A 72,089-nucleotide genomic window follows, 5' to 3' on the forward strand; every position below is an offset into this window, starting at 1 on the left:
ATGTAAAGAGAAAACAGAGCCATTTTAGTAATCAATGGATGTGTAAAAAGTCTATGTAGAAAATTTGTAAGAGTACATCATGTTAATAAATTAATATTAAGACGTTAACACACGCTATATTGAATTTTATTCAATTGTTAACTGCATTTTCCAATTTCAGATACTGGAATATTTGTAGATTAGAAACAAGACATTGTTTAAAAATAAAAAATCTATCCAAACATAGTTCTACAATCGGATATTTAGTTAACAAAATCATCAGAATAGAAAACTGAATACTACTGAAAGTAAATAGTGAATATTCTATATATTCAATTGACAAAATATTGATACCGTCCCAAAAATCCAATAAACTTTACAAAAAACTGATTAACTTAACTTGTTTCATTAGATTGCATAATTCTATAACAGTGTGGCCACCGCCACGACCCTTTAGGCCACCACGAATTCACCAACAACAACTACAAAGGTTGGTAAGGCCGGTGGATTGGTACCATGAAGTTCCAGGCTATAAAAGACCATCACGACGACGTCTCGTTCTCTTTTATTTTCTCTATCCCCTTGTAATAGTACCACTTCCACAGCGCTACCGTACTTCCTCTACCTAACCTAATATCCTGTCAATTCTCCCGTCGACCACATGTATAATTTAATATTAAAATAAACAGTATTTCTTCAACCAATGTTTTCAGTTCTCGTGCAAATTCCTTCCAAAAATAGTAGTGAGTGTTCTGACAAATAATCGCAGCCGCAGCCACACATTTCGACCGACTCACCGACCCGACGAACATTCCTACAATTGGTGACCCCGACGTGATCAAAGTGCCTAACAGGTAAATCAACTCAACATAAGTCACTCGACAGGTGCTTGACACGTGCATGGAAGGATAGCACGAGGAACGGAACCCATCAACATCACATGGTCGACGACATCCCATGAGCCTGATGGACGAAAACCACAGAAGCCCATCATGTTTACCATCAATACATGAACACCTTCGCATCACGAAATGGGACACATAACACACTTATAGGTACCCTCAAACAAAGCTAAGCGTCCCAAGACGAACGACGTCCTGCTACAACTCCGATGGCAGCTGATCCCGTAAAACTCTTCGCTCAGGTTGGGATCCCCATCTCATCAGCTATCCCTGGGCGTTTGTTTGCGTGGTTGCGGGTGCACTCCGGAACCTGCACCACATAGAGGTACGTTCCACGGCAGTTCCACTAGGAGGGGAGTTATGTAGCGACCGCCACGACCCTTTAGGCCACCACGAATTCACCAACAACAACTACAAAGGTTGGTAACGCCGGTGGATTGGTACCATGAAGTTCCAGGCTATAAAAGACCATCACGACGACGTCTTATTCTCTTTTCTTTTCTCTATCCCCTTGTAATAATACCACTTCCACAGCGCTACCGTACTTCCTCTACCTAATCTAATATCCTGTCAATTCTCCCCTCGACCACGTGCAAATTCCTTTCAAAAATAGTAGTAAGTGTTCTGACGACCCGACGAACATTCCTACAACAGTAATAACTTGTGAATAATGGGTAGTTAAATAGGCCTAACGAAAAGTAACATAAAGTTGAACAAAAATAAAATGAATTAAAAAAAAGTATTTATAATATATTGTTTCATTATACAACTGAATCGATTATACAAACAAAAACTTTTTAGTTGACATGATATTACAGCACATTTCAGGTATAAGTGACATGTATATAAGTTTCACTAGTATAGAGAATAAACTGATATTTTTATAATAATTAATCTGCAGAAAGAAACTTTTAGCTAGTAGTAAAAGAACACCATAACATTAAAACTCTTCAGCGGAACACTGTAAAACCCCAGTTATTTTTGCAATAAAGACAAAATTGAAGAGACCAAGGAATAAGTGGAATTAGCAATATCGTCAGCCAACACACCTTCTAAAATTCCGGACGGAGGTAAATAAATACGGAAAGTTTTAAAATGCTTCATAGCAAAGGACGTTTTCGCTTTAAAGTAGCTTAAATTCAATTAATTCTGTTTGACTAATTGGTCCCAACTTCTTGATTATAGCTTTACTCCGCAGATATACAATCCAGAAGATTAGGTTTATCTTTCGAACTTTCTTTATTAAACAGGAAGGTATTTCGAAAATTGAAGTTAGCAAAGGAATAATTACAAGCGATCGATTATATTATATATATATATATATATATATATATATATATATATATATATATATATATATATATAAATATATATATATATATATATATATATAATTTATGAATATATTTATAACGGTAGCATGTATATAATATATTTATATATATATTTACAACATTACATTAAATATATTAAATAATATTTGTTATTTTCTAGAATACGTGGCAAGGTGTTGCCTAATGCTCATGTCATGTATAAGAAATACTAACAGAAATTTAAACAAAATATACTAGTTTTCTGTTGTTCCAGCAGGTCCCACTCAAGTCGTACTAGATTGTGTTATAATCTATAAATGGAAAAGCATATTCGTAATGTAATACATTTGTGATTAGTTGATCATTTGTAATATCATCTTTAGCGAGTGTATCAGCTAAGTCATCTCCATGACATCAAGAAGTACAGGTATTGTGAATGGTCTCACAAGCCATTTGAGAATCGACAATGAAGAAGATTATAAGCTTTAAAGTCTCCTGTACTGCGAATATCTCAGCAAAGAAAACAGTAGAGGCAGAGAGTATTTTAAAGAATTTATTGTGACAGCAGTTATGTTCTGCGGCCTATACTCTTTAAGATAATTAGAAACATATGTAGATCACTTCACAATTTGAGTTTTCTTAATATAAAAAATAAGTTGAAACTAGCGAAATGTTCATCAGCGATATATAATCGAAATCAATATACGAAAAATTATTTAGAAGATAATTATAATCTAAAAGACTAAATAAAAAAATAATCTGGCACTTCTAAGTTGTGTAATTCTTTGAAATTGATTGAAATTATTAGAAATTAATCTTACCCTAGGATAATATATGTTTCAGTGGCTAGAATAAACAAGCATTTTGCCAAAAAACTATCTTATATAATGAGCAGAGGAAAACACAGAACACAAATCAAGCTAATTTCACAGAAAATGTTTTGCTCTAAAATGTTAACAATGAAAATATACAGAAATAGTTTCTGAATATTTATGGAGATGTATTTCTGTATAAAATTCTTGAACAATGAAACATACTTGGAGTTGCTTAAAGAAGAAGTCTGTTCCATATTCTAATTACTTTTAATAATCAATTACCCACGGCCGGGCTGAATAGGAGGTTTTGATACGCTGCTTATCATAATCAAAATTGAATCAACTATTAGATGCCTCAAAGGTCTAAATTTTGGTAGATGTGGCAAAAATGTAATGTTTACTTTTTGTTTATTAAGCAGCACACCAAACAAAACACTAGAAAGAATGTTCTTCCCTAGTTCTAATTTTAAAACTCTTATTCGTTCTAATACGTTATGCTGCTTAATATTATACATAAATAATAAGAAATATATTGAAAAGATAATGTGTTTAATCCTACGGACACGTCAATCAAGGGCTATGTATTATTCAATCATTACCGAATGAATTCTGACACATTTTCACCAAAATAGTGAAAGATTAATATAATATTTATAGCGATAAATTAACAATCCTCAATTTATTTATGGATTATACGAACCGTTAAGAATAAATGCTAGGTATGAATTGTTTTAAAATTGTGGTGTCCCACGGTAGTGTTGCAGAATTTGAATAATACAAGGACCTGCGGTTTCGGCGATGTTGCCTGTTCTTGAGTCTCGGAATCCTGATGGTGAATAATTTATTTCTTTAGGAGATCGACGAGGGGGAAACCGGTACTTGAATTGCGCTTCAGTCTGGTTAAAACGTTTCTCTAGAATAAAAGAAGTAGGGATAATCAAAATCCCAAACGATAGTATATTTAAAATGAAACTCGTATAAACCTTTTTATTCTGTAGTTTAGATTAATTAACAATTAAAAAAATAAAATTAACAAGTACAGCATACTATTAATGTATTTATTAAACATTTTATACAATAATGTATAATCTTTCCCTACAATTAATTATTGCAAAGCATTACATTTTTTCATGCTAGCTTTTGAGTTCCAGAGATTCATAATTCAGTATAATTTCATTCATATAAGAAGTGTTTTCCATCCATCCATAATAATTTTATTATTAATTAATAAAATTTTAAAAATATGGGATCAAGGTTCAGTTAATACTATTTAAACCACTGCATTTATTTTTTACTGCCTGCAATATATATCATTTCCACCAATAATTCACAATACTTCCCTCTACTACTAGTCTAGCTTAGAGCATTTCTACTATTTGGTTTAAATATGTAAACTTTTGACAATATCATTAAAGACAAAATTATTAGAATAAAAAATTGGTCTTATTTCTATATATTTTTTAAAATATAAAATATATACTGTGGTTATCAATGTATAAATATTCATTTTCAGGGCTCTTAGTGGCAAATTTAGTCTTGATAAAGTATATGCACCTCAACCTACCTGATCCATAATTTTTCTACAATTGTAATCTATAGTTCGTTTTTTACAACATTTGTGAGAAAAATATATACAATTATCAGTATTATATCTAGTTAATTTATTTTAATAAAATATGTAGGAAATATATGTTAATATCAATCATATATAAAAGTGCCAAATTCAACTTAATTGATGAATTCAACTCTTGAATGAAAACATTCAAATAAAAGATGTATGGAGAGGAAAGAAATAATTCTTGGGTTCTTTATGTTGTTAAAGATCGTTTCACCTTAAGTAATTGTAACTTAGATAACGGCACTGAAATATTATCAAGCCTATAAATTAAGGATCAATAATAGATAGTTTACTGTTTCTTAAGTCGTTTAAAAAACTATTGTTTATAACATAAAAGTAAAGAAAGATCATATATACTTATATTTGATACTCTGCAGTTGTTACAGTTCTAAAAATAATCTTACTTATGATACTCTGTTATAGGTTCAATGGCGTAGTAATGTCGATTATTGAAAGTGAATAGAAATTAGATATAATTAAATGCAATTTAAAAATGTTAGTGAGTGTTAGTTCTTGCGATAGTGTACATATATTTTAATGAGTTTTAATATTGTTAATAAATAATTATTATGAATGGATGAAAAATACTTCTTATATGAATGAAATCATACTGAATTATGAGCCTTAATATACAGTCTATTATTTTAGTTAGTGTTATATATCAAATAAATTCTGGTCTTATATTGAAAAAAAACTGCCAAAAAAAGTTTCAGTAACTTATCAGTTTTAAATTAGTCCTTTACTCTATTACGAGAGACACATGATTAAGGTAATACATTTCCATCACAAGGCAATCACTAGATTGAATGAAAAGCCAGCTGGAAGTCACTGAATGCTGTGTGAAATATTTGGCAACAATTGTCCATCGATCTCAACATGCGAATGCTGGTTTCGACGATTTAAAAGTGATGATATTAAGACCCATGGCAGAGAGCGCTCTAGGCAGCTAAAAAATTGAAAGCTAAGATTTTAAGATATTACTCGATGAAACAATTATTGAGGATTAACTGAGTTGTAGCACGTTACGACATACACCTTTTCGACCAAAGACACAACAATGTTATTGTTCAGCATGAAGATGCTCGACCATATGTTGAAAAACCGGTAAAAGCATACTTAGAAATATTAAGATGGGAAGTAACCCTACTTGCCGTACTCTCCAGGCCTTGATACTTGATACTTGATTATTATTTGTTCCGAGATATGAGTTATGACATCTCTGAGCAAGGCCTCACTTTTTATGAACAAAAATACATCGTTCTCTCTAGATTGATTTTGTTTCTTTTTTGATAAATTAAAAATTGCGGCTATCGTTTGACAATACTTGAATAAAATACATTGTAACGATTTTTTACAATAAAGTTCCAAATTACAATGAATCCTTTAAAAATTATTTATAGTCCCAATAATTTTAAATTTTAGTGTTAATTTGAATTTGTAGAGGTTATGGAATAGTGGTCCCAAATATTTTTATCATGTATTAATAACATTTAAAGAGAACTAATGAGGGATATAATGCAATATATTAAAATTTTAAAGAATATATATATATAGAACAAAATATTGCATGATACTAAAATTATAAGGTTCAATGAGAGAAGTTTTAACATGTGAAAGGTTTGAAGAAACATCGAAAGATCCTGAAAATAAGGCTTAATTATAAACAGCATTTACCTAATAGTTGACAATATAATATAAAAACCGTCTTCATCTGCTTATAGATAAACATTATCGACTAAACATCGATATTATATTTTATTAAACTGTATATCAGTTTATATTAATTTAATCCAAATCATTTTATTTATTTTATTTCAATAATGATATTAATAATTTATTTCTAGTGTTTTTCAGTCAAAAGTACATTATTTATCAATCAAAATTTGCTTTTTTACGATATTATACTAATACATAATCCTTAAGAATGAAATATAGAAAGTCAGAATACAAACAAAACATATACTATATAGTTATATTGCATTCATATAATTATAAAAGTAATAACGAATAAAACGTTTGAGAAAATCAATCTCAAATTAAATTAATAATGAATGAAACAGTCGAATGAAACATTTCAATGCTTCGCTTGATAGTAAAAAACAGAATAGTATAAAAGCCGGCTTGGTGGCGCAGTGGTAAAGGCGATAGGACGGTCCTCCTACTGTTGCGATAGCCGCGGGTTTAAATCCTGCTGGGGCATGGTGGTAAATTTATGCTTGTGATTGTTTAAAAAATGTAATTCTTCTCGGCAAGAGTGTAAAATCCGACAAGGAAAATGATCCCACTCACGTCAGTAACCAAGTTGGGTAAGACCGGATGTCTTCTGGGATGATTTCTAAAGTTGGTCACCCAGTCGGTAGGCTTAATGTTGAGGATAGTGGTTCGGAGCCCACGTTGTTAAACTGTAGGGCCAGTCCAGATCAACCCCCTAGTTGGTAAAAAGGGGCTTTAAAATATAAAAGAAAAAAAAATATAAAAGTACAGAAAAACTGAACAAAACGAATACTAGTTTTGTGTTTTGAGGCACCAATATTAAATATCACCTACGTTACTAAAACTAGTTTAGAAGTTTCCTATGTTTAAAACAATAAAAAAGTTTTAAAAGAGATTAAATTTTATTTCAGCTAATTTAAGGTTATTAAAGTATATAGAGCTCCAAAAAGTCTATAACATACACAAACTTATTTCACTTCCGTTAAAGTAAGGAAATTCCAACGTAATCTCGAAAATATTAACATTTTAATTGACTCCTCGAACGTTTACTCTAAGATATGTAAATAGGAAATTCTATTTATTAAAAAAAAGAGTGGAGAAACGAAGAAAACGAACTGTTTTTCGGCTACTTGCTATTCATGCCGGTTTCCACTTCGGTCGCGAAGTTTAAAAAATAAGCAGAAAATTCAAAAACGCGACCGAGGTTGTATAAATATTCGCAACGCAATAAAGATTTTAGACGGGACCGGCTCTGCCCGGTAGAAACTTCGGCGAAAGTTTCCAAATAATAACTTGAAAAGTTTGTGGGTCTCCGCGGAGTTCAGGTCAGTAACGTTACTGGTTGCTGTAAAAGTGCAAATTTCGATAAATTTCAGATTATATGAAACGATATAGGAGAATGTATGGAAAATTATTTGTGTTGGATCGACCTAAAAGATAGAAGTTTCCAAGAAATGTTGTATTTTACATTATATCGAGCTTCTTATATCTTACATATGGTAAGTTACACCGATATAATAATCTATTAGATATTATTTCTGAAAGTTTTACTAGCTACTACAGTTTTCTATTATGCTGGTATTCCACACTTTTGCATTTTGGACAATATTTTAGTCCTAATTTTTAAATATGTTCAATTCGAAAATTCAAATTTAAAATTAACATAAAGAGCAAACGAAGTTCCTGAAAAGTATTTATTTATGAAAATATCCATAGCTTCAGCAATTTTTATTTTTTTATTATTATTAATTTTAATTAATTAATTTTTGCGAAATGCCAGAGCTGTATTTAAATTACCTAGACATATGCAAAATCCACTTTAAACATAATTTTAAATCAGCCAAAAAAATTATAATTTTAAAGCAATAATTTGTAATATTGTCTCTTAAACTGCTTGTTATGTACTATATATTTTTCATATTGTTCATTTCAGATATAAAAAAATGAGTGCAATATTTAACATGACATATTATGATACCGGCGGTACTCTTCAGATCTTGAAACTCCCCCTCCAACTATCAACTTTTCACCTTAATCGGACACGCGTTGCTGAGCAGCACTTCGCCAGTTACGCATAACAGGCTAATTGAAAAGTCCCCGGCCTGAAACATACATGGCGCTACTAGAATTAGATCCATATGTTTGTTAATTAGCCCTAATCCTCAAACGATGCGTGTACAAATTTGACAGCTGTCGGATCATTAGTTTGTGAATTATAGCATTTGAGTAAAGCAACTTTTGTTATTGTGAATAAATGGTTAAAAAGAATTTCGCCTGTTGATAAAATATTGCTTTTTGAAGGGAAAAAAATACAGTTCAAGCAAAAACTTGGTTTGATGCCGTGTTTCCGCACACTGCCCCACTGCTAAAATCAACCATCAAGGATTGATACCGACGAAAACATTTAAAAAATCCACAAAGTGATTTTGAATGACCGTAAAATTAAACTGAATGAAATAGCAGACACACTAAATATATCAACTATCAACGAACTCACTTTGGACCAAAAACAACGACAAGTTGACGATTCGGAGCAGTGTTTGAAGATGATCAAGCGTAATAAATCCGAGTTTTTGCGTCGATATGTGACAAAGTTGTGTTTCACCAACACAATGCACCGTGTCAGTCAGTGAAAATGATGGCAAAAATCCATCAATTAGGCCTATTTTGAAGCAAAAGACCAATCGTACTATAAAAATGGTATCGAAAGTTGAAGGGTCGCTATAATCAATGTATCTAATCATGTAATCAATGTATGTAATGTATGTAATCAATGTATCAATCTTTGAATACCTTGAAGGGAATTATGTTGAATAAAAAACTAATTTTGCCAAAAACATGTGTTTTACTGATAATGGAAGGCCGGGGACTTTTAAATTGACCTGTTATTAATCAAAATATGTTCAATCATCGGCCTATTTTTTCACTTGTTCTGCATTTCAAACCCATGACCTAACTAAGTGATGTTGCATCTATTTGAGCGAATTACCACATAATCACAAGGCGCTATTTTTTATTAATACACGGGGTGTAGAATGTATTCTTCAAAATTTTTGAAACGCGTGGCCTAGTGTGAATATTCTAGAGGATATCTTTGCGTCTTTTAATCGTTCTTGCTGGCCTTTTCTGCGTCATTTAGGGGGACATCAGTAGATACAGTAACAGTTTTATTCGATTTTAGCAACTTATAATACACCATACCATGTATTTCAGGGTTGATATCTAGAGATTGCTAATTATTAAGAAACCTTCGTAAGTTTGTATTATAGGTTTTCCGATGGATTAGTATTGGATAAGTTGTGAGCATATAAATGGTATTTAAGCCTTTATGTTTCTATAAATGAGTAGACGAATGAATACACGAAAGTCTAGTCCAGAATTCAACTTCCAAAAACATGTTCTAAGAGAATTTTGTTCATTAGTTATAGTTTGCGTTTGATTCAGTATTTATTCAATGAAAGATGAAAAAGAACATTAAAAGGTTAATATTATTTACAAAATATGACAATGAGCAAAACCCATATAAGATTGATGTATATTTTTCATCAAGAGCATTTCAGTTTTATATACTTAAATTTATGATAAAACATTATATAATATTATAGTATATTTTAGATTAATTCTAACCCAGTTTAGCTCTAATTAAGATCTCAAAATAATAGCCGTTATCCATAAATTGATAATAAAATTAAATCTCTGCCCGTGAATTAAGTTACAGCATCCCCCGTTAGTCGTTTACAGCTTTGTCAGGTGTCGAAATTCGAACAGTTCTCACAATAGAAAATTTACGATACGAACACACCCGAGAGCCAGTCGATCCAACAATATTTATGTATCTACTTCCCGCTACGTTTTATTTTCATTACGTCTTTCCATCTCATAAAATTCGGCCATGTACATACGAATTCAAATCCTTTATGCTACCGTGCCCCTTTAATCCTTTAACATGGTGGGCCCTAAATTTTAAAGCCTCTTAATTCTAAATCTTCAAATGGTATCGCTCGCCATTTAAAGTTGTCGGTTTGTTTTCCGTTAGTCGTCGGGCCATGAAATGATATGAGTATTGCAACAATGTACATTAGAGAGAATCATGTTTTGCTTTTTGTGGTCTCTGTTCTTTTACTTCAAAAAAGATGTCAACATCCTGTGATACTTCCGAAGAAGAAAAATTTTTAACAGTGAGTGTATTATAGAAATGTTTCTTATGTTGTATCTGTATATCAAAATATACTAATGCCCTTGAAATTAAACCCAAAGAAATTATTTATTTTTCCAAAGCGAAATACACTTATTTTAAATATTTTTTTCTTATATGTCTTGAACTATATTCAATAGTGATAATTATCGAATTTACGAAATATTCTAAAGGGTTAAATCAAATAAATGGGGCGCTTGGGGTATGATATGCAACTATAACTGAATTTTTTATCGGAGTTGTGTGTCTGCCTCTTAAGACGAATAACTTCACGTAAATAACGCATAGCACTCTAATTATAAATCCTTTTTGATAGTTTGATACCATACTACGATTTAATACGATTTTCCATATTAATAAAAATGTTGGCTCTTTGAATCTTGTCTTGGCGTATGATAAATGGCTCCAAAGTAATTAATATAAAACTAATATGCGAACAGATCGAAATATTTCCTATATCAGTGCAAAGATAACATTCTGAATTATTATTTCCCAAGAAATCGTTAATGTATAAACACATTTTGAAACCAGTATAGACTTCGGATTCAGAGCGTTGTCGATCTTCTATGGTTTATTAGAAATAGGAATGTCGGCCACCGAAAAAAATATCGATATTTCGATATATCGATATATCGTTCTTGGTATTTTCAAAATAATATCTGCATGTAGATATATTGGAGAAAAAAACATTTTTTTGCTTAATTTTTTTACAATTAAATGCCAAAATATACAAAACCTCTAAAACTAAGTACCAATTTAAAATTTATTAAAAATAATTAAATCATTTTTTTAAATAATGTTTAAGAAACATATTTAATTTTTTTCAAATATTAATAAATATCGGTTAAAAAAATATCGGCCAAAAACATCGATATATTTTCCAAAATATATCGATATATCCATATATCGATATTTTTTCGGCATCCCTAATTAGAAATAAAGACATGAAGAAAATATATATCTAGAATCAGTGAAGAAATTATCCGTTTTCCATAAAAATACGAAGTGCAAATGCGTGTACATAAACATGTCAGAATATCAGAACTACTCGAAAACAGTGAGCTTACCAGGTTTTTATCTCAGAAGGTTAAAACGGCTGTAAGATATGTATAAAAAAATTACATTAAGTAGACCATGGGAGTATATCCATCAAAGGGTATTAAATTAGTTTAGGTAGTATAGAGTAGTTTGGTTGTTAAACTTGTGTTGGCTGACAAAGATCATAACTTGCGCAATATTATGGAAAACTATATACTAATAAACTACTAGATAGCATGTCCTTTTTAAATAAAAAAATATGCCTACAGAATGAAAGTGTTACTTTAAAGTGTTTTACAAGGAAATATAATAACAACCATAGAAAAAAATTCTGAAGAATGACGGTATGTGTTGCAAAATTGTGAATTTAATGAGTATTGAATACATATATAATTTAGCACAACAAAATAGAATTTAAAAAATATTACCTACAGTTTAAAATATCAGGTTACTTGTGATAATATACAATCCTAGTTACCCATAAATTTCAAGCGATTTTATATAGGATCAAAAGTAAAAGGTTTACTAAAAATATTATCCAATTATATTTTAACGACGCAATGTTTACGATTACTTGAGCTTTAAGAGAATTAGCGAAACACTGAATAATTTTCAAGAAGTTATTTATTTCGAAATCCTGTTTTAAAATATTGTGTAGTAAATCTTAAAAATTGTAATGAGTAAATGAAATATTTCGAAAAATGAAAAAGTTAAAAATGTAATTGAAGTATTTAGTTAATCCAAATATTAATTTAATAATTGGATTTTGTGTAATTGAGTTTTTAGAAATTAGCTTTAAAAAAGATGCATGATAGATCAGATTGCTAACCGTTATGGCCACAGTGTATTACGTCTTCCTCCCTATCTCTGTAAATTTAATGCAATTCAGTTCATATGGGGAATTGCAAAGAATTATTACAATACACATTCAGGTCGAGGAGGATATTCAATCCAGAACTGCCTGGGTTTGTGGAAAAAGACATTGTCGAATATAACACCTTCTTTGTGGATGAGCTTGATCACACACATTGAAAAAAAATTGACAAATAATAGAATCGTGAGCAACTTTTTATTAGATTGGAAATAAACAGCTTAGTTATTCACTTGATTAGTATTTCTGAAAGTGACAGTGATTGAATAAACCTGTATGAATGTTGGATTATGATTCAGTGCTGACAATTACCAAGACAGATAGGACGATGAAAGAGGAATCAACTAAAGGTCGGTATATAATTAACATATTTTAACTGTAGGAAATTGTATTATAGAGTGCGAAAACTTCATGAACATGTGTGTTACTGTTCAGAATACACATGAACGTTTGGTTAAAATGTATGAGGAGAGAAATAATACTAACTGTTTTGCAGATGTGGTAAATGCATTAAGGAGAATGCAGTGATTAAATGCAGTTTTATCAAGAAAGATGTATACACGTAGTAACAGAACAAACTAATAATATCAAAATGACTTAACAAGGAAACATAGCACCGAAGGGAACAAGAACTTACCGTAAGAGGTAAATATGCTCTCTAATGAAAGTAAAATACATTACTCAGATATACAATTACGTGGATTAGGCCTTCAGAGGGTACCAGAACATGAAAAAACGCGCCTGGAACTTTACATATACTAGTGTGGAAAAAAGTTCAGTGTAAATAATAAAACAACTCTAAACTGTAAACTATTGTGGCTGTATAATTAATTATAGTTTTAAGTTCTTCGATAATATATGCATTAAATGTATTATAATGGTAATATAAATTATAACACTTGACATTTTTGTTTTATTATTTTATTTAAATTAGAATTTTGTTAAATATCAAAGCCAAAATGTACTAAAACTCAGAGTTTCTGCGGTAACATTGCGACGCTTTGACAGATCGCGTTACTTCAATGCTGTTTTAACTTGATTATAAGAAAATTTTACTATATGCTCAAATTAACACTCAGACATTTGCTTCAATCGCAAAAAACGCGTTTGAGTACTAACCGCACGCTGACCATCAAGACCTCTCTTCGCCTCTCGGATTAACTTTACGAATGAACTTGACTAATGGATATCCTGAAATTAAAATTAATATTTCACTGTCATATGACACTAGAAGACGTAAATTTCTTAAGGTCCCATAAATACTTCTATATATAAAAAAATTCAAATCTTCAATTGTCAAGTGAATTTAAAACACGTTTCTAATTCCAAAAAATATAAGTTTCAAATTGCATATGCTAATTCTTCGGTTCTCGTATATTGCCGTTTAAAAAATCGATTCGCCGCGTTTGCCTTTCGGCTTGCTGTTATATTCCTTTTACAGTTTTAACGTTTATTTCTTTTGCCTTTATTCGAACGTATAAAACTTGAATAAACCGAAGAAAACACAGCGCAATTTATCCAGCAGTTTTACTACACGTTCCGTCGGGGAGATATTAAATTGTCTTTTTCTAGCGATATGTTTTTAAGGAGACGGCGTATGTGCTCTTGCGTTCCCCTCGCGTTCGGTGTCCATTTCTGACAGAAAATGGATAGGCTTAGACAAACAATGTAGGAGGAGTACATAAAAGATAAGTCCGAGTATGGACTAAGAATATATAGAAAATAACATCAGAAATCCATGACCACGTCATTTAATATTAACGTCAATCGATATAAAATAACAGAAAAAAAAAACATATATAGACACGCCAGAACTTAGATATGTTGAGTTGATCTAAATCTAAATAAAACGCTATAGATGTACAGGAAAGTAATTTCCGAAAATATAGCAAAATTAATTTTATTCAAAGTATTGGCATTTTTATTCTATACGTCTTCCGTATCCTTGAGGCTATTTATGGAAGCTATCCCACAGTAACTGTTTGTCCTTTGAGCAAACCCATTGATCCAGTCATTTAGGCTGTCATAGTAAAACATATTTTTTTGGCAATATTAGTTTTTTTTATTCATCATAATTCCTTTCAAGGGTGACACTAATTATAGCGACCTTCCAACTTTTCGATTCCATTTTTGTGGTATGATTTGTTCTTTGCTTCAAAATAGGCCTCAGTTTCGGCGATCACCTCTTTTTCTTCACTTACTTTTTCTTCAAATGCGGCCGTTGTTCGGCGATTTCGCCCTTCAAATGGTCCAATAATGCTATGTAATAGTCGCTGTTGATGGTCCTTCCTTTTTCAAGGTAGTCAATGAAAATTATTCCATGCGCATCCCAAAATACAGATGCCATAACCTTGCTAGCCAACAGTTGCGTTTTCCCACGCGTTGGAGCGGGTTCATCGTGTGTCCACTCGGATGACTGTCGGTTGGACTTCGGAATGAAATGATGGAGACATGTTTCATCCATTGTCACATATCAACGCAAAAACTCGGGTTTATTACGGTTGATCATCTTCAAACACTGCTCCGAATCATCAACTTGTCGTTGTTTTGGTCAAAAGTGAGGTCGCGCGGCACCCAGTTTGCATAAAGCTTTCTCATACCCAAATATTCCTGAATGATATAATGTACACGTTCACTTAATATCTTTAGAGTGTCTGCTATTTCATTCAATTTCAATTTAGGGTCATTCAAAATTATTTTGTGAATTTTTTAAAAATGTTTTTGTCGGTAACAATCTATTTTGGGCGGCCACTGCGTCTTCGGTGCTAATTCCGCCACGTCTAAACTTAACATACCAATCCTTGATGGTTGATTTTCCTGAGGCAGTGTCCGGAAACTCGGCATCAAGCCAAGGTTTTGCTTCAACTGTTTTTTGCCTTCAAAAAGCAATATTCTGTAAACACGCGAAATTCATTTTTATCCATTCTTTTCACAATAACGAAAGCTGTTTCACTCAAAATGTTATAATTCACAAATTAACGATCCGACAGCTTTCAAATTTATATACGCATCTTTTGAGGGTTAGGGCTGATTAAAAAACATATGGATTTAATTCTAGTAGCGCCATCTATGTCTCAGGCCAGGGATTTTTCAATTAGCCTGTTATGCGTAATTGGCGAAGTGCTGCTCAGCAACGCGTGTCCCATTAACGTGAAAAGTTGATAGTTGGAAGGGGGGTTTCAAGATCTGAAGAGTACCGTCGATATCATAATATGTCCCATCCGACGCTGCCTTGGCTGGTTTTACTTTATGAGGCGGCGCGTTATTGTGCTGTAAAATTACTTTAACATGTCTTCGGACCCATTCTGGATGTTTTTCGATCAATGCATCGTTCAAATTGATAATTTCTTGTCGACATCGATCACTATTAACTGTTTCACTAGGTTTCAACGGTTCGTAATTTTCCACGTCGCTCTGATTCTACCAAACATAGAGCATTGTCGTGCGACCAAAACGACTTGGCTCCAAGCCGGCCTTATCTATCTTCGCCAGATGATAACCATGATTTTTTGTACTTAGGGTTTTCAAAATACCACTTTTCTTAACCCGTCACTATTCGATGCAGATATGTCTTCCCTTCATGCCTTTGGAGCAGCATGTTCCAAATAATTTTTCGATTTTTCATTTCCCTGTCATTCTATTGCTGTGGCACCAACTTTCTATCTTCTACATTTTCCTCATTGCTTGTAATTGGTCTCTAATTATTTCTGCGACCATTTAACGCCTCTGTCAAAAAGACTATAAATCTATGACGGTGTTATTTTCCTAAAATATAACATATATAGCTTCGAACATATGTGTCAATAATAACAATTAATTCTTAAGCCTAACGATATCCCTATCAAAAACCGGTAATGACTTTCCGATACATATGTTTAAATTTGCAGGAACAAAGTTAAATAACTGATGCCCATCAAACTTGAACAATATTATATATCCTCAGGTTTGGAGAGCCATGCCATTGTTGGTAAAATATACATAAACAAAGCTTATGTTTTGTGTTTCATCTACGAAGATGACTCAACCTACTAAAAACTGTGTTGTGGAAACACAATATTTCTTCCTTTGCATTTTTCACTTATCATATAAAATATTTTGACCCTTCTACGGATACCGGACGAATACAAAGATAGCATCTCGACTGATAATTAATCCTATTGTTTCTGTATTTCTCCTTTGAATCCAATAATTAGCTCATAGACGCTGTTTCTTCTTTGATAAAAATGCCGCTATAAATGTAATTTAATTAAACACCATTAAAGTAGCAATTACAGTTTTGTAAATAACGTTTCAACGATTTCAATTGTTCAGAAATAGTATGACGTCGTCTTTCATTTTTAAAAGCTTCTTTAACGGGAGATAATTTTATGTTTTTAAATTATTTAAATTCAAATACAACTTTCATAATAAAAAATGTAATGTATAGTAATAGAGCATTACATTTATTGTTTATAATACTAATTTCGGCATTTTTGCACGTAGAATTACTAGAATGAACATTTTTTGTAATATATTGCTCAAATTTCATCATTACTACACTCCAACTAACTTTTGTTATTTTGCGATCCATAGTTATGATTTATTTTGTTTATTTCGAATAGCTTCGTAGAAAATATGTCGTTAAATAGATAGTCAAACGGGTACCTTCCGTAAAACTTTAGATAAATATCAATTAATTTATAGTAATTTAATTAATTTTAAACCAATTGAATATTAAAAATTAAGTTTTACAAGAATACATTATCAAATAATCAATAACTTATTAGTAATTTGTTAATCGACTCTGGCGTATCTCAAGGTTCCGCGCTGGTCACAGCCTTATTTAAACACTTTATTTTAGATCTGCCCGAGCAAAGAGCATATTGATGATGCGTTTTACGCTGACGATACTGTTTTCTTCATGGCCTCGAGGCTCGAGGGTACCACTCAAGGACGTTCACAGAAGCACATCGATCGATCGAATTCTGGGGGTTGCAAATAAACCCCCTGAAAATCCAAACCATGTATCATATTCCATAAGATGCACAACTTAAGATCGACTCCGCAGCTATTCCATGGCTGCATAACGTCACGTACCTAGTTCTCCACTATGACCAACGTTTCGGTTAGCATTCCCAAATCCAGAGGGCAATACCAGAAAGGTTCGGGGATAGCAAAATTACTATCTTCTCTTATCTGCTCTTCTAGTAGACTTTCCATCCCCATCAAACGCTTATTTTACAATATGTTAATTCGGTCCGTACTCCTTTACGATTCTAACGCCTACTTTAAGGATGTTACACCCAACTAGGTGAAAGGACTTCAAGTTTTCCAAAATGAGCTCCTCAGGAGAATCTTAAACGCTCCATGGTTTGTCAGAAATAATGCTGGGAGCTTAGCACCGCATCGCCAATAATATCCCCTTTTTCCAAGCTGAAATGACCTTATGCATCACTGCAGTCATAACTTCTGCCCCCATACGACAGCATCCAGTCGTGTGTTAACTCAAGTTCGGAAACCTAGAGTTAGATTTACTATTTGCTCTTTCGACGGATCCTCGTGCCCAAAAACAGCTGCCCTCGAGTGCGATATCCCCAAATTTAATTCAGTAGCAGTGGCAACCCGCAGGTTTCGACTTAGTGTATTGTCACGAACTTGTCACTCCAGGGCAAGTCTCCGAGATCAGGTATCCATCATGCATTACACGGCTTGGTTTTAGGCCGGACCAAAAAAAAACGCTGATTTGTTTTTTATTAAAAAAATAGTATACAGATATAAATGTATACACACTAGCAGTTTGAAAGTAGCCTCATTCTGTGCGATTAATTTTCAACTTAAATAACTCTATTTTTATCAGTAAAAATGTCTTTTCATCCGATGAATATAGTATAAGTCACAAAAACAAAAAGTTACTCTATCCATATAATGGCAAATGAAATTAGCGAATAACGTAATCTCAGTAATAATTGATTCAAACTGCAGACTTCTATCCGCTTACGGTTCTGAAAGGACTAATAATATTATATAAAATAGAATATAATATTTGGTTTTAGTTGCGGTAGAACTGACATCTTCAGCTCTTCCTTCATTTTATTCTACAAGGCAAACCCAGAAATTCGCGGAGAGAATTTAGAAATTCTAGGCCAACATATATAGTCAAATCAAAACAGCAGTGACACAAGTGACAACATGTGTCTGTCTAAAGTTGTAAATTCGTTTTATAGTCAGACAATTTTATCCTTGTCATTTTATTCTATTAAAAAGAGATAGAATGCTGTTAGAGAAGTTCGAACATGTAACGGAATAAGCCTGCAAAAGTTATACGTTTGCCAAACGTCTAAAAATTCTTCAAAATCTTATAATTATGAGTTATAAACCGGCAAACTTTGTTTTAACGATTTGTTTTAATAAATTTGAAATCGCCGCGTTTTTTATTGAAAATATTTTTTGCGCGTTGCAGCTCCACTGAATATTAGTACGGACACGGTCACTAAAATATCTCAAAAAATAAAAAACAAGTATAACCTTAAATTCACCAAAAAGAAACCGTGTTTGTGCGAGACAGGTGACGAATCAAGATCAGATTGATGTTTCAAGGATCAAATATACAAAATATATTTCAAATAAAGTGATACAACGCGATATTCCTCTAAAACCTATAACGAGTGTAATTCAACGTGTTTGTGTGAAGTACTTTGAAAGAGTGTCAGTGCATCCCAATGTACTCGCTAATCAGCTAAATATGCGACGTGATAGTGAACTGCGTAGACTAAAATGTTTAACACCTTCTGATCTAATTACTGCACATATGTAGACTTTAGAATAAGCTTTAGAATAAGACTAATTAATTAAGATAATATTTTATAGAGAAGATTGCTTAATGAAGTGATTTTCTACATGCCATGTATATGTAATATAGACATTAGAAATACTTATTGCCAATAGGGCAGATTGTGGACTCACGAAGAGTAATACAAAAAAAAAACAAAATGTTTAAAAGCAGTAAGTAGTTTTTTCAATCAAAACATAATTTAATACAATTCTTTCAGAGAAAATTGTTAGTCTGGAAAGTATTCATAAAAGCCAAATGATATACAGCTATTTGAGGGACGTAGAAAATCCGTTCCTACATTGTTGAGTAATATAGGATTTAAGTGGTGTAAAGATTAGGTTTTGTTAGTCATAACATTTATTAATAATTCATTGCAGACATATAGCTCTTCATGCTGGAAACAGGAATGATTTTATTTATGGTGCACAATTAGCGTTTTCCTCGAAGTCCAAGGGTGACTACCATGGAGAAATGAGCCATAACTTGTTTTTGCAGTACTTTGAAAATCAGCTTTTAAAGAACTTTTATAAACCATCAGTTATTGTTATGTACAATGCACTATATCTACCATATATAGAATAAACTGGTGGGGAAAATCCCAACAAGTGCATCAACAAAAGCTGGAATTAAAGAGTAATAGGCTTAAAGTACATAAAATAAGTTTAGAAGAAATGTTAAAGAATGAACTATTTCAAATTGCTACTGGATAAATATACATGAAATATTTAACTACATTTTATGTAATTTACTTTTTTAGAAATAAGCCTGAGATAAGATACATGGTAGATCAGTTTACTGAAAGTTATGGCCATATGTCTTCCTCCCTATCACTGCATATTTAATCCAATTGAGTTGATATGGGGTATTGCAATAGACACTCAGGTCAAGAAGAATATTCAAACAAGAACTGTCTGGATTTATGGAAAGAGGCATTGTCGAAAGTAACACCTTTGATTTTTGTGTGCTCGATCAGACATATTCAAGAAGTAATTGACAAATGGTAGAATCTTGAGTAAGTTTTTGATAGATTGGAAATAAACAACTTAGTTATTAACTTGATTAGTGTTTCTGAAAGTGACAGTGATTGAATAAAATTTATTGAATGTTGGTTTATGATTCAATGCTGACAATTACCAACACAGGGCGATGAAAGAAGTAACAGATAAAGGTCAGTATACAAATAATATACTTCAACTGCAGGGATTTGTATTATAGAGTATGAAAACTTTATGAGCATGTGTGTTATTGTTCAGAATATTCATGAACATGTGGTTAACATGTATGACGATAGTAATAATACTAACTATTTTGCAGATACAGCAAATGCATTAAGGAAATTGCAGTGATTAAATTTATTTCTAGCAAGAAAGACGTATACAGATAGTAACAAGACAAACTAAAGAGAAATATAGTAATATCATAATGCCTTTACAAGGAAACATTGCATCGAAGGAAACAAGAACTAAGCATAAAACATAAAGATGCTCTCTAATACAGGACTCGAGATATCTACAATTGTCAATTATTATATCCAAAAACGCGGCTGGAACCCTAAAAACCTAGAAAAAGTTCATTGTATATTTAATAAAATAACTCTAACCTATAAATTATTCTCTATAGTCTGTAAAATTAATTGTAGTTTTAAGTTCTTCGATAATATATGCATTAGATGTAATATAATGTTAAAATAAATTAAAATACAAAACATTTTTATTTCGTTATTTTACTTAGATCAGAATTTTGTTATATATCATAGGCAAAATGTACCAAAACTCAGAGTTGCTGCGGTAACATTGCGACGTTTTGACAAGTCTCCCGTGTCACTGCTATTTTGAATTGACTATATTTTAATTCTAATTGTAATAATTATATATATATATATATATATATATATATATATATATATATATATATATATATATATATGTATACAAATATATAGTGATTCGGAGTACATACGGTCTAAAACAGGTAATGACAAAAATTTTGCCGGAGCTCACTTTGTTGAAGAGTTTAACATTTATATACAGATTTACGTTCGAGAGTTGACCATAAGAGGGCCAACCAAAAATATACAGGCACCATACAAGATAAGCTCCGATATATGCGGCAACATCGTGCGAGAATATTTCGGTTCGGTTTTTATTAGTATTAGTTTCATAAAATAATATGAAAGCCTCACAAGGAGCCGATTGTTTTGTATTATTAATTTATATCATTCCGTACAGGTTGAATTTTATTTTACATTATTTTCAACTTTATTATAATGAGATTACACCTTATTAAAGGTGATCTTTGAATTTAAGTGGCATACACAATAGAATTAATTAACATAGTTGGCATCCAGATTGTCAGGTTATAATAGTACTTTCCATACGTGCAATTTTTGAAGATATTTATTAGATCATTAAAATAATTTCATTATTTGTTATATCATAATTATTTGTTATAACTCTTAAACTTTCGCTGTTTTATTTTTATGTTATTTATATGTATCTAAATTGTTGCCTATCTCAATTTAAACTATTGTAAAGTTCAATAATAGTTTATTTTTATTTTAGCATGAATTACATTACTGTTAGATTTACCAGAAATTATAATTCAAAACTATTCATTTTTTTTCTTGACGGCTTGTCGACCTATCTCAACAACCGAAATTTGTAGCAAGCTCTAGTTTAGTTCTAATCTGCCAGCGCTTCTAATAATTTTTAAGTTCACATCACTATAAGTCTGAAGTAAAATGTTCGTACCTAGAATGTGTAAAAAAATTCGACTGCGGTCCTTTATATGTGTCGATGACCTTAAACGCAAATAAAAATACATTTTAACGAATTTTACGTTTCATGCATTTATATGTTTACTAATTTTTATATTATTATTTTTTGAAATTCACTTACAACTACGCAATATTTTAACAAAATTAGCCAACAGCATGATAAAATATGCCAACGTTTTTGGATTTTTCTTAATTACATTTTACTCTGTTTATATAGACTCAATAGCCACAGCATCCATAGCCAATGAGTTAATTCTTTTCATAAACATATATTCTAATGTACTTCTTTACAATACCGTGAAATGTCTTTGGGTTCATATAGCAATTACAATTATGTATATTTGTAAATTTTTATATTAGACTATTAGCAAAAATCAAAAAGACAAGCAATTGATAAGGAGAAAAACCTATTTACCGAACATTAAAAACGTTAGTAACCTTTAATTTGTTGATTAATTTTAAATGGCGAGATAGGGTCCTTTAACTTTTGACTGAAATGCAGTTAAATGATACCTTGCTTAAATTTTATACCATAAATAATCTTTGTTTTCTTCTACTAGATATATTTACAACTAAATAGCGATCAACGATTAAATTACACTACTACAAAACAATAGATTGTAATGTTTTTTCAGCCTGCATAATTATATACAAATTATAATTCATTATTGCCTTAATATATTAGGCATATGTAATACACAAAATATATTATTTATACTATCCACCAACTGTATTATAATATTTTATTACTAAATACATTATATTTTATATTATATATTAAGGTTATTATCAATTCTAAGAATTAATTCTGCGGAATACCTGTTAAATCGCTTTTGTTTACACCAAATATGTTTATCGATATATTTATTTTGACAACTAATTCTTCAACGCATTTCAATCATATTTTTTAAGATAAAAATTAGGAATAAAAAAAGAAAGTTAAGATAAAAAGTAATAAATATATAATAACTATGCCCATAATGGATAGTAATTATGTTTTTTTCCTGTTTTCTTTTCCTTCCTTTTTCTTAAATGGTGAATATTAAAATGCCGTATAATTTGTTTTTAATTTTAACAGAAATTTTTAACTATACTCATATAATCTAAAACCTCTTAATTGTTTAAATAAGTCATATAAAAATGTCAGTGGTAACTACTTACAATCATGTAACAGATGTAAATTAATAATTCAGAATGGGACTATTATAAAATAAGATTCTACAATATGATTTCTTCGAAACAAGTATGCTTATGAAACTGAGAATATTACCAATGATTAACAATAACAATAATGATATTTTAATAATAAAATATTAAGCACAGTCTGTAGCTAAATTAACTTATTTAAGTTAACTGTTCCTGGAGAGAAGAGAGACTATTAAGAAGAGATTTGAAATTACTTCATTATGTATAGAATAAATGTTGTTAAAATATTAAGTTAATAAATAATTACAAGAACAAAAATATAAATACTAAAATATTTTATTCAGTTAACGCTTATTAGGCTTATTAATTAAAATCTGATAATCTCGAACCGATGTATATTTAAAACATATCATTTACGTCGTAATTAAGTCATTGCCTTTTTGAAATATAAACAGAACGATGCATAAACCCGACAACAGTGCCGGATTTCGACTTGTCGATAAAGTGTCAGAAAAATTTAATATATACACCCCACCTTGTATTGCAAATATATAAAAATACATGTATGATACATGTATATATATATATATATATATATATATATATATATATATATATATATAATGTGTGTGTGTCTGAATTTATTGAGATATTACGAAATACCTTAAAAATTAATTTAACGGTTTTTTATGTAGCAGTTCAATTTTCCACCTCTGAAGTGAGAGATTCGAATCTTTCCGATTCAATTTTTTCCTCATAGAAACCCTAGCGCACCCGCGGCGTATGTCAATTTATAAATACGCATGTGAACACTCTATCACCGGAATTGCCATGGTTATGATACAGAATTTATTTTTTATGTTCTTCCCCTCGTGTCTGAAAGGAAAATTTATATCCTCGGCATTTTACTGAGAAAAATGACGTAATAAGTAACAGTATACGTTGCAAAGAAGAATTTGATGCAATTTTATTGGATGAAAAATTACCGGATTGCTCGTTATTAAGATAACCTTCGCATGAGAGAATGCTTCAGTGAATTTAAAAAGGATTCACTTAAAAATAAAAAACATGTAACAGAATTACATAATTAACGACGTAATTATTTAAATACAGCCACGATATGTATATACTTCTGCTCTATATTCTGTTGGTTATATGTTTTATTTTTTATTTTTTATTGTGTTAGAAATTATTTTCCAGAAGGAGACATGGTCTAGGCTTTTGCAAGAGGTTACAAGAACGTGCTGAATACTAGAGTTGAATTATCACAAGGTTTTACATAAGTGTTAGTAAATATTTTGTAATTACAGTCATAAAATCAGCACACTAAATGTTGAATTACTTGGTTATTTCTTAAACTAATTTTTCGGAACGCTGGTTCACTAGGATCAAAAATAAGCTCTTCTATTATTATTATAATTAGTTTCTGGATATCTGTTTCTTAATAACTGTTAAATACTGTTTCTTAATAACTTATATTAGTTATGAATACAGTTACAATAAACTAGAATACTATAAATACCAGAACAATAGTCGCTCATACGGATCGATATTAATATGCAATTTAGACTATAACTAGTCGTGAAGGACAACTTCAATGCATACCGTGAATGTTTGCGAAACTTTTTTTTTTCATTTACTGGAGTGACCAACTTGAACCAAATGGTCTTCGGCTGATGTCGCTTCAAGTTCGGAATATGATTGTTTGGCGGGCGGCAGAGACACTGGGTTATGACTGGGACTGTCGTAGTTTATTTACTACCGGGATTTCTGGACGGGTAGGGATTTTATTAAGATGTTGTCGTGTTCTAAGGTTCGTATGGAGAACCTGAGAGCATGTTTATGAAATTTTTCACAAACGGGATGTATGATTCGAGATGTGTATTGACGTTCCCCATAAACCATGGTGCTCTGAGTAACGCACGGACATTTTTGGATTGGAACACTTGGAGTAGTTCAAGTTGTCTCTCCGAGGCATATCTGTACCACATCTGTGCTCCGTTGAGGCAGATTGAACGGACTAGCATTTTATACAGATTTCCTTTGCAAATGGCGTGCTGAATTTGGGCAGATCATTGGAATCTGCCGCGGAACTGGAGACCGAAGTACGAAACTTTCTGGAGCCATGGGATAGGGACTTTATCGATTTGGAGGCGATGGGCGCGAAACTCCTTCTTGCGGTGGAACAGAATAGCCTGAGTTTTGCTCGGGTTAATCTGAAGCCGCAAGAATTTGTACCACGCTATCGCTTGGTTTAGTTGCGCGTGTTTGCGAACCCCTTGGTTCGCCCTATTTAAGGAGGTGTGTATGCCACACCCACTCTGAAACTATCCGGTATAATACGATCACATTTTCGTGGAACCAATAGTCGACGTGTACGGGTTTTTCCTTACCCAAGTAAACTAGAGGCCAGGCTGTGACAATAAAATGTTCTGCCAGAGAGACCCAAAATACCGTCATACACATAAGAATTTTATAAACATTCGAAACAATTTTTCTAATTTATCTCTCTGACGGCCTGAACACTAAACAACAATAAAATGTAAATTTCCAGTGTTTAGGATAAAAACCATCCCATGAGTAAAATTAGATAAAGATAGTAAAATGAGATAAAATTAAAAAATTCTCTACAATTCTCCCTAAAATTCAAAATAAACATAGATTGGCAAGTAATTTTATGTTTATGAGCAAGAGTAAAAAATCGATTGAAAAAAGTTCACGCGCCAGTCGGTAGACTTAATGCCGGGGACCTTAATTCAAAGTTTACGTCCAGTCGACATAGGACATACCTTAACATATATTTTTCCAATCGCTAAAGCTAAACTGCTGAAATGATTGATGTACTATGAAATGACTTGATAATGATGAAATCTGAAATATTTTCTAATCAAACGTATATTAGGGGATTGTTTGTATTTTAATCCCCTTTCACTGTAAAAGAGAATTTATTGAGACAAATTGGTACAATATTTATTGATCAAAACATTTTCCTTCAGTTTCTACAAGCATTTCCTATTTTCTGGAAACATTGCAACACAGTAACTAATGGTGTTAACTTGTGCACAGAAGACATTGTGCCTGGTCAGTACGCTGCATGCAACAGAACTTCACATTCGAGTAACACTGTATCGTTGTTATGTAAAGGGATAAATTTATATCTATTACTCGTTATTCTGTTTCTGTTATAATATATTATTCAATATCATCAACTGACGTCGGTAGATGTTTGTAAAAATAGTTTTATTTGGTTTTAGCACCTCGTAATACAGTAAAGCCTAACTGATCCCATCCTATGCACAACAATATTTTAAGCCCATGAATATTTAATATGGCTGTCGATGCTTGTGACTCAACACGATAAATGTGGATTGTCTCACGATTTTTTTCACTTGATATTATCATAGTGGATTCGCATTCCATCAGCACACTATGGCACAGGAAACTTTCTTTACTTGAAAAGTAATGAAACCGCCATGTTAAAATAGTTCCAAATTACATTTTCAATAAATTCGTATATAAAGTAATAATTTTCAATTATTCTGTACTGGCCTAAAACGTGGACTTCTCTAAAACAGATGATTCATCACCTGCTTCACTATATATTTGTTTATTTTTAAGAATTTTAGCAATTTGAAATAGTTAACATAACATAACAATATGTACTCAATACCCTTAGTATATAATACTAAATGAATTTAACATTTAGGTAAGGATGTTAATTGCTTACATAGCATTTTCACCAATAGATACAGCTGATCGAAATACGTATAAGTACATAAAATATTGCATTATTCGACGATTGGTTTTGAAAAATTTGAAAGTTTCAGTTTTTCTCCGAGTAAGCTTGTTCAAAAGAGTCCCTTATTCAAAGTAAGAAAATCTTATAAATATCAGACAAAAAAGTTTCTCCTCCAAAAAGACTTTTCATTCTCATATTCTTTTTGTTTCAACTTTATTGAGGAATATATGAAACTTCTTACATTTTTCTAAAGTTCTCTACGAGAAAAACATATGGTACTGTGTTCCATAATTATATGAATATGATTTTTATAAGCATTTCTTTATATAGAAAAACTATATGATAAATTGAAATTAAATATTATTTTTATAACTATAACATAGAAATAGACCAAAGAAGAAACGAACGAAAATAAGGAGATAAAAATAAATGCCTATATTTCATGTCACCCTTAAAATAAAACTACCAGCCATATAAACTTATTAGTAAGATTGGCTTAATTTTGGCAAGTTAGTTTACAACACACTTAAGCTATATCACATCGGATATGACTATTCATTTTAGGAAAGTGAACAATATGTGGTATGTGTTGAACGCATGAACTCTTAAATAAAATGAGTAATATTTCAATTTATTTTCATTATGCATGATGTTCTCATTATTTACGGAACTCCATTCCGTTAAGAAATAAATTTACCTGCCAATATTGTTTCTTTTTAAAAAACAATTAATCATAGATTCTATTATCAATATTTTAGAACAATTATTGGAACTGAAAGTAATATACTGAAAAATAAAATCGAACTTGTGTCGATAGATACTTATTATGTTGCTCAAACTTACTAATATACCTATCTTATTCACTAAATAACTTAAAATAATATAAATTTAAACTTTTAACTGAAAACATTTGCGAAAATGAAAGAAACACAACAAAGCTGGTGTCATGATTGAGATTTAACAAGTCAATTGAAAAGTCCCCATCCTGACACATAGATGACGCAACTAGAATTATATCCATATGTTGTTTAGTTAGCCCTAAGCCTCAAAAGATGCGTGTATAATTTTGACAACTGTCGGATCATTATATTGTTAATTATAGCATTTTAAGTGAAGCAACTTTTGTTATTGTGAAAAAAATTTATAAAAAGGAATTTCACGTGTTGATAAAATATTGCTTTTTTAAGAGAAAAATACAGTTGAACAAACACTTGGCTTGTAGCCGAGATTCCGGACACTGCCCCAGGAAAATCAACCATCGAGGATTGGTATGCTAAGTTTAGACGTAGTGAAATGAGCACCGAAGACGGTGAACGAAGTGGACGCCCAAAATAGGTTGCTACCCATGAAAACATTTGAAAACTCCACAGAATGATTTTGAATGACCGTAAATTGAAACTGACTGAAATAAATAGCAGAAACTCTGAAGATATCAACTGAACGTGTACATCATATCATTCACGAATATTTGGGTATGAGAAAGCTCTAGGCAAAATGGGTGTCGCGCGAGCTCACTTTTAACCAAAAACAATGGCGAGTTGATGATTCGGAGCAATGTTTGAAGACGATGAAGAGTAATAAACCCTAGCTTTTGCGTCGATATGTGATAATGGATGAAACATGGCGCCATCATTTCACTTCGAAGTCCAATCGACAGTAATCCGAGTGGCCTGCTATTCGCCGATGCGATTCGATGAACTCGCTCCAAAGCGTGGGAAAACGCATTAGTCGGCTGGCAAGGTTATTGCGTCTGTATTTTGGGATGTGCATGGAATTATTTTCATTGACTACCTTAAAAAAGGAAGGACCTTCAACAGCAACTATTTCATAGCATTATTGGACCGTTTAAGGTACGAAGTCGCTGAAAAACGGCCGCATTTGAAAAACAAGAAAGTGCCGCTTCACCAAGACAATGCACCGTGTCATAAGTCAGTGAAAACGAGTCAACGAAAAATCCATGAATTGGACTTCGAATTACTTCCTCATCCACCATATTCTCCAGATCTAACCACCAGCGGCTATTTCTTGTTCTGAGATCACAAAAAATGCTCACTGCGAAGAAATTTCCGTCGAATGAAGAAGGTATTCGCCGAAACTGTGACCTATTTTGAAGCAAACGACAAATCGTACTACAAATCGTACTATCTGCTAAGACTGTAATATTAAATATATTTCACAATCGAACACTAATTAATTTAATTTTTATTAACAACCTGAAATAAACTGCTTTTATAGAAGATAATTAAATCATTTCTAACCCATATTAAGTATGAATTTAGTATCATAAGTATTATTATATAATCTGCTCCTATTTAATATCTTATATGGGTTATTAAGGGAGAATTCTATCAAAGGGAGGATTCATATACATATGTACAATTTGACGATTGAACTAAATTAATTACTTAGCTTCTGCTCTTTATATAATTAGGGTTAATAAATAATATCATAATTTATTTGACCTGATCTATGCGAATAATTATTTGACAGAAATTAATCGTTTATTCATTAATAGAATATATATATATATATATATATATATACATATATATATATATATATATATATATATATATATATATATACATATATATATATATATATATATATATATATATATATATATACATATATATATATATATATATATATATATATATATATATATATATATTATTATATACCAGGTATTAAATAAATTTAATGGTTATTTTCAAAACAATGTAGGTTATTCTAAATAAAACTTTTTGCTTTTTATTTTGAACTTGAAAAATTGCTGTATTGTTTGAATGATGATTGCTGATTATGGGTTGTCTGGAAAATATGATGCGTCGACTAGGACTTTCGGTGGATCAACAGAATTTTACGTATATTACTGTCGGCGGTACTTATTTTTCATTTCGAGCTAAATGAATAAAAAAATTAAAGTTATAATGTATTCTAGATGTGACAATATTAACAAAATTGCCAGAATTTGGTAATATTCAAAGCTCATATAATTTCGGATTCGGCTCGTTATAAAAATGTAAGTGAATATATGTGAATACGCAATGAATATGTAATGGCTATCGACATAGATATAGACAATGTTGTATATGTTTGGAGTAAACAAAGTACACAAATGCTACTTAAAAACTGCTGTGATAAAATCAACTGCAAAATAAATACATCAATTCTTTGAGAATATTCATAAATTACTATATCGGTGATGTTGCTTCGATAGATTGAAATCGATTGTAATATATTAACAGGTCACTTAAAAAGTCCCGGGCCTAACATACTAAAACACACTTTTTTGGCAATATTAGTTTTTTTTGTTCAACATAATTAACTTCAAGAGTGATACACTGATTATAGCGACCCTCCAACTTTTGATACCATTTTTGTATACTTGTATATTTGAGAACAGGAAATAGTCGCTGGGGCCAGATCTGGACAATACGATGTATGATGAAACAATACGAAGCCCCATTCATGGATTTTTGCCATCGTTTTCACTGATTTGTGACACGGTACATGGTCTTGGTGAAACAGCACTTTCTTTTTCTTCAAATGCGGCAGTTTTTCGACGATTTTGTCCTTCAAACGGTCCAATAACGCTATGTAATAGTGGCTGTTAATGGTCCTTCTTTTTCAAGGTAGTAAAGGAAAATTATTCCATGCGCATCCAAAAATAGAGACGCCATAAACTTGGCAGACGACTGTTGCGTTTTTTCACGCTTTGGAGAGGGTTCGTCATGTGCAGTCCATTCTGATGACTGTCGATTGGACTTCGGAGAGAAATGATGGAGCCATGTTTCATTCACTCTCACATATTGACGCAAAAACTCGGGTTTATTATGCTAGATCATCTTCAAACACCGCTCCCAATCATCAACTCGTCGTTGTTTTTGGTCAAAAGTGAGCTGGCGCGGCACCTAATTTGCACAGAGCTTTCTCATACCTAAATATTCCTGAATGATATGATGTACACGTTAAGTTGATATCTTTAGAGTGTCTGCTATTCCATTCAATTTCAATTTACGGTCATTGAAAACCATTTTGTGGATTTTTTAAAACGTTTACATCGGTAACAACCCGTTTTGGACGTCCACTACATTCACCGTCCTCGGTGCTCATTTCATAACGTCTAAACTTAGCATACCAATCCTTAATGGCTGGTTTTGCTAGGGACAGTGTCCAGAAACTCGGCATCAAGCCAAGCTTTTGCTTCAACTGTATTTTTTCCCTTCAATATTTTATCAACACGCGAAACAAAAGTTGCTTCACTTAAAATGCTATAATTCACAAACTAATGATCCGACAGCTGTCAAATTTATACACGCTTGTTTTGAGGGTTAGGGCTAACTAAAAAACATATGGATTTAATTCAAGTCAGACCGGGGACTTTTCAATGGAATTGTTAATATTAAATGTAATTAAATATAACATATCATAATTGTAATAAATTATGAACTCATAATATCATTTTTGTTTTAATATTATTTTTATCAACAAAATATTAAAATAACAATCATCAATTTCATATTTAAAACCATCCCCTTCTAGATAAAATCTTATATTGCTTTTGAATAATTCTATGAGAGAGACAAAACAGTTCGATATGACAATTTATTATATAATAGATCGTCTATAACATAGACTGAATTAAAATATTTATGTTTAAATTTGTTTCTTTGGACTATAACATAATTAAACCTAAAAATTTTAAATATATTTTAATATTGAACAATATATATTTATATATATATATATATATATATATATATATATATATATATATATATACTACATAGTAACTAAATGAAAATATATATATTTAAAACTATATTCTCAAAAAAATTAAATAATTATTTAAATCTTAAATATGTGCTTGAATACTACGACCTCCTGAAGACTAAAATTTGATTCTTAGTACCCCCTATTTCAGATAACCCTTACTATGATCGTCCCCTTTCATATTAGCAAAAACCAAATGTAATATGCTAACTAGATCTTCCCGCTGGAATATCACCATCACGTTTAATTTATTTTTACATCACACACGTCCCAAATTCAACGGACTGTGTACTAAATATGTTTTTAATTTTATTTATGATGTGCTTTTTATGGGCATGTGATTTAAGTCGTTTAATGTTTTGTCTAGATTTGCCACTACTTAAAAAATTGATTATTTTTGATATACATATATATATATATATATATATATATACATATATATATATATATACATATATATATATATATATATATATAATTTATATATATATATATATATATATATATATATATATATATATATATATATATAATTATATATATATATATATATATATATATATATATATATATATATATATAATTTATATATATAATAATTATTAATATATAAATATATATATAATTTATATATATATATATATATATATATATATATATATATATATATATATATATATACATATATAAATTATATATATATATATATATATATATATATATATATAATTTATATATATATATATATATATATATAATTTATATATATATATATATATATATATATATATATATATATATATATAATTTATATATATATATATATATATATATATATAATATATATATATATATATAATTTATATATATATATATATATATATATATATAAATTATATATAAATTATATATATATATATATATATATATATATATATATATATATGTAGAGTGTATATGAGAGTAGAAAGATCAGTAAGGTAAAAAAAAATTGATAAATATTTTAAAGAAAATCAATTACTTAACTGTCAACAGCAGTTAGTCATTTCAGAAGCTGTAATATGTGATAAAACCAAGAATTATAATGCAAACATTCAAATAATATTCACTGTTAATAATTTAATCTGGCACCGGATTGGTTGGCGTAGTAGTGAGGGCGACACTACGGTCTTCCTGCTGTTGCGAATCGTTGGTTCTAATAATAATTCTAGTAGTAATTGTTTAACATGTTTGATTGTCCTTAGGCAAGAATACAATGTCCGACAAAAAAATAATCCCAGTCACGCCCCTAACCAGGCTGGGTAAGACCGGATATCTTCGGGGTTGATATCCAAGTTTCTCAGTCGCCAGTTAGTAGGTTCAATGCCGAGGACCATGGTTCGGAGCCCACATTAAACAGTAGGTCTCGTCTAGATAAACCCAAGTTGGTATATAGGAGACTAGTAAATAGGATATTTTTAAAAAATCCGGCGTAAGGTATTGATAAAATATACCGCAATTTCTGCTTGCTGTTCATTTTCATATCATTTTATAAAATACCAAAGTTTTATTTCATTTTATTAAGTCAGTAGAAAATCGATAATTTTAATTCACAATTCTTAATATTATTGGAAATAATGTCATAAATTATATAAATTTTAACTTATATAGTATTAATGCTTTTAAAATAATATTACTCGTTTATCACTATAACTTTCCACGTAGATATATTAACACCATAAAGCAATTTAAAATGAAACATTTCCTATATAATACTTCAACTTTAATATGTGGAACTAAACGAAACTGTCCAACACCGTAAATAAATTTTACAAATAAATATACTGAAATGCAATTTAATATAATTATATAGCTAAACGCAATTCGATTTTGTTTCGTAATAACACTTCTCTATACAAAATTACATTTATCGTTTTATTTATCCGCGAAAATAAAGACATAAATTGTTCTATTGCCATTCGCCGTTATCTTCTTTATTTTACCGCGAATTTCTGTTAATTGCCGCTCTAATAACCACCGTTACCCTTTATTTTTAATATTTATTAGGCGTTGAGAACCATTAAAGGCAGTAAATAACTTTCCCAGTTATCTGCTATTAAATTTTCCCGTTTCGTTATTTTTATAAATAAATCATCAATTTTCACTTACCTAAAAGGTGGATGTTAATAATTCTTCTAATGGTTATATAACTGAAAAGGATATTTATATTTTTTATTTATATTATTTATTTTAATTAAGATATCTAAAGACAGAAAACACATTTTTATAACCATACAAACAATATTAGTTTCTAAGTCTGAGTAGTTTTAGTGAAGAAGTTTTTTATTATTTCCGAAACAACTGTTCAAAAATAATTCCGCATGACAACTAAACATATTTTTCCGTACCGAAAGAAACTATTTGTTTGTCATTGACTGCATTCCATATACTATCAAACTTAAATTTAAATACTGCTTATAAGCATTAAGATATTGTGATCTCTGGGCGACCAAAATTAATAGTTATTTCGGATATAAAAAATATCATAACATAGTTTTATATAACTATAAAATGCCATAAGATAACATATATTCTATATATATTGAACAATTACAAATTCTACTTGAATTCAGCTTACATTAGCTTATTTAGCTTTGAAAGTGCTTGTTTAATTATAAAGATTTGTTATTTTACTCTTTGACAATACATGAACCAAAAATTATCAGGTAAGTGGAAAGTAGCCAGTTCAAACCAATACAATTTTATCAAAACAATGCACAACAAAAGTATGAAGAATCAGCGAAACGAACAATAATTTTACTTACTTGCATTTTGTACGCATGAGTAATAAATTTTATTTAAAATTTCGGTTATAATTTGTCTTAATTATTTCATTATCTTAATTATATGATAAATATTGCTAATAAGTTACTTATATACTATTACAGTAATTATAAACTAGTTATAATAACCATAAGTACTGCCTCAACTTGTATAACCAGAAATAAAGGATAAAGAAGCAATATCTGAATAGAGTGGATGAGATTCCGCCGAAACGTTATCAATACATTAGAGGTTTTGTAAAAACCAAGGGTGAATGGAATACCAGTACAACAATAACTAATAGTACACATACGGATACATAAGTATCAACACGCTCAAAATATTTTCACAAACCTCAATTATAAATCAACTTCAAAGAACTTTTTAAAAAAATGGCACATTAAAAGCCTGTGTATAAAAATCTGTATTCTTACAAATGTCGTCATAGATTAACTCATCAACAGTATCTCGATAAGTTGGTATGCTTAGTGCTGAGATATCATAAAAAAATTCTGCTTATCAGTGATTATCTGATTTCTAATATAGAGGTAGCTTTCTTAAAGAGGGAATTCATCGAGAATCAATGGTTGTTCTGATAAACACTGATGTTGTGCCTAAACTAATATTGCAATATCATCATATCGATCCCTTACGGTAAGATTAAGACCTTGAAACTTTAAAATTTTGGAATATATATTTAAGCGTTACAAATGTACGTATGCTATTATTTTTTATGATATCCTTGTTTTTATGAACACAATGAAACATCACGTAATAAGTACTAAATTGATATAATCAATTAACTAATGATTTGTATAATGAAGTATTATTACATTAAAAGGGCCTTTTAATTTAACTACATATGGCAGTATAGTGAAGTATAAGCACACAGTATATTTAATATAATACAAAATAAAACAAACAGATTATATTACGAGATATGATACACATTATTGTACAGAGATTAGTAATAAGATAAACAGTAATATAAAAATGCTTAATTATTAAGGAAAACACTTTTAACGTCCTATAATACATGTATGTCAGCAAATATAATAGCGAATGAAACATGAAACCAGAAGATTGAAGCGAACCAAACCACACGTATTAGTTTAGTGTATAAGTGTATTTTTAAATTTAGCTTAAGTCCATTAGTTTCATTATAATTTAGGAAATACATATTGATGTATCAATCCCGTACGCCTTGCTCGTATATTAATGCAAGTACAACATAATAGTAGTAATAAATTATTCTATAAATTAAGATTGTACTAAGCATATCGAATGTAAGATGTAATTAATTTAAAAAAAAGAAAACAAAAATTCTTATATACTATAAGTAGATATATATTTTATACAAAATTGTAAGAAATATTCTAATACAATTAATAAATACTTATTTAGCTGGATATAATCGAAACTATATACATTTTTCATGACAATGATATTGGAAATCCAAGGACTGTAAAACTCTGTGAGATCTGATACAAAATTATACTCTACATGAAGATATATGTATATATATATATAGTAGATTTCTGATCGAACCCTATAAAATTATTTCGCTAAAATAGGCTAAGCGAGAGGAATTTTCGAATTCTACCCACCGAGTTTATTTAGTTTTAACAGAGTTAGTATTTAGTTAAACGATGACTCATGATAGGATATTAAAATTTTGAACGGATTGTAGACTAACTTTTAATTAATTCCCAACTTATTTACAACCAATATAATTTCTCAAAACCATATATTTGTGATAAATTCTATCAGTAAATTATATACAAAATAAATGTAGGAAGTAAAGAGCACCATTTTATACTAAATAATTAATATTCTAAAATTTTTAGAAATATATTAAAGTAAACCGGAACATAATTCATGAAATAAAAAGATGTGAGTAGTATATACATTAATTTAAAAATTATTTGTATTTGAGACTAATTTAATTAAAATGATAAAATTATTAAAAATTACAAACTAATTATAATTAGTTTATAGTGGTTTACAGATATTATGCAATTAATTCATTATTAATATAGTAAGCAATCAATATATGATAAAAAAAATAAATGAAAGTGAGCAATAAAAAATAAACATAAAAATAAAATTAAAAATTAATTCCACAAATTTTAAGATTAATATATAAATAATTTCTTTATAAATTATTTACATAAAATTAAGGAAGTGCCTGAATAGTACAAACGCAAATTATCAAAAACCCTGGAAATATTTACTAGTTACTAGTTACAAACTTAATTTCTAACGTATTTACTTCTAATATAACTGTTCAAAAACATAGAATTTTGATAAATTTTAATCTTTAATATATCGATCAATTAGATACAAAATATCTGTGCAAATTAAAGCGCGCCATTTTTTATTAAATAATTAATAATTTAAAACTATTCAAAATAATTAAAATAATCTGGAACATAATTCATGAAATTAAAAGATGTCAATAGTGTATTCATGAATTAAAAATTTATCTGCATATGAGACTAACTAGTTTAATTAAAATTATGAAAACGTAAAAATTAATTATAATTAGTTAATAATGGTTTACAGAAATTATAAAATTTACTTGTTCATTTACTAATTCATAAATATATTAATAAAAGTAAAAGTACGTTAAATACAAATCAAAAATAAAATTATACACAAATACCCGTCCGATTAATTGAAATCCGATAATTAAATATGTATTCCATAAATTGTAAGATGAATTTATAAATAATTTCTCTATAAGTGATTTACACTGAAAGAAGATAAATAAATAGACGTGGGAATCGTACATACACAAATTATGAAAAACTTTGAAATGTTTACTAATTATTAGTTACATATTGCAAATATTATACCAAACAGCGGTATTTAATGTGCAATTTTAGAAATACTATATGAATTTAAATAGATTTAAAATTCTGGACAATTCTTCCATTCTAATCCGTGTTACAAGTACAAAATTGTAGAGCTGCATAACTATAAGCAAAATTTAAAGACATAAACAAACGAAATGGCAATGTAATAGATATAAATAACATAGAGATAATTAAAAGTAAAATATAAATAAAAAAATAAAAATAATAAAAAGCAAGTAACGGTTTCGTCGTGAGAAATATTCTAAATGTGTATCAAAAATATCAATCATGATAATATATTAGCATATAGCGTAAGAGTTCATATTACAAAAAATGTATGTAAAAGTAACCAGAAGGGGAACATATATACAGACTTCTAAAAGGATATGGTTTACTTACGTTTGAAAAAATTCGATCTAAATCTGTATCACAACACTATATCTATTCAGGTCACAAACACTACAAAACACTCACGCTTCAACTAACATATAATATAACAACAGTACAAAAAATACATGAAACATCCCAATTACAAAAATCTAGTTGAGCCACAACAGCAGGTTCAAAAATCACAACCTCAAAAAAGTAAATTTGTTCGAACACATCAGCCTGTAGCAAAATTACACGCACCGGCAATTCGTCGCAACGATAAAACAACAACAATAACAACAACGACGACGATGACGGAAAAACTTTCGTTGGAAAATGTGTCCAGATTCGGAAAGTTTTCCCCCCTACCGGCTCGGACGCGCTATCGGAAAATTGTTCGACGTTCGTAATCGAGGCGCACCGGTTCCAAAAGAGACTCCAACTCCCGCCAACTTTGACCGATGTCGGCAAGATACCGAATGAGCGTCGGGGCCAACGTTGATACGCGTCGTTTGTACGCTGCTGGAAAATGCGCATGGAGAACGAAAGGAGAACAACGGGGATCTGAAACAGATACGAACGTTTTTATCTTGTTTTCCTTTAAACTATCGGGTTTACGAAAAAGTTTATGTGATTTTTTACGAGCGAACAATCAAAGCGAATCTAAATAAAATTATTAGTTTTCAACGAGGTGGCTTACGTTACGCTTTTTTAATTATTTCGATAATGTTATTATAAATAATTAGAAATTATGAAAAAATATATGAATATGTAGCAGAGTTTGTAAGTTTTCATAATTAACCTGCATATGATTATCTTTCGTTATATATATTGTAACTATAGTATATTCAAAATAACAGTGAACTCACTTTATCGACATATTTTCCTTCTCATTTTATTCCAGTTATTTAAAATGAGATACAATACTGTCTGATACGTTCGAACAAGCATTCGAATCATCCTGTAAAAGTTTTCCGGTTATCAAATGCCTGCAAAATTCTTCAAAACTTTAGTGATATAAATTACAGGTTGTAAACTGGCAAAAGGTGTTTTGGCACTTTACATGTTTTAATAATTTTCGCTGCTTATTATTATTGTCACTGAAAATGTCGAAGCTATTAGATAGTCGATAGACCAAAAAGGCTGTAATTATTAAATGTATGTATTGTAATAAATTAAGTTTTGAAAAGACCATGCTAAAGAGTGAAATATTTCAAATTATTAATTAGTAATTAAATGTTTGCATTTTATGCAATTAACTTTTTTAGCAATAAAAATGCATGGCAGATTGGTAGATGGCTGAACAATACGGTCACAGAGTACTAAGTCTTTCTCCTTATCACTGTATATTCAATCCAATTGAATTGATATGGGATGTGGCAAAGATATTATTACAATAAACCAGCAGGTCGAGACTAATATACAGGCAAGAACTGTCTGGATTTCTTTTCGTTGTTAGATTTTACATTTTTTCACTATGGATAAACACAATTAGAAATAATCGTATACATAAATTTACAACTAGGCCCAGCAGAATTTGAAGTCACGTCTATCGCAACTGTGGGAGTCCGCCCTGCCGCCTTGACCACTGCACCAACCAAGCCGGCAAATATATTTGTTATTTTATACAATAATAAATATTTCTGAATATTTACGTTTAGCAATTTTATTAGTTCATCAACGTAACTATATAAATAATAAGGATTTTCCAAGAAATATTTAATAGTATCTACTGTTTTACATAATTAAGCAGTATATGATTCTTTTTTATATCCTCTTCAGTCTTCTTGCTTCTTGCTTGATATATTAATTACAGATCGCTCTCTGTTTTTTTTTTCTAATCACCGTTCTGGCTTCCCATATTCTTTTTGCCTGTCTTGTGTCTTCCTTATGCCGTTACCCACCAACCAAGTTGTCTCCTTTCTATTTCTTATTCCAATAATTCAATATCGAGGTATTTTTAATTCATTATTTCTCAACCTCTTCACATTTATTACAACACTGACTTTTCTAAGATACTTCATTTATGCTCCTTGTATCTTAGTATTCTTGATAATACCCACAAATCCCAATATATATATGGAGTTCTATTATTAACTTATAACACTACAATATAAAAATCGCTTACCAAATATTTTTAGCATGAAGCATTACCATATTTATTATCATGTTTTCAGAAAGTTTACAAATACTTGTATAAATTGTTCTTGTATTTATAGCCAGATAATACACAAAAGTTTCGTCTCATACATCGTGACAAAAACATTAACAAAAACATTCCACAGAATTAAAAAAATTCTCTCTGCATTCGTAGAGTTGACTGAATGTAACAATTATGCAAAATTGTTATATAATTGGCAGTGAATGAATATCGTTATAATTAGACAATTTTGAAATAACATTTAATCTGTCGACGACATAATAAAAAATTATGGAAGACCTGAATGGATATATTTGTACAAGTCTCATATCAACCTCCAATTTCACCAGTCATTGCTTTTTCAGATTATGATTTACTTGAGAGGGTCTGCCTAATCTTAATTACCATTCTAATGCAATTACTCCAGATATACTTTATAATCAGACTTTCAATAGCTTTAACAACATTCCCAAAAATAGAATAAGAATTAACATCCAACAATAGATAATATATTCATTGTTATATTACAAATTTATAAAAACAAATAAATCATCAATATTTGTAGAAAGCCCTGCATAACAAGTCCAAAAAGTATATTAACAGATACTTACTATATCCTTATATATATATATATATATTTTTTTTATTACAAATACAAGACAATCAAGTTAAATAATAGATATTTAATTTCTAACCGCTTTTGAAAATAAAAAATTAAAAAATTAACTGATACCCTTATAATTAGTTGTAACTAACAAAGTAAGAGTTTCTTTATTTCCAACTTTTAAACTTAAAAAGAACTTCAACGTAAATATAAAATTCAGTTTAAGTATATAGTCCTCTATACAAATTATAAATCATTGTATATTGTGCGAATACAATCAAAGAAATTATTATAAAACTAAAAATATTCGTATTAGTTATAATTCTTTATATTATGATGTGCATATTTCTTTGTGAGATATAATAGAATAATAGAATAACATACAAAACATAGTCAGACTTGTAAATAGCATTTTAACGTTAAATTATATACAGAAAAGCAGCTGGAAATCTCTTAGCAGTCATTAACCCCGATGTGCTGTAAAATTTCTGGAAATTAAAATTTGATATTGACAAAAGATTTCTTGTTCTGCATAATATAAAAGTACCTAATACGTTATTAATTTAATTTAAAAACACAATAAAATGTATAATATATTCAAAATAACAGTGAAATCAAATAATCAAAATGTTTATTGTATTGACTGCCGTAATTTGTAAACTCGTTTTATAATCAGGCAATATTTTCATTCTAATTTTATTCTAGATAAAAAAAAATACAATACTGTGTGATACGTTCGAATATATAACCAAATCACTCTGCAAAAATAGTCCGGGTGTCAAACGTCTGCAAAATTCTTTAAAATATTAGTTATAAGAACTACAGGTTATTAATCGGCAAAACTTGTTTTAGGGCTTTGCTTGTTTTGACAAATTTCAAATTGCTGATTAGCAGTTAACGTCTCTATTCAGTTAATTCGAATAGGAACGATATATGGAAGTCATACACTTGCCAGTATAATTCGTTAGAGAGAAAAGGAATTTTACTGTTGAATAATAAGTTGCTGTTGAAATTATTTTTATTAGAAATATTTTCAGCGTGTTTTAGGTGCATAGAATGTTAATAATCGGTCACAGAGATGTCTTATAAAATGAAAAGTATAATCTTGGATTCACCGAAAAGAAGCCGTCCTCATACGAATCGGGTGACGCAGCAAGATCAGATATCGGAAATTAAACATATAAAACATATAAAGGGTGAGTAGTGTTTTTCAATATTAACATAATTTAATAAAACTATTTCAGAAGAAACTGTTCTGCAAAGTACCCATAGAAAGCTTAGAGATATGCAGAGATATGCAGTTCTTTGAGGGATATAGAACATGTGTTGGGCAATAAAGGATTTAAATGGAGTAAAGATAATCCATGAATAGGTTAAAAGAATACAACTTTTAAAAGCATATAATAAAATCAAAAATGACTGATTATTTCAATTTATGTATTTAGAAGACATGTGGATATCTGAAAATAGGACCAATAAACCCAATGGCCACTCATGGCAAGGCGATAATAAAAATAGAGTCAAAAAAGTAAAATTAATAGAAAAACATAACATTTAGTAATAATTCATTGCAGATATATTGTCCTTCATGTTGGAAACAGCAATGGTTAACAACATCTTTGGTTTGGATGACCCCGATTAGACAAATTGAAGAAGAAATTGAGAAATTATGGAATGATGAACAAATTAATAGATTGGAAAATAACAGCTTAGTTATTCACTTGAATAAGACTTTCCTAATATGAGATTATGATTCAATCCTAACAATTTCCAAGACAGGGTGATGAGAGTGATGAGAGAAAGAACCAAAAGTGAGTATACAATTAATATACGAAAACTGTAGAATTGTTCAGAATACTCATGAGCATTGGGTTAAAGTATGTGAGAAGTCAAATAATATTAACTGTTTCGATAACTGATATGGCAAATGTATTAAAGAGAATTCAGTGATTAAATCTATATTTATCAAGAAAAATGTATACTGGTAGTATCAGAACAAACTAAGAATAAACACACTAATATCAAAATTACAATGAAACACTTTACTGAAGGAAGCAAGAACTAGACGTAAAAGGTAAATATGTCCTCTAATGAATATGAAATATATTATTTAGATATAAATTGATAATTAGATAGGTTAGGCTTCCAGGGGTGGTATTCCTTATGGTGGTACATATAAAACACAACTAAACTCATAGGTGGCGCGGAAAAGAGTCCATTGTAATTAAAACAAAACACAACACTAACCTACAAACTAATATCATTGTATAATTAATGGTAATTTTAAGTCCTTTGATAATATGGGCACTAGATGTACCATACCATAAAATAAAATATATCTGATAACATTTTTTTTTTAATTATTTTATTTAGATTAAAAATTTGTTATATATCAAAGCCAAAATGGACTAAAACTTAATGCGTTATCGAAACTCGCGATGTTTGAGATAACATAAGTTCACTGTTTTATTGAACGGACTATATATAATTTTTGAACAATATAAAGAAAAATAATAGCAGCCATAATATTAAAATACATTCTATTCGACTTTATTAAATGTACCAATACAGCAAGCAATAACGAATAAAAAAACCGTCAACTAATCTTAATTAAAAAAGTCGAGAAAAAAAGCCCCGTCGCTTTTGACAACAATTAACTGAAAACAAAACAAAAACGCCGAACGTAGGGAGTATAAAGTCCGTTTGAAAAGAAGTTTCCAGCGGTTGTCAAGCTAATTGATAGATCAGATAGGGCGTCCAAAGAGACCCTGCTGCTAATCATGCAAATTTCAAACAATACGAGGTCCAGCTAAAAAAGTTAAAGTCGAAAGATAAAAAGGAAAGCGAAGTTTGCGACTGAATAGATGTTATTTTTGGGTTCCTTCCAATAACTACTATAGCGTGGCGTAAATAAAATGTTTCTCGGCAACAAAAGCATACTTATTTCAGGTTAAATTCAATTTTAAAAATTATAATTGCTATTTGTTGCTTGTATTTAACTGAAACTAAAAAATGTATATTCTAAGTTGTTCAGAATATAACAGTTTATATAATCGATTAATAAGAAATCACGGTTATATAGTTTCAAATGCATTACATCATTATTATTAACCATATCATTAAGGTAGGGATCTACTTCTCAACCAATACAATGCTATTGGACGCAGGGCTTCGACTATTCAGTAAATATCGTCACCTTTGCGATATGCTGCAGCTGCACTGGCCTCGGACAATGTCGGTTTTGTACTTTTCAGACCGCTTTCTATGATCAGGATCCGTGTGCCTTTTGAAGCTGTTCGCTGCGCCTTCCACCCAAAAAGGTCGATTTCGCCACTGAAGTCTAGATGTAATTCACCTACCTTTCATTCGACAGACATGTCCAAACAATTTTAATATGCATTTTTGACTTTATTCCTAATTGATTGTCATATTGACGAACGACTTCATTTCTAAATAGATCTCGGAGAGAATCATGTAAAATTTCACTTATACATCGCATTTGAAAAATATCAAGGCGTTACATATGCCATATCGTAAAGGTGACCATAGAATAATATATAGAGTGTTAATTTAATACATATAATATTTGAATTGCTTTCTTAAGAAGGCGCTGAGAACGCCATTTCGCTACATTTCATTGGTTAGTTTAAATTACCATTACAGACTCCTGTAAAGAAAATATTTTATAAGGAAGGCTTTTCATTGGTTGAAGATTTCATACGCATCCCGTGACCAACCCCTGACGTCACATTCTACAAATTAAATATGAAATAAAATCAAAATGTAATTTTTCAAAAAAAAATATTGAAATAAAATTCTACACAAATACAAATAATATAAAGTTTTAAAATGCCATATATACATATATATTAAAATATTTAAATTTATATATATATATATATATATATATATATATATATATATATATAAGCTGCAACCTAATTGAGGACACAACTTATCTTCTGGCAAATATTATCAAAATTGTCTATACCGCCCTTTCCTTTTTTTCATATTACTTTATTGCTATCAATTTAAATAAGGTATGTAGAATTTAAATAAGCTCCAAAAGTTTTGTTTTTTTATGTTGAAAGCAGACTAACTCTATATCTGTTAATATTTTATTTACTTGTTCAATACAATGTAGCGACCTTGGGGCTTGTCGAATTTTACATCGTGGAATAACGGTCTACAAAATACCCAAAAATCTAATCCCAGATTTTGAACTCGGGCGTGGTGCCAGCAGCGCCAACTAGAACCCGATAACGAATAGCTGGCAACGCCGAGACGTTTATCTGGGATGTTATTGAAGGGTATTTCCATTCATTCTGTAAACACCACTGTTTCATTTCGTTTTACCTCCATTCACCTAGCCATCTAATTTACTATAAATCAAAAATGTATTTAGGCAAGTTATAATTATTTTTACAGTTATTGTTAAATTGTGGAGCATAATGGAGAAAACATAGCAAAAAGTAATACAGCAAAAAAACAAAAATGTATGATATATATAAAAATTACTGCAATAATTTTTTTAAACATACTTGTTGAAAAATTAATTTTTTCTAACTTGTCAATTCAATATGCGTAGATGCAAAAGAATTAACACCTAGCTCGGTTATAAGTATCTTAACGTTTGTTTAAGTAAATGAACATCTTCAAAATAATTAAGTTTTTAATTAATGGCACTTTGCAAACAACTTTCTAAAGGACAAAAAGTTTGGCTCTGCATACATTAAATAGTTTTGCACTAAATTTTTTCATGAAGCATAATCACATTTACCTTCAATGTAATTTTGTCTATTTAGTCAGCTTTTGGGTTTAAACGCCTGGTAATATTTTTATGATTTCTTCTGTTATACTTCTGTAAAAAGAACCAATATAAAAGTACATTTGACCACAAATGCACTCTATAACTAATTGTGTATGTACCAAGTAAAATCAATGCAAACACACACACATACTTAACTTAGCTAACTTAAACTGTGTCTGCCAAGGAAAACGACGTCTCGTTTTTCATTTCCGCACATACATTGAATGCACAGTACTTTTAAGACTGAAGATATATTATAATCAAATAAGAGTGGTTATTATTAAGTCACAAAAATGTTAAACGTTATATATGACAGGCCCGCACAAACTTTATAGAAGCGGCCAATTCTAACAAACCACTCAAAAAAGCGGCTTCGGTATCTGCATTGGTAAAACCACGCAAAATTTCCTTGGTTTCTAGATAATACTCTATGAAGATAATCAAGTCTCGGAGCTATACATAAGGATGGCAAGATTGAGTGTTCGAGGCAGATTTTAAACTTAAATGCGGTGCTGTCATTAGTATTGAAATTCATTAAATATACAGGTGTGTATTAATAATATTAAAGGCGAATCCAAGAGTATTTAAAAGCCATCCACTGCTACCATTACATCTCGTCCAATAAATTTGTTAAAAAGTTATGAGTGAACCAACAGAAATGATAGAATTCAAATTTATTTAGATATAGCCAAGAAAGCGTAATTTTTTTTTGTTCTGGCCTAAAAACCAGGCGGTGGAATGCATGACGCATAATGACGCATCGCGGAATCCCTGGAGTGACAAGTTGGACCAGGTTATGTGGGATTGCCTCTGGGCTTACCAATACACTAAACCGAAACCGCCTCACAGTTGACCCCTGTGTATCGCTACTGCTACTGCATTAAATTTGGCGATATGGCACCCGCTGATCAGGCAGCCGTTATTGGGCACAAGGGCCCGGCGATTCTATTGATTCGCGAACCTGAGTTAACACACAACTGGATACTGGTATATGGGGGCAAAAGTTAAGACTGTAGCGACGGATGAGGTCTTTTCAGCCTGGAAAAGGGAGGAGCTTGGCGGTGACGCGGTGCTAAGCTCAAGCATGCCGACCAGCTCGCGAACAAGCGCATTTTCAGAAGAACTTGAGCTGAGTTGTTGTTTATGGAATGATTGAGATATGAAGTGTTTGATTTCTGAAGTGTCAGTTTCCCTATGAATTTGATTATTTCTGACAAACCATGTAGCATTTAATATTCTCCTGAAGAGCTTATTTTGGAAAACTTGAAGCCGTTTGACCTGGTTGGATGTAACAAACTTGAAGTAGACATTAGATCCGTAGAGAAGTTCGGACCGAATTAACATCTTGTAAAATAAGCATTTGATGCAGATGGGAAGTCTGCTAGAAGGGCAGATCAGAGAAGATAGCAGATTTGCTATCCCCGAACGTTTTTGGATTGCTTTCTGGATTTGGGAAAACCTAGGTGCGTGACGTTATCCAGCCATGGAATTATTGCGGTGTCGATCTTAAGTTGCGATAAAGCGTAACTAATATGCGTAAAAGAATCCCTTGTCAAGGACTTTTCAACTGCCCTGTTATTTTTATACAACTTATGCAGACCAAGTGAACGACGCTCTCAATTGGGTTCACGTGATTCTTGGATCTCTCCAATATCCCAAACCACGATCCTCTTAGTGGTAATACTGGTACGGGATAGAGTAAATAGAGGGACTAATGCGAACGTGCAAGGAAAGTCTATATTAAACTATATGCTACAATATATACAATCCTAAACTAATACTTAATATCAATTAAACTTATATGCAAAACCAATATATAACTAAAAATAAATATTCTTCACAATCTCAATCAAACCAATTTCCATTGGAATTCCATAACAGTCAAAGCTCAGACCGAAAATATATTCGTCCGAAAAGTCATAGTCCACATACCATAAAAAAAAGAAAGAGCTTATATCCACTGACGGTTTAACAACTTCAAGGAACCTTTCTCCGCAGGATCACTCTCCCTCCTAGGTCGCGTCTCCGCAAGAACTGAAGCCAAGCGCTCCCCGAGGCAGCTTTTTGGTTATGATGGTTCGAATTCAGATAAGATTTTTTACATTTAGTAAATTTCAAGTCATTTGCAGGGAATTGCGGAAAACATTAACGCTACACTTTCTCACTTGGTATTAATTATCAGCAGATTTAGCACAAAATGTATTAATATATTTGCATCCATTCTCATGTACTCCAGCTCGCTTGGGCTTTTAATTACTTCATAAACACAAAATACTTACGTACAAAATACGAAATGTTATTTTTAATAATTTGAAGAAATGAAAACGAAATGGAAAAAAGCTTAAAAAACATCAATCAAGAAATATAATTCTATAACTAAATCAAATGCTTGCAAAATCTGATACAAATGTATTTATATATTACGGCAAATAGAGGGAATGAACTACATTTCTAAAAAATTGTGTTTTATTTCCAAAACCTTAGCCTTTATAATATCCAAAAGCATTTATCATGTTTTGTCCATAATAGTATTTATTAAATATTATACAATAAAATAAATTGCAAATAATTTTTTTACCAAAAATATTATATGTATATAAAAATAATAAACACTTACGGTAGTATAACAATTAATATTGTATATATTAATTTTAATAATTCTAAAAAGGTTAAAATTAATTCAGTTTAATTTTTTTTCCAATTTTAATTTCCAGTACACGACTTGAACAAAAATTTAACAAAAAAATATAAACTTTCTTGACTCATTTGACCTTCTGTACACCTACAGCAACAATAATTACTTTCATCGACTAACAATTATGTTCAACATGCATGTGCCATTGCGTTTATCCCACTTAGATTGACCGGAGGATGGCTAACAGTAGAGGGACACGTGTCAGTCGACAACATTAGCTAAAGCTCTTTATTCTTATTAGTGCTCCATTGTGACACGAGAGCACGCACTGGTGGATTAAATGCAATTAGAGTTTTCAGGCACAACGATGGACGTAAGCTTATCTTTCTACTTAGTTAGGTCTGAAATGTCTAAATGGTCAATTCAGCTTTCATTTAACAATTTACTTACAAAATATTATTGTACACGTATAAAGACTAATTTGCAAGTAGCAATATAAATTTGTTATTTGGAAAATATAACAATAAAATAAAAGTTTTAACTGAAACTAAGTTTTGAACCTAGACAACACTATTATAAAAAAGATAATAGAAAAAATAAATAAGAATTTGTACAAACAAATCAATAACTTCAATCAAATATATGTAATTTTGCTTACTAAATATAATTTTACAATGATGCAAATATAATTTGTAATATGTTAATATATAATTAAAATGTATATATTACACGATTGAACTGATAAAAGGTATATATTTGAGACCACCCTTAATGATTTGGTTACTGTAATACGTAGAATATTGTAATAGTCGATGATTGCGCCAGTTAAATGATGCGCCAAGTGTTTCACCCATTCAAGCATCAAAAGTTTAAACAAACCGATAAAATACTCAAATAACCAAAATGATGAATCCAAAATTACGAAAAATGGTCGAAATCTTAAGGGATTACATCAGCACCTCCACATAATTTAATTGTTGCCAATCAGTTGTTTTACTAGAATTTCATTAGACAAATGAGCGCTTATACATGCTTACCAATAACATATTTTCTATCATCAATGTCAAATTCCTCTTGATGAGGACGAAAATAACGAATACAAGCCATCAGCATCAATACTCCAAACAATAATTCAAGATAAAGAAGAAACGAAAAAAAGACAATTTAGTATAAATTTTAAACAAAAAGCCAACAATATATAAGACAATTGTATTTGTTTTAAAATTTGCTTTTATAGCAAAACTTAGCCTATCGGTTACCTTATTTTGTTATGAGAAATAAATTCTACTCTTCTGCCTAGGTTTTCAAATTTCACAGTATTGCTATATGGTCTTGTATATAGTCTATCCAAATAAGCTGTGAACTCATGTCATTAATATGTATTGTCAATTGCAGTTTGTAAATTCGTTTTAATACCAGAGGATATTTTCCTTCTCTTTTCATTCCTATTAAAAAGAGATACATTGCTGTTTGATACATTTGCACATGTAACCGAGTCAGCCTGCAAAAGTCGTTCGGTTGTCGAATGTTCTTCAAAACATAAGTGAAAAGTGGTTATAAACCGGCAAACGTTATTTTGACGCTTTGCTTGTTTTGATAAAATTCAAATCGCTGTTAAATATTTTTGATTACTCTGGTTGAAAATTCCGAGGCCAAATAGTCAGCCAGATATTGATTTAGAGACGTAATCAACAATAATCGTCAATAACTTCGAACAAGAACGAGGTAATGGAGGCTAGTTCTTACCAGAAAGATGCGTTAGAGAAGTAAGTATTAAATCCATTAAATATTAAGCTCCTGGCGTTTTTATTAGAAATATTTTATTATGCTGCACCTGCACTGAGTATTAGTATAAGCACTATAACTAAAATCTCCCAAACTAAAGAAACATAATATAATTTGGATTCACCGAAAAGAAAGTATCTACATATCTTGACGTTAGCTCTATTCAAGATATAATCTATGAAACATAAAAAACCTCTGACTAGTTTTTAAAGATAAAAATAATTTAATACAATTATTTCAGAGATAAATTTAGTATGGAATGTATCCATATAAAACTAAAATATCTGCGGCTCTTTGACGGATATAAGTCACCACTTCAAACATATATATAGTATGGTCGGCAAATAATTAAGGATTAGCTTGCAATACATAAATTAAGATTGGAAAATACCATGTTAGACAGTAAATTATTTCCAATTATCACTTGCTAAATATGAATAAAATATTTTATTGTGTAATGTAATCACACAGTGCAACGTCTTCACTCCTATCAAAGCTTATTCAATCAAATTGATTTGTTATGGGATGTAGAAGAGAATTACTACACTAGATATGCGGGTCCAGAAAGCACAGAGTAAACAATTATGTAATATACAACATTACAAAATAAAAGCTTCAATTTTTATAGCAATGGGCACAACCTAAGAATACTCTGAACCATGATGCCAAAATATCGAAAACTTTTCCCACTACAGTTCATCATGAGTCATTCTTCTATTTGCGAATAAAACTTCTTATGAATTGTTGAACGACAATGATAACGTAATTATGGCTTCGATGGTCGACTGGACTGGGATTGTACAACTTGTCGTACTACAGATCTCATAATCTTTGGATTCTTATGATAGAATATGAGCAATTACGGCACCATTTTGCACGAATAGCTTTTCTATAACCAAATATTGATGTAAAATATGCGATATACCCACTCAATTGAGATTTTTTCGCACAAAAACAATTTTTGGATTATAATTTATTTTATTTATAAAGTATTACTGTGTGCATTTATATTGACTAGTTAATAAACGGAGTATTAAAATTAACCAAGTCATTTATTTTTCTAATGAATATTTATCGATTTTATAGCCTAATTAACCCCAGTATTGTGTCTGGTAACAACTCCTTTAATTTTTAATTGTATTTTGGCGCCGTAAAACTCGTTTCTTAGGATTTCGAAGGCGGCAAGAAATTATATCTTTTGAATAATATAATGTGAGTAATTTGAACGATATGTATTTTAAACGGAGTAAATTTCAGCACTATGTTGGTCTGTCATTAGACCAAGCTATTTATTATAAATGGTCTTGGATTGTTTGAAATTATATAGACCTTTTTTTGTGAAATCTATATTATTTATTTAATTTTGTCCTTATTTTTACGCGAGAAAAACTAAATTTGACTTGTTATTTATTTAGTTACTTTTCCAGTTCTGATTAAGTGCTCTGATAATAAACAACACCTAATTATTATTTTTATAATTATGTCTCGCTCAGAATGCTCAAAACCGTTAATTGTTTTAAAAAATACAGGCATTTGGTGATTTAAGATATTGGACAGACTGCTTGTTAAATTTTGTGCATAATCTGGGAATTCAATAGAACAGTCAATATATCATTTTCCAACAAATTAAAAAAAAATTCTGACTTGGTTAAATTGCATCTATCATACTGCCGGGCTTTAATAACTTCACTGTTCCACTTCTTCATTGTTCTTCACTCAAGCATTTCCTAACAGATTTGAATCAATGTTTTCTTTCTTCTATGACATATCTAAAATGGAGGATTGTTATAGTTTACAAATCAGTTACAGATACTTAATATCATAAAAAACTTACAATGTAAATAACAAATGGAAACCATATCCCGGTTGAGCAATGCTCTTCTGCATTTCAGTTGGTAGTTATCCTGTGTAAAATGTACATTATAAACCCTTTTGCTCTAATTTAAGACCTCATAAGAGATTCACATCAGTTTCTCATTATTTAATGCTAAAAGCCATTTTTAACATAGAGAAGTATCCCTAGGAAAGCTGGGTATTCTATTTGAAATGGTACTACATCCAGGGACGCAACACTTCAAACGTCTTAAGATTTAAACAAATCATTTTAACTAAAAAAGAACTATAAAAACACAGTTAACAAAATAAGAATATTTAACACGTGAGTTCATAAGTATTTTAAGTTTGCTTTGTCAGCAATTAAAAAGACGCTTTCAACAAGACCTTTGTCAAAAAGAATTAAACCGAAATTCTTTGTATATAAATCAAATTGTTTCTATAGGAAGCATAAAATTACCAAAAAGTTCAAAATATCCAGTAAATTTTTTTATTATTTCCACCAAATATAAACATACGTACACTAGGCCTTCTTATTTTATCGAATAGGCTTCTGAAAGCATAAAGTGTTAAATTTCAGCTTTGCTACCATATTTATACCTCGAGCGACCTGGTGGCAAATTAACTACTAAAACTCTGTATCGCATGCGCACATTTAAGATACCTTTCTAAATTCTCGATATTTTGTGGTACAGACTTGAGCATTCGGCGCACAGAAAACGCATGCGCGCGCAGGAAATTGGACTACGCTTTGTCTTATTTTCATCATTGCGCCAAATCCGCTCGAACAAACCGAATATTCAGGTCTGTACTAACCATTGGTAGGTACAGACCTGAGCATTCGCGGCGAATTTCCAGAGAAAATTGAAAATGCGCATGAACAAAACTGAATTCCTCCTCACGGAAAAAAATGGATAAAAAGAAATTTTGCGTGTTGATAAAATATTGCTTTTTAAAGGGGAAAAATACAGTTGAAGCAAAAACTTGGCTTGATGCCGAGTTTCCGGACGCTTCCGATTCCGGAAAATCAACCATCAAGGATTGGTGTACTAAGTTTAGACGTGGTTAAATGAGCACCGAAGACGGTAAACGTAGTGGACGCCCTAAAGATATTTTTACCGACTAAAACATTAAAAAAATCTACAAATTGATTTGAATTACCATAAATTGAAACTGAATGAAATAGCAGACACTCTAAAGGTTTCAAAAGGACGCTCTGTGCAAAATGAGTGCCGCGCAAACTCACTTTTAACCAAAAACAACGACGAGTTGATGATTTAGAGCAGTTTTTGAAGATGATCAAGCATAATAAACTCGAGTTCTTGCGTCGTGACAATGAATGAAATATGGCTCCGATGTCCAATCGACAGCCATCAGAGTGGACTGCACACAATGAACTCGCTCCGAAGCGTGGGAAAAGGCAACAGTCGGTTGGCAAGGTTATAGCGTCTGTATTTTGGGATGCATATGGAATAATTTTCATTGACTACCTTGAAAAAGCAAGGACCATCAACAGCGAATATTACATAACGTTATTGGACCGTTTGAAGGATGAAATCGCTTAAAAACGGCCGCATTTGAAGTAAAAGCATGTGCGGCTTCACCAAGACCATGCACCGTGTTACAAGTGAGTGAATACGATGGCAAAAATTCATTAATTAGGCTTTGACTTGCTTCCTCATCCACCGTATTCTCTAGATCTGAAACCCAGCGACTATTTCCTGTTCTTAGATCTCAAAATAAAGCTCGCTGGAAAGAAATGTTCGTCAAATGAAGAGGTGATCGCCGAAACTGAGGCCTATTTTGAAACAAAGGACAAATCGTACCCTTGAAGCAAAATTATGTTGAATAAAAAAAAATAATTTTAGCAAAAAAAATTGATTCTTTTACCTAACTTTTCAGCTTTTAACTAGGTCGTTAACTCCTGAACACTATTATGTTGTGTTTTTTTTTTGTTTCAGCAAACGGTAGATATCCATCTGACAATATTTAATATCCTAGAGATATTTTACCTATCCTAAGGCTACTAGAATAGTATATTCTCCCTTTCGTTCCTTGTTTAAAAATTGTTCAACAAGTTGAAAACCATCAGAAATAGGCAAAAAAAAACTATATACCCCAATTTATGAATCTCGTTATTTTAATGATCTACAGAAAGTCGTAAAATCTTCCATTTAGATGTATAGCTATCGTTATTGTCAGATAATTCAAAATGTTCCAATTTTAACCTGAGGAGAAAGAAATCTATGGTACTTCGTTGCCTCCTCCTAACAACAAGAGAAAGGCTACAGTTATAACAGACAAAAGGATTAGATCCAGAAATATAAGCCTTCCAGATAATAGCGGCACCCTTTTGAAAAAGAACCCAACCTCATCACTAAAAAAAACCTTACCACTCCCCTAAAGAAGTTTTAAACGTATAAACCGTCTATACCCTTTCAAATTGTCAGCAAAATCAGAGAACCAATCAACGCACTGTCTAAATTCCTGACAAAACCTCTTTAAGAACTACCAGGTACCAATCAATGTCAAATTAAAAACTATATAGATTTAAAAATTAATAAACCATCCAAACCAAGCGCTATTACATCTTGTTATTTCACCAAAGGTCTCATCAAAGAGATAAAAATTTAAAAAAAATCACTGTATACACGATTTACACGACGCCGATTTATATTCACTATCCACCAACCGCTCTTATCCTAGACATCTTCATTGAATATTTTGACAACAAAACATTACGCAAGACCCCACTGTAACCTTCTATCTGGTTTATATATACGAAAAAAACTTTATTATATGGAATCGTGAAATGTACAGGTTCAACTATTTCCTGATTCACCATAATTCTAAATATCCGAATATACTATTCACCATAGGAATCAACAATTATATAAAGGAAACTTTTTAACATTTTACATTACCTTCGATAATGACCTTGGTCGCATCTACCTTGCAGTGTTGCATCTTAATCATAAACAAGAAGATCTATCGAATAAGGAAAAAGATTCAATACTACAGAAAGGAAAACTGAACCGGATAAGATGAAATAAATTTCCCTAGCACTGCTCATCTTTCTTCAGGGAACAAATCTTAATGGCAGGTTACTAAAGAAACACAATATAAAACTTCATCTCGAAACCGCACATAAGGCAACAAAGTGTACGAAGTCCTCTGTGTGGAAAAGTATGCCTGGGGGAACGATGATAAGTACACTAATAAGAAAACATCAATGATATATAGAATGCATATACGGTCCAGATCAGAACACCAAAACAAAATGGAACTGCCTACTAAACTATTCTCTGTATTTTTTAATTAATTAAAAGACAGTAAACAAGGTATCAATGGATTGATCGATCAGCCATACCGTGACAGATACTTGCTTATATAGGATATCAGTTTATGAACCTTCTAATGATTACGAAACATCGGCTAGTTTTAATTTTGTTCAATAATATGTTCTTATGAATGATGAAATATTAAAATAAAATCGAAATTTTGTTCTATTGTTAGTGATTTAATTGAATCCACGAAATTATTGAACAATTTTGCTTTATATAAAAGAATAAAAGAGGAAACAAAAATGGGGGATACTGATGATTTCAGGTCTCAAAGGGTAAAACCAAAGAAAATAAATTACCTTTACACCTTACGAGAGAAACCGAATCTTATCAATGCTTTACTTTATTCGAGTGGGGCTCGTTCGCTAGATTTATGGCCAACATTAAATTGTCAATTTTTAATTACTTTTATCTCCGGTTTACGTTTACATTTCAAACGAAATAACATTCGGAAAATAGAAAAATGGAATTGTTCAATTATTTTCGTACCATGTGTTTTTAAATTACGGTTATACCATTTTCAATAAATTAGTAATCTATTACCAGATACCATAATTGCGTTTTTAATCACAAACCAATTTATTGGCCAGTAATTTATATTATTGTGAAGAAAATAACATAGTATATAATACATGAATATAACATAGTCCTTCCAATTAAACAGTCAATGCACGCCACAGATAACATCGAATTTACTGTAAAATGCAATTTGTAAAAATGTAAAATTCGTTTTTTTGTAAAAATGTAAAACTCCTAGCGGCTTTTTCTTTCTCATTTTACCCTAGTTAGAAGAATGCTGTGTAATGCAACATGTAAACATATCCGGCTATAAAACTCAATTGTGTTAGTACTAGTCGACACAATTGTCATATATCTATACAGAATTCTTCAAAATATTAGTTATTATAATTAGAGATTTATAGACCAAAGTTCTAAGTTAATACGGCAACATTGCGAAGTGCTAACATCATAAAGTTTTATGAAGTGCGTTGGATGTTTTATTGCATAGACTATAATTATAATTTAATAAACAATAAAAGATAATTTATTTGATAAAAATTTAAACACTGTAATATCTAATTTAGAGCTAAAGACGAAATCTAAAGCTAAAGAAGAAATCGTTAAAGTCAGGTAAGTATATAACAAACAATAAATGAATCATGTACGAAATTTTGAATATGTGTATCAAGAAGCTCAAAACACCTGACAAGAACATGTGAGATCTTGCAGACTTAATTCCCTGCTACCTGAGATATCAAAAGTATTTGAGAAACTGCTGCTAAACGTAATAATTTTTAATAGAAATACCATATTCCCAATTTGTATTTCAAAATCACCACTCAAGCTCTTGATTGTTAGACGTGCGTTGGCTTTTGAATTTATCTACAAAATGAGTAAATTGCAACCTCGAAATTACTGTCGACTGCTGAAATAATATATTTTCGAAAGAAAATTTCGAATAATGCATGAAGTGACATTCACAATGCATAAACCTATTTCGGCTGGAGATCTGGGGAAAGTAATGTCTTGAGACAACTCCTATATTTGCTCTACACTACTTATATCCCAATAATAATTAATTTTGTGTTGCGGCGAATTGACAAAAATAGAAACTCAAGCAGAATCAGCTAAATACTTCGGTATACATCTCGATGGTAGGTTAAATTGGAAACACCATGTTAGACAAAGAACAGAACAGATTATACTCAAAGTCAAGCAACTGTATTGGTTAGTCAGAAAATACCCTCAACTTGAACTAAAATCAAATAGATTGGTTTATGAGTCAATCCTAAGGCAAATTTAGAACTATGAGGTGGAAATATGGGGTTGCCCTAAAACATCAAACTAACTAGTAAGCCAACGAAGGCGAAACAAAGTTCTACGATTGGTAATTAAATGCTTATCGCTACGTATCGAAATCAAATGTATATAAGAAAAGATCCAACATTTTACCTTAAAACATGAAATAAGTTTGCTATGTCACAGCAACGTGAAAGCAATACAGCTACTGGGCAACACACAGAAAATCAGAAGATGGAGGCGAACGAAACTACACGATCTAATACAGTCCATAAGTTTATTATTAACTTTAGCTTAACTAGTTTAGTTTTATTTTAATTTGGAAGATACATAGATACAGATGTATAAATGCTGTAGTTTCCTTAGTTGTCTATTAATGCCAGTACAACTCGAGTAATAAATGTAGTAATAATAATAAATGTAATTTCAAAATTAAGATTTTGTTAAACATATTTAATGCAAGATATAATTAAATGAAAAATGTACAATTTTTATAGAAAACTAACATAATAATTGTTATCAAATAATCAACAATTAAAAATAATGAGGAGAACGAAGAACACATAATGAAATTCACTAAATGCGAAGGATTATTATAATTAAAAAATAATGAATTTGGCATTATTTCAAACTCTTCTAATAATAGAGACTTCGAAACTAAACTTTTTGCCCAAATAATCCAATTAATCACATGAACACAATTAGATATCAGGAGATAAAAATAAATTTATTACAACATGAGACCCTAACAAATCGATTCTAATTTTTTTTCAGTTTTGTTAACTTTTATCTGGATAATAACTTGAAAATGTCCTGATAACAAATATTATTGATAATAATATTACAATTAGTTGCAATCGTTTTTTCGATTAAAAGTTATACCATCGTAATATATCTATTTTAAACAACCATAAATCAGGATCAAAGAAGTTTAAAGACGATGAGTTACAAAAGTTATTTAACTAAAAACCAGCACAAACTCTCAGAGGACTTTCAGGTAGCTTAGAATTTGATATACACCGAGCTTTCTGCTCAACATTTGCTCAGAACATAATTTTCCTGAATTTAGAAAATTTTAATTATTTATAATTATTTAATTAGAAAACTTTAAATTTTATTAAACATCCTGAAGACATGCGAAAATAGGTCAACGGTTGAATCGGTGGCAAAACAAAATCAGTCATTCGTCATGGTATCTCCCCATACTTGTAGAACATGGTTTTAAAAAAATTGATTAATACTTTACCAATTTTTCTCAAAGCAAATATAATATAAATAAGGGAAGTTTTCAAAACCATATCCGTGTATTTTTCTACAATTTCTTTGTTTATGAATCCTTTTTACGTTCTTCATATATATTATGTTCAAATTTTTAACTACAGTAAATATATAAATACGCATATGAAACTTTACACCTGTTCCTGGAGAAGTAGTACTAGTTTTAGAAAATAAAAATTGATACACTCAAATTTTTTAATGAATATTAAAACACATAGAACGATTCGACAAAGATGAAATTCATAATTCGACAAAGAAATATTCTTGAGTAGTCATATTCGAGACTTTTTAGTTCATGAATTATATAACCCATTATTAAAAGTTTCTAATTAAATATAACCGAATAAAACTACTTTCAATCGATTTTAGTCCCCTTTATTTCACTTTTCTATCGATAATTCAGGTCGTCCTATTAGCAAAGTAATTATTAAGAATGAAATAATTATTAATCCGTAAAGGAGAGGGCATAAACTGAACTTGCACCTGACTTCCGAAAACGGAAATCATCGATATTTTATGGCGTTCGATTTTGTCTCGGTCCTGCAATTTATAGCTGACATTAAATTGTCAAATTTTAATTGCATTTTAGCACCATCAATTTTTGCTCGTACCCTGAATACAATGAAGAAGAAACTAAACGTCATCGATCGATAGAAATACGTAAGACTGGTGAAAATATTTAGAACTAATTTTCGTAGCCTTTAAGTACAGCTTACCTAATTAAAGTATGTTAATATAAACGAAAATAGATTTAAATATAGGGTGGGTCAAAAATCAACATATTTGGTTTAAAATTCTGGAAACAAAAGTTTATCGTTCTATAATATTATCTACATCGAATAATTACATGCATTTAGAATTTTTCAATTATTGCTTCCAATTATGCTATTGTCTTGTTGATATTACCAACACTGCTTCAGTTTACATGCCAGGTCTTATATAGTCTATCCAAAGTTGGTGTGAATAAACGTTATCTAAATTTGTGATGTTAAAACGTCGTAATGTTGCCGTATCAACTATGAGATTTAGTTCTGGTTTAAATATAATAATGAAACAAAAATGTTATCAATTATATATAGTTTATTTTAACATTATAGTACAGCTAATGCATATATTATCGAATAATTTAAACTACAGTTAATAATATATCTACAATAATTTATAGGTTAGAGTTCTTATATTATATTTACATAGGTCTATTTTCCATATCACCCATGAGGTTAAGTTCTAGGTGCGTTTTCTTATGTAATGGTATCCACTAAAGGACTAATTCACCTAATTAACAGTTGTACATCCAAGTAATATATTTTACTTTCATTAGAAAGCATTTTTAGCTTTTTATGTTTGGTTCTTGTTTCGCTCTATGGTGTATTTCATTGGCGAATCATTTTGATATCACTGTATTTTTATTTGTTTCTTCTATTAATACATGTGTAGAGCATTCTTGGTAAAATTAATCACTGAATTATCCCTAATGCATTTGCCATATCTTCAAAACAGTTGGTATTTTGTCTCCCCTCGCACATTTTACCCAAATATTCATATTTATTCTGAACAATTACACACATATCTTATGGACATAAATTTTTATAATATTATCAATCATTTCACACAAATCAGAAGACCATCAATCAAATCATTCCTACAATTTTTCCTCAATGTGTCTGATCGACGTCATCCAAACCGAAGGTGCTATTAAACTTTACTGTTTCCAGCATGAAGCACAATATATCTGTAATTATATATTAATAAATGTTGTGACTAGTAAAACCTAATCAATTGTTATTCTAACTTATACCTTTTTCCATCAACTTTAGTTGTCTTAACAATATTTTTATTATCATCTTTCCATGAGCGAACCGTTGAAATAATAAGTTTTTGATATTATTATATGCCTTTAAAAATTGAATTATTTTAAAAGCAATGTCTGGAACTTCCATTAGACCTCTTCGATATTATTCAGACTAACAGTTTCCTCTGAAATAATTGTATTAAATTATATTTATATTGAAAAAACTACTCACTGCTTTTATACGTTTCACATATTTGATTTCCAATAGTGCTAACACCAAGCTGATATTGATTCGTCAACCTTCTCGTATGAGGATGATTTCTATAGTTTGCCACTTTATAACCTCCCATCACTATTGTTTTTACGAACTTGATCTCTCAGATATTGAGCATACACAAAACAGGGTAAATCATCATCGGCAAAGTAATTCTGTTTTGAGAAAAACAAAACGGCGGGAGCTCCAGAAACTAACATTTATTGAAAAGCCATAGTTGTAAAACCCTTTATAACAGAAGTCAACGTTAACCTGCAACGGATATAACGATTATAAAATATGAACACTCGGTAGTTGGAGGAATGTAGTATGGTCCGATAAATCATCGTTTACATTTATTATTACAAACGGCTTGGTTTATGTATGCAGAACCCCAAAAGAATCCTACGATACAGACTGCAACTTCCTATAGTCAAGCATGGAGAAACCGTCGTTATAACTTGGAAGACAATATCGTGGTATTCAGCTGTTCCTCTCAATAACAACACTAACCGAATTACATCAAACATCCTCAATGCTGCCATACACAGGCATATTCTAAGTTAATAATGCACCCATACACACAGCAAAACAGGATCTTGGTTCCAGAAACATCAATATATCATCAAATATCTTGCTTGGCCACCACATTATTTAGGCCTCAACATCATTCAGTGGTTCTAGAGACTTTTATAACAGAGAGTAAGTGGTAGGTTTCCATTTCCAACGCATTTGAAGCTATATATCACGTGTTCACATTATGCAATATGCATACAATATACACTTCTAACGTCCAGCTACTATTTGATACAAGGATTAGTTATCGCTTTATTGTACCTATTAAAGAAGTGTGTCAGCTTAGTTGTGTTTTGAGCTTAAAGTGAATTTTCACCTAAAGTTTCTCTCAAAGCCTCTTTTTATATTTTATATCAAATGTATTCAATCAATTGACTTTTTGAAACTGACAAACCACGATTTTGCATCTGTTCAAAGATCAAACTTAAAAATTTATATAGAAATGTAATTTTTGATTGTAATTTACTTGTTATTACTCCTATTCAAAACTACACATACTTATCATTATTTATATTTTACATTACTTCACAATCATATTAACTCTACGACTGTATTTTTAAAATATTATTAAGTATTTTAGTATTCTTGTACAAATCAAGGTTTATCTGAATTAGTTAATGTTGGAATCTCGGTTTTCGAACTTACCTTATTTAACAAATAATGTCTGATTTAGTACATGCGCACAATTACGAGACGCACTATATTGCATAAAATAAACCATAGAATAGAATAAATTATATTGTCTTCCTTTTCTAATGGCTTTTCTAATTTCTAACAACAAAAAAATCTAGAATATTTAGATTTTGTGCTACATTACTAATTCTATACGATTAATAACTAAATTGTCGTGCTATTCTTGGTGGTTTAACATACCTTGGTGAATTAAGGAAGAATAACGGTAGTGCAGAATGTATAAGGTAAAATTTTTAAATTATAAAATCCAAACAGCATCGATTTTTATGAGAAATCACTTTGAACGACATCAAATAGAAATTAATATGCCAAAAAAATTCATCCCTAAATAGCTGCAGATTTAAAAAAATAATAATAAGAAGTGGAGAAGAAATTTATTCTTGTTTTGCAATAAAAAAATTAAAAAAGCATGAGGGAAATAATATACAATTATACTACAAATAATACTAAAGCTAATTGTTACGTTTATACACATTAATTTTAAGCTAATTTTTACGCTTTTAAGCTTAATTGTTACGTTTATACCCATTCATTTATAATATGTACAATACGTTAACAAACATCTGGACATAGTCAATTCATTAATAAGGTTTGTAGATGAAGAACAGTCGCAAAAGTTGCTGTAAGGATCATAGTTGATATTTTTAGGATATTTTGACTACTTTCACATATAATGGTACTGGTCGCTTTTTTTTGTTTTTCCTATGTTGGCTAGGTTAAAAACAATGTAAATAATTATATACATGAACTTTTTATTTTCCTAAACATGAAGGCCAGTATTATTTCATACATACTTGTAAATGAGTTCTTTTTTAATTGTTCCCTATTGATTATAAATAATATGAAATGTAGACAGGAGACTGAAGACTGACATTATCATTTAGTTTGAATTTTAACCCTTTGAGCAAAACCTTCTAATGATTCAAGAGGACATCCCCAAAAGGAACATTTAATTTTAAACAGACGAGACAAATACCAAGCTGTGGCCCAATAGATTACTAGCTACTGACTTGTCGAAGTCTTAAGCAAACGCATTATTCACCCACGCATCCTATCAAGTGTGCGATGGCAATAATGTCGATGGAAGAATTTGAGTCAGGCCCACTATGGCAATCTGCAGCCGTATATAAATGCAACTTTATCGCATTGAATATAGCAATGTTATGATGGCGTATAAATAATAAATTTTATTGAAGTGTAGACTGAGTAGACAATAGAGTGTTGAATTCTAAATTAGTAGTCCCTTTTTTTATTGTATTTTAAAGATTTATAGCAACCAGAGTTTATTTGAACTAGACTTACTACTTCATGTGGGCTTCGAAGTGAGGTTCTGCGCATTAAACGTGTTACTGGCGTGACTGAGATGTTTATTCTTTGTTGAACTGATTTTACACTGTTGCCCAGTGACATCTACTGTTACAATTATAAACATAAATTACATAGATCGCTTACGGGGTTTGAACCACAGACTTTCCACAGAAACTCCTCATAAGTTGTCTATACATATCGGAAATAGAAATTCATTTACTTACACTACTCTTTTACATGCATTTTCTATTATAAATTTCTGATAACTATCAATAGCAACAAACTAAATGTTTCGATCAATCGTGAATAGGATGTTGGAAATGTTTTCTTTTCTTCCGAATTTAAATGCTATAAAGTCATCTTAGGTTACATTTTTTGTTCTATTTTTATGAAAATTTTAGGAAATTTTCTGTTTGACGTTACTTCTGTCGCTTTTAGGACGAGTATTATTTGTTTTAAAACAAAACCGCATGAAAATACAGACTTGAGGGATGGAAGGTTTGTTCTTTGCATTTCAGACCAGATGATTATGGACTCATCAGAAACAGCTCTGCTTAACCAAGGTGCCATTAATAAATGTAATAAGTCTTTCATTATAATCTACATTAATAATTGAATTTAAATACATAAAATATGTAAAGATCATTTCATTTAACATATCCAAAACGAAATATCGACAAGCTAAATATTGAAATCAGCAGTTACGTAGCCCACCGTAGAATATTCAGATATAATTAGAACAAATATAGATTTTCTCAAAGGAAATAAATTGAGCAGTTTGAATACTGAAAATTATAACACGTGATTCTACACGGATACTTTTGTGAATGTTTTGAACTTCACGCCGATAGTGTATATGTTGTAATATTGTAAACAAGAATTGTTACATAAGTGTTTGTTATTTTGCGATTATTTTATATTATCCAAATGTTATTTAACGATACCAGGAACCCATTTCAATTAGTTAGTGTACACAGCCATCTTTAGACCTTTGAAAAGGATGCACCGAACGAAATTTAACTTCTATTAAAGTTAGATTCCAAATCTAGATAAATAGAACAATTAAAACAAAAAATAAAAAAATTGCATGGCTATATAAAACGGATAGAACAGGTTTTCTAATCAAATATGTAATTTTTATATTCAGTGCAATAAATATATTTATAGTATTTTTAAATATATTTTGATCAAATTATTTTTCAATTTATATTTTTTTAGTTTATAATATCTAAGGGAATGACAATTTATAATTAGAAAATAAGAAAATATGAGCGAAATAGAGGTAATATGAGGTAGTGTTTTCCCGATGTAATTTTAAAAAATTTTATACCACTGTTAAGTTATAATTCAATAATATATTTATATTCAATATATGTTCCACCCTATACATGTAAGTGAATTATTTTTTCTATTGCTGCTTTAATCTAAATTTTTATGTAGTTGTTTCGTACATCATTAAGTTATTTATAGCAATTTCAATGGTTGAACCTGTCATAGGTCGTTGAAATTTATGTCTCGAATATAATAAGGACGACAACAAAAAGCATCCGTGAATATACACATATCAATTTAATCATCCAAACGATCGATACTCGAAACGTAACGACTATAAAAATGCTCTATGGAATTTTATAGTTATTAATAAAACGGATTTTCGAATATAAGCCCGTAAAACTTTATGAATAGACTACCTCCATAATCACTGCATAGAATTTTAAATCTATTAAAATGATATAAAATTAAAATAAAAATTGATTTATTAAAGTTGATTATAAAATCAATATTCAGAAATTATCAGTTTGTATAGAAATAATGTGTAATAAAGATACAATACAAAAATAAACATAGGGTTTTGATGTAATTATGGGTTTGGTATTTATGACATAGCCTTATGATCAAATATACATCATCCACAGTATTACAACCTATCCAGTTCTCTATCCAACAGTAATTACAAAATATTTTTTATTTAATTCTATATTATAATAAAACTGGTCTCCTAGGACAATCACTAAGGTTTTTCTAACATTTATTCACATAAACTATAGCTCATTATATAATAAGCTGTAGTTCTCTTCTCTCATTTTGAACTCATTTCAGTCGCACTGAAATTTTAAATCCTAGAGTAAGGTCTTCTTCAGCATTAGAACGGCAGATTAACGTATACGCTTTTTCATTTATTTTAACTAATAAAGTCTGATGAAATAAGGCAACTTCTGGCAAGTTCTACACAAGCGCATATACTTTGTTTTTGTAATAGGTGTTGAAAATTTTAGTTTATTTTTCCTTACATATATCGCTTATATTAATGACACACACTCCTCATAAAATTAAAAAGAGCACGCTATGTTGCTAATTGCGCGCAATGTGCTAATCCAAAAACTACATTCTCGTTATTGTATTCTCTAGCAGAGGCAGAGCTACTGAGTTTTAATAGACATACATCCTGACTTAGTGTTCCCTAGTAAACTTTTAATTTTTTTTCTTTGCCCATTGTGATTCTTAGTACTAACTCCAATTCTTCATAGGGTATATATCAAGTTAAAGTATATAAGATAAACGAATCACGCAACAAATTCTTCCTATTTTAAATAAAACGTAATGGGTCCAAAAAAATACTGCATACAAAGGAAAAGTTTATGCCAGGAGTGTTCTAAAACAATTTTTAGACACTGTATTAGTAAGATCATGGTAAGATGTAACTATGCGCGTAATAACAGTCACTGTATCGAATGTGATTCAATAATTATTATATAACCCAAGATTAAAGTTAATTCTAATTTGGAGGCATGAATTTTAGATTTCTTTTTGAATTAAAATGAAATAAAAAACAAACAATATTTTTAATATCCATTCTTATTAGATATCTATTAATTAAAATTATTAATGTCGTTAATGTTATAAATGTACGAATACTTAAAGGAAAACAAATTTTTAGAATAAATCTTCAGAAAATTGCAAGCTGATGGTCAAATCAAGCGGCGGTCTCAAAAAAATTCCATCCCAGTTATCTAAAATCGAAAACACAGAATCAAAATTCTTAATCTTATTAATTTGGGCTTTTCGAAAAAAACTAGACATTTTTACCACATTTTTGATATTTCCAATTTTTTTAAGTAAGTGAAAAATTATGCTTTTGTTATAATTTGCCTTTGTCCTATAGAAGTTAAGGGCCACATCAAATTTGAATTTTATAGGTGAGACACCATTTCAATGTCTCGAAAAAAATAGTTTCAAGGAAAGCTCATTTAAGGTTTAGAGTAAAGTTGCGCCCAGTCTAATCTTACAATGGTAAATTTATAGTTTCAATCTGCTATTCTCAAATCCTTTCTTTCGAACATGCAGTTCTACTTTTATTTGAAACGTTAAATAAACTCATAGGCTTCTGGACCACTTGTTATCCCTAAAATGGTAATCATTGTTGAAATATGAAGCCTTCATTAAAAACACAAACTGTTATAAAAGATGCAATTTAAATTGTTTGAATTCCAGCATGCATACGGTTAGGTGCAAAAGTCTATATCAATAAATTCAGATATTCATTATTATTTTGGATTTCTGATCCTAACCATCAACTCAGTAAGGTCTCCGAGATAGAACAGTCGTAAATTGGCTGTATAATGTACAATAACATTCATCACACAGAGGAGAGTCTTCGTAACTGTTCGATCGGTTCCGGCCGAGCCGTTTTAAAGGCCGCGTCACTAAAACAGGTATAAGAAAAATCCTCTTAGCGGCATATTCTCAAAGGATAAGAAGCACCGAAAATATGAAATAAAATTTTTCAAATTTCTAAATTAAAATTCCACCTTAACCGCTGTAAACACAATTAATTATCAAAAGATGAAAATTGGATCATTGGTTCCCCAGACGATATTGATGAATTTGTATGTTACAGTGTATTGGATTAAGTATAATAAATAATAAACAGAATAGCATAATAATATATCATTGTATATTTAAATGTATATATCAAACAAATATAAAAACAATCCGGCTAAATTGGCGCATTGGTAAAGGCAACAGGACGATCCTACTACTGTTGCGATAGTAGCGGGTTCGAATCCTGCTGGGGCATGGTCATAAATTTACGTTTGTGATTTTTTATAATTGTGATTCATAAGAGGAGACTAAAATATAATAAACAAATATATAAAAATATAATAAGGTAAATTATATAGGTAATGAAAATTCAATTGAATTCAATTCAATTCAATGATTAATATATGTCCATGATATAAATAATTTTATAAGCTTTATAAAAAAAAAAACCTCTGTAATATAACTACGTACGTATTCAAATCGTAAAACATAATAATGCATCAGACTATGAAATGGGATTGATATGTTTCCAATAAATTCATAAAAAATCCCATATAACCATGAAATATTCTCGGAATAAAATATCATCCGAAATAAGTATGCATCATTTTTATACCGAATCGTATATCTATTTTATTTTCAATATTTAACATAATGACAAAACATTTAACTAGATATAAATCATGGTTGGATATGCCGATTTACGGTCGCCCATCCAATAACATTATAGTAGGCCGTTTCGCATCCCCCCATAACATCGTTCACCCTCTTTGGCGACCATTAAAACGATTTAGGACTAAGCTGGGCAAAAATGCCCTTTTGCTTTAAACTCTCCGCAAAATGTGCTGCTTTGGAAAGTATTTGCCGGCCGATATACGTAGATTTTTGCGGTCACGGCTTTACCATTTCCAATTCGACGAAATTTACTACATATTGGTCCGAAGAGGTACCAACGTATATGGCTGGGCCTGGTGACATTCTAATGCAACCGCAATTTAAACTACATTTTGGTAAATTATACGATGTAGCGGGGCTACAGCAATATATATCGTAGTTAATTATTAAAAATATGTTGTAGGAACATATGTAACATTATATGGTTTCTAATAAAACAGCAGTCAGAGAATATTATTTAGGTACTTAGATTTTTTAATCATTATTTTCAGTTTGAAAAGGATCTTATTGAGAAAAATTCGAACAACATATATTTATTAAAATATACTCAATCATTTTATATAACTTTTTCGCATCATTCTGGCAACATTTTGGTTTGGTAACCATCCTATCATCGACTTCCGACTTTTTTGTCCTTCTAGTCGATTTTTATAATTGACATCAAGATAACTATTTTTCAATCGTTTAAACTAAAACTGACAAATGGAACTTGACGAAGAAGCATCACCTCCAAAACACAGTTTCGCCGGGTTCGTTGGCGCAGTGGTCAAAGCCACAGGGAATCCTCCTACTGTTGCGATAGTCGAGGATTCGAATCCTGCTGGGGCTATCTCACCAATATATACCGTTGATCAAAATACATTTTATTTTAATACCTACGTATTTGTACAAAATGTAATTACAAAGTACAATGTGTCAAGACAGTCAATTGGTCAATGGTCAGTTAAGTAAATAATGATTTAAAATTACTATCATTCAAGAAAGATTCATTATTTAAATATTGTGAAAGCTTCTTCAGAATAAGAATTTAAAATAAATTATTGTTCTTGAAATGAAAGCTAATGCTTGAAACTTAAACAAATCGGACGTTATTTTCAGAGATCAATTTCAACCAATATGCTTAACGGAAAAGCGAAAAGCTAGCAAGAAGTACTATCAACTATTTTCAGATTCTTAGGATAATGCGTTTTATATCTAAAAAAAACAATTGATTCACAGATGAAAAGTTATAATGCGTTCTAGATTTCGTAATACAAACAATCCCTATATCTTAACAGAAAATATGTTGTCGGCAATGAAATACTTTACCTTGAAGTGCTTAATTAACTTAGAAATTCTCCTTTTATTTCCTACGAATACTTTTTGTATGGTACGTATATTATTTTTAAAGTTTAGCTGGGTGAATATATACTCACTCACTCAGACGTGTATGTATGTTTAATTAGCAATAAAAATAATTTATCAAGACCTTGCGTCGTTAAAAAATATTAAATGTTCGTAATTTTTTAATAAATATCTGTAAAAATACCGGCAAACATTAATTTAAATATTTATTATTCTCCTAAAGTATAAAACATTCTAATGTTACTAAAGTATACAAAATTCTCATCAGGACAGACTAAAATAGAAGTCTAATATAGATTATTAAAAAAATATGCACCAAAAATGCATCAAACATATGATTGAAAATTTCCAAATCAATTTAAAATTAATCATACCTTTTCAAAATAATTATTTAAAAAACAGCAAGTATAACTAGAAATATTATTCACTAACTTTAGCTAATATATAAAACTTCCTATAAAACACCATGTTGAGATTATTGAGAGATTATTATTATTACTGAGATTATTGACTTACATTAGTTTTTTACTCTTATCTATAAACAATCATCAGCATAAATCAGCTTAAGTAGGGAAATACATATTATTTACACTTGCATATATTTCAAACCTAACTTATTTTGACAGGTATACTTAATACGTAATTTTTGTTATATTTTATTTATAACATAATAAAGATTTATTTTATCTCATTACTATTTATTTGTAGAATTTATACAATTTTATAAGTCCTCTTTTTACCACATTAGAGGGCATTCTGGGCATTAACCTTACTGTCTGGCGACCCACTTAGAGAGCATTCCAAAAGACATATAGTTAGGTATGTTATTTAAGCCAATTACTGGCATGACTTGTATGGTTTTTATTGTCGAATTCTATACTCTTTTTTATGGATACATAAAAGCACAAATAATCATACATTAACAACTTACTTCAACAGAGTGCAATGCTTCGACAAAGTTTAAAAACCCAAGACTATCGCAGTAAAAGAAAACCAGCTATTTTCTATATATTAAATTATATGTTATACATATAAAAGTTTATTAACATAACGTTAAAATTGATATTAATAACAGATAACGGTTAATAATAATAATAATAATACAAAATATAATATAAAAATAATACGATAACTCAAATAACGAGGTCACAAATATCCGAAGAATGCTCAAGAACATTTTACCGAATTCAAAGCGAACGTGATGTGTTTTTCCAGCATTTTTCATTTTTTTTAACTCTTCTACCCTTTTGATGCGCCCTCGCATTATTCGTAAGTAATTTACATTAGACCCCGAATGGGGTATTAAAGGACGAATGGCATACACTTGTTCGGCAGAACTAACAATGCCAGTGAAAAGTGACTCAGTGAAACGGGGACAAAAGGCACAATCAGGCACAGCACCTTCGCGTCCTTGCCCGCTCTTTCCGATTTCAGCGGTGACAGTGATGAGCACAACAGGGCTGTATTCATCTTAGAGAAGGGGAGATGGTTTGAATATATTTGAAATTGGTTTATATAAATATTATATTTATTTATTTGAATATATATATATATATATATATATAAATTATATATCAAAACTCTATATATATATATATATATATATATATATATATATATATATATATATATATATATATATATATATCAAAAATAATATCTCAAATACTAGTAAAAATATACATAATATCATTAAGCAGGACCGGTATTAATATATGTTGCATAGGCAATGCCAATGAGTAAACAGATGAATAACCAACGAACAGATGTGAAATAAGTATGAATTATGAGATAGAAGTAGATATAATATAAAGGATATAAAAAGAAAAGTACCCCAGCCATGTCCTAACAGATAACCAGAGTGATATTACAAATACATAGATTAACAGAATTTTTATCCGCAAGAAAGCACCAAAAAATCAACTAATTTCAGATGGTTTGATGTACTAAAACATGATATTTTTGAAGACAGCAAGAATTTTCATGCAAATTGTTAATAAATAAACTAAAAACTAGATAAACACTCAAGCTCCCAAATATTAAAAAAAAACTTGTTTATACTCGACGATACTGATTCATAGTGATAAAAGTTTTTGCCGTGTTGGCAGTACTTATAAAGTCTGTAAATATTAAAAATATAACCCACCATATCAAAATTCTTAAATTCACTAAAATTAACCCAAAACTTATCCGAGATAAATAAACTGGAATTAAATAATACACCATGTATGAAATTGAAAACTCTGAACTGCAGAAGCAAGTTAGTCAATCAAATATCTATAATTTTTCTTATACTATTGATTTATATCAGCTGCTATATTGATAAATGCTGGTCACATAGAGCATTCAATAACATTTCTTCTCTAAATTTTTACACCAACCTGCTTAAATTTACTTAAAATAATGATTTTGGATGAAATGGAATAATTTTCCTGAAATATTCGCTCCAATTAGATTTTCGTAAATATGTGTAGTAATACTATATTTACAATTGAATGAATTATTCATTATTGCCTACGATATTAATCTGAAAACTCTATTTAAGAAATTCATTATTATTTAATACATTCGGTTAATATAATTGTATATATAAAAAAATATAAATAAAAATTTAAACTTACTAATTAACAATAAATAATGGAATTATTAACCTAATTTATAAACTATTAATCCATTATAAAAAAAACCCAGGTATTATATAATAGAGAACAGTAGACAACATAGAAATTAAAGTTATTAAATAGAAATGAAAATTAACCCTTAAGAACGCATGTTGTTAATAATTATTTTATATAAGATAATTATTGAACATCTTATTCTTCGCCAGATTTGAAATAGATGTTCCATATTATTTTCTGCTACGAAGAGTATCAACAGATGTTAATTTAATTAAGACGAAGAAAGACATTAATCTTCCGATCATCCCTACATTACTAATTATGGTACATATAATTTGTTAGAAAGAAATTTGTACACTTTAGAATCTCTTTTTCACCTACGAGTGTTTATCTGGACTAGACCTACAGTTTGACGTGGACTCCGGACCACGAACCGTCCTCGGCATTAAGCCTACCGACTGGCGAGTGGACAACTTAAAAAGCATCTAGAAGACATCCGATCTTACACAACCTACTTACTGGCGTGACTAGGATCATTTTTCTTGTCGAATTTTGTACTCTTGCCTAGAACAATCACAAATATTAAACATTCAAAAAGATAAATGTTATAAATTATGACCACGCCCCAGCAGTTTTCGAGCCCGCAACTATCGCAACAATAGGAGGGCCGCCCTGTCGCCTTTACCACTGCCACAACAAGAACATTCTTGCAAGAAAAATTTTAAATTCCATTTGTTATGCTTTTTAATAACGCTTTTATATAATTTTACGTATTTATTATCATCTAGTTACGGAAAAAACAGTTAAACGCTAAAGTCGTGCGCGCTAAAACTATCCAGAAATACTCATGCGCATTTATTCTAAACTAGCTTGATATTTTTGACAGCCACCGTTTTTTTTTACCGGAGTTGTGTTGCTAAGATGTATTTTTTAAGTTAATTTTATGTTTACAAAATCTTTCTGAGGTAACATAATTATTCAATAGAGAAGATTAGCAGCAGACAATACGAAAATAGGGTATGAATTGTTAGTAAAATGTTATAATTTTATAACAC

The sequence above is a fragment of the Rhynchophorus ferrugineus genome, unplaced genomic scaffold, assembly GCF_030347505.1.
Source record: "Rhynchophorus ferrugineus isolate W39M unplaced genomic scaffold, kcgeb_rfMv2 rfM1, whole genome shotgun sequence".
In the NCBI taxonomy this organism is placed as follows: Eukaryota; Metazoa; Arthropoda; class Insecta; order Coleoptera; family Curculionidae; genus Rhynchophorus; species Rhynchophorus ferrugineus.